Below are 71,079 nucleotides of genomic sequence, written 5' to 3' on the forward strand. Positions count from 1 at the left end.
ACAATTTGTCATCAAGGCCTCTCCCCTCGCTTGTGCCCATCTGACCTGTGAGAAATTATGTCAGCCCAGGCACTTGAACTGGATTTAGACAGAGAAAGAAGTGGCAGCACAGTGAACCAAGCTGAGGAAGCCTGCACATGCAGTGGTCATGGCTGGTGTGCACTGCTCCCAGTCCTTCCCGGTGAGCAGAGGAAACACTGATCAAAACTGGAATCCACAAGAACTGAGCATCCCCACTGCTCCTTCCCACCCCCTCAGCAGCAGGACAGCAGCTGGCTTCAAGGCTTTAAAGATGATAGGGCTGACAAAAGTATGCGGCCCCTTTGTGTGGGGAGATGGATGGGGGACAGTCCTTGCAGCTGCAGCAAGGCCTTGATGCCAAGTTCAGGGAGATTTCCCAGAGCTCTGTGCTGAGCTGTACAGCCTCCGTTCAGCTGTCTCTGCACCTGTGGTTGGGCTTCCCTTATTCCCATTCAGGGACAGCAGTGACACAACCAGCTCTCTCTGGGCTGTATGAAGTCCTTTCACCATACCTGGAGAATAATAAGCTGTCCTGCCTGCAGGGCCACCCCTCCCTGGCACCAATCCCTCAGCTCAGGTGATAGGTCCCATACACCCAAAGGCCCAGGCTTGCCTAAGAGCATCAGAGCCAGATCCTGGGTGTGTCCATGCACGTTTTCCCTTCATCGCTTCCCAAAGCCTCCGCGCTCCCCCAGGCTTACTGCTGGAGATCTGTATCATTGTATTCTGTCTTGTTATTAAGATTTATCTTTCAATGAGCTTGTGCAGATTGCTGTAGTGACGCCCAGTGATGTCACCACCCTCACCACAGCTTCCCAGGCGTTTTTGAGTCATTCTCTTGCCACACAAGCACTGCCACTTGGCTGAATGGTAAAAACACCTTCCCCTCTCAGAGCAGCAGATGCTCAAGGACTGGGAGAGAACAGGCTTAAATGCACTGGCCTGGTCCTGGGAGTGAGAAAGCCTGGTGGGTTTGCAGCCATCTCTCACCCACTCTGGGCTGGCAAAGCTTTACTGGGTTCTTTCCTTCCTTCAGTCCCTTGCTGTAGTTTTAAGATTAGGCCAAGTGCTATTCCTATTCAAAGTTATTTAATGTAAAAGCATTAGTTTCTTAACATGACCATTTAATTAATAGTGGAGCACAGAAATAAAAATGTCAAAAGAAAGAAAAAAAAAAAGGCAAAAAAACTTCTCAATGGAAGCTTCAATTTTTTCCTGACCATATTAGGTGTAGAGATTCCCACTGCATTTCACACCATGTCTGCCAGGTAAAAGATTTCTCACCTCTGCTACAGTCCTGACAGCTGGGCCAGGGAAGACTCAGCACCAACCAGTTGCTATCAGTGCATTTATCACACAGAACAATGGCTGCAGGTTGACAAAGGTAGGAAGCAGGTAATGCTACTCAGGGAACCATTAGGAACATCAGCATGTTAAATTACAGGCCTTTCTGAGGTCTTCCTTTAGAGGACTGCTATTAGTCATTATCTGTGAAACTAGACTGTAATCTCCATGGGATTCCAGCAACTCCTCTGTCTTTTACTATGGCCTTTCACACAACTTCACTACTACAGCGGGATCTGTACAGGTGTAAATAGCTAACAGGAAAGTAGCACCTATGTGGATATGCAGTAGTTTTCAGGTCTGAGTGCTTTCCACTTGTTTCACAGCCAGGGACTTCCTACAAACTACAGCAGCTCGGGAACAAGGAGGAACATCATGATTACAGCATTTAAGGCTGATATGGAATTGTGTGATGCAGCACAACTTTAGCAGTATGATAAGATTGCTAGGGAATTCTTAGGATTGGGAAGGAAGGAAATGATACAAAGAAACTAGATCCAACACACTTTCTATTGTTAAAGATTGCTGAGAAATACGTAGATGCACACAAAAGCTAATTCTGCTTTACACAACTACCTTTTGTCTCATAATTTTTTAAAAGGAATTTTACATCTAAGCTTTACACATTTCCCATTTTCAGTGCTAGTTATCTGATGCCATAGACAAACAGACAGCAAATGACAGTGTAAAGCAAGAACACCTTTCTACACTGTGGGCAATCTGTCTTGTTTAGGCAGCTCTTGTGAACTTCAAGCCACGTGTGTCCATGACACACAACAGAGCAGCAATGTCCCAGTGAGACACTTGCTGGCTGCTTTTTCACCTCAGGTGCTGCTCCCAGCCTAGTTAGGGAATGCCTCCCAAAAGGGATAGTGTCATGGATCTATGTGCTCTGGTGAAGAACCATTGACACCTTGTATTTAATTCCTTTGATCTACACAGTATGTGGAGCAGAGCAAGAGTCCTTTCTCTGATTCTGATTACGTGTTGGACCATGGCCTCACTCACAGAGAAGAGGGTTTCTTGGCAATTTGCTTATTCTCGTTGCAAAAACATCACTTCTGTCTTGATTTCTCCCCCTGCTTGGTGTGCAGACACCAACCATGGCCTCATGATAAGGGAATCATTGTTATAAATAGCAGTTATAAATAGCTATCAGACACAGGTCACTAGGTCTGTGTTACTCACAGCAAATATGTCAGCCAAAGTTCTTCCATCAGGAAACTGCATTTCCCACCCTTTGTCTGTCTCACACTCTCCTCCCTTCCTAAAGGTATTTGAGGTATTAACTCCTTTATCTCCAAACTGTTTTCCCCTCCAGTTCCCGTTCTCTTTCCTTTCTTCAGCATGGCAAGGAGAGAGTGACATACAGACACTCACTTTGATGATGACACTGGTCATTGGGATTCTCTCCTGGCCTGACACCACGGTTTAGAAAGTGCATTCTGATGCAACAGGGAGGTGCCTGACCAGTGCTGCCCTTGTGACAATAATTAGTATAAGTTAAGCAATAAAGAAGCTACAGTCAGGTCATATTAGTGAGTCAGAGCAGAGAGAAGCACTTAAGGGATGGAAAGTCACAGCACTGAGTTGCTCAGGACAAACTGCCCAAGCCTGGGGAAAAGACATACCAGAGGCACCAGGGAAGGCACTGGGGAAAGGGCAGTGCTGCATATGTGTCAAGTAGCCCTTTGTTACAGGCCGTGGGAACCTCAGCTGGGAAGCCAAAATTAAAGTTAGACCATTTTTAGGTAGCAGTGAAAAGGCTGGAAGGGTAACACTGTTGGTCCCAAAGAGACAGTTGAAATTACAGAGAAATGAATGTTACACAATTGTCTTTTATAGACACCCAGGGGCAGGTGAAAGGGAGGGCAGGGTTGTTTTTCCCTGAAGTATCTATACTGGCTATTCTCAGAAGTTACTGAGCAGAAGACTCAATTACACAAATTCCTAATATAGCAAGTTATATGATCATGGGCTAGTTTTTTTAAAAAATTTTGACTCACCCATTTGTCCACTTCCAATGGTAAAGGTCTTTACTCTGTGGAAACTCTTCCTAGCAGAACTTGAACTGACTCAAGGGAACATTTATTTTGGGAGACTGTCCTTTAAAAAGAAAACAGGGTGAAAAAAAAAATCAGCTCTGAGCACTATTCACGTTTATTCACGTCTTAAGTAAACTGCTTCCTGTGCAGACAGAGTAACACAGAAACCAGGCAACACCCAAACCCAGGAGCACCATGTCCCTGTGAAGAGACCTCTGGAGTGGAATTCAAGACACTGTGGCTCAATTCCTAACATTACACTGGCCTTTTGATTGCCATTCAATGAGTCAATTCACTGATTCCTGCCTCAGTTTCCCTACTTCTGTAAGAGGCAGTGATAAAGACATCCTTAGGGTTCTGCTCCTGAGCACTGCCAGGAAAGTTAAATGTCACTTCTAGTGGGCTTGCCTAATTCAGCCTCTGCTGATCCCTGTTCCTAATGTGTTTGCTACATTTCATTCTTTCTAAAGGACCCTGTACTTCCAACACTTTTCCTTAGAACAAAAGGGAGGAAAAAAGATATACTAATAATTAAGCAAACCACAGCTCTATCAGCTAGGAACAAAAAAAATGCAGACAAAGAGGCTTATTTGGCTAGGTGACATCCTGCCCAGCAAATTGCTAATTGCCCAAGATGTATCTTGTGAATGGAGCTGGTTTTGTGTCCTCAGGTGTGGGTGTGTTCAGCTGGGGGAGCAGGGTGAGATGGAAACTGCAGAAATTACCTCCATGAATGGACAGAAGGAGAAAGGCTGTGTAAAGATGGTCATGGCAGAAGGCAGCCCTCCCTTTTTCAGCCACATCCTCATGAAGGCACAGCAGAGGTTGGGCTGACCCTGGTGTCTGTTTGGCCTGGCACCACGAGGTGTGTGGTTTCTGTCTCTGAGTCCCACAGAGCAGCCCTGAGAGCCAGCAGAGAGGGGAGGGGGAAATGAGAACAACCTGCCCCCAAATCTCTTTAAAGGAAGTCAAAGGCCAGATGTTCCTTGCTTCCTCTCCGCTGCTGCCACAGTTGCCATAGCCTGTGGTTGTGGTTAGTCTGTCTGGAGCTCATATGTGAGAGACTGAAACTGCCTTTACTGGAAACTCCCCCGGCCCTGTGGCTGCTCATCTGCAGCAGCACCTGACAGCAGACAGCTCTCAGACCCCCAGGGTCATCCCAAAGCCAGAGCTCATGTTTCTGCTGGGCTCAGGTGGCTGACATTCAGAAAAGGAGTTCCTCCAATAAAATATAAGATATGTAAGCATGACATTATTAAAAAAAAAGTGTACTTTGGACTAGTTTTAAAAGAAATATATCAGAAAACATTGCTCCCTTCAGCCCTTTGCTCTGAGGCATGGGGAGGATTTAAAGACTTTATATAACATAAAGAAAGGTGCCACTTGGGCTTTGTCTGTATAGGTGGCCAATAGCTTTCACACAGAAGTGTTATTCTGCTTTCCACCCAGATGAAATATTTCTGGCAGAAGAGAAACTGAAATAATTCCCCACGCCCTGCACAGCAATCTCTTTTCTGTGTTGTTCTACTATACACAAACATTCCCAGTCCCTTTTGTGATGCAGGTGAATGAAAGAACTATGCTTCAATGAAAGAGAATACAAGTGCCTGTGCTTTGTTGTGGCTTAGAGCAACGAGGAGGTATTTTTTTAAAAGTTGGGAAGCTTTCTATTGGCCTGATGTCCTGTGCTAGGGAGCACTCCATAAACTAGCAGGATGTATAAAATCAGGCATGAAATGTGCATATTTAGTAAATACCATTATACCAAATTGTGTTTCTTCGGATCGTTTTTCTGGAACTGGCTGCATGTGAACCAAACAAGAAAATAAATACAATTGTCTCTACTACAGAAAATAAATCGTAAGCAGCCAGAGCACAGAAAGTGAGGCAGACCAGCTGCAGGGCATATTTTGGCCACTACTGAATAGGTGGAGTGTGTAAGATGGGCCAGCAGTATACACATGGCTAACAACTGCTCACAGGTCTCCCGAGATCTGAGCACAGCAAGTAATCCAGAACAGTTTGGGAAGTCTGCAGTAAAGTGGAACTAGAAGCAGGACATAAACAATTTATCTAAACTATTAACAAGGCCCTGAAAAACCATATTAGTTCTTACCCTGCACGTAGAAGACTCTATTTTTTTTCTGCTTGAGATATACAGAGGGCAGCATTAACAGTCCTAGTGAAAACACGTGCAATGCCTGGGGATAAAGAGCACTGTGATATTATAGCAGTATTTCTCTGTGCAGATCAGGGCCTCAGGGACCTCATGGCCATTCTTTCCCTTACACAGGGCACTCTCTCTCTGTCTTTTATTTAATTGTGGTGTAATCCTGATTAGTTCCAGCCCGTTCCCTGCTTCTCCACAGAGCCATGTGGGCAGCTGGGCTCGCGCGGGGCTGTCTGCCCCGGCCCTCTGAAGCAGAGCCAGAGCAGGAGGAGGGAACTGCTGTGCTGTCTGGCCCCTCTCCCTCAGGAAGCTGCTCTGCTCCCAGTGCAGACACGGGCCTTTGAGGTGCCTGCAGGAGCATGTCATCCTCTCCACATGTGGTGGGGGAAGGAGGGGGGCAGAGGAGTGCAGAGCCAGGGATCTGCACGGGGAGGAAGAGTATGGAGTGGGAAAGAGGCACAAGGGAGAACAAAACGAAGGGAGGAGAGCAGCAAGAAGAGTGAATCCAACTGTTGGGATACATGACTTTAGAAATGCTCAGATGAAGCTGTCTGAGGATCAATTCCATCTGTGATAGCAAGCCACTGATGTCAGCAGACAGACATACCCTGCAGTTGGATTTGTTCCCTTCAGAAATACCTTCCTCTGGTAAAGCCCAGATTTCGGGCAGCCCCTTGGCTTGGGGGAGTGGGCTCAGACACTCTGCCTGGTGCACATGGCCAGGCTCATTCCTGATGGACAATGTGTGCTCCAGTCCAAGGCACAATCTGCTCACACATCACACCTCATGCTCTCTCTTAGACCTGGGGATAGGTGAGCATAAGAGATTACTGAAGCCAATGTCGTCCATCACACTAATTTCTGCCAGTACTTTAAATCAGACCAGTGGATAAGAAATAACAGGGCTCCCAAGACATCACATCTCCACTGAGGTTCCTGCACATTCAGCTTCCTTCCAGCAGCCCTGACACACAGCTCTTGCTGTGGCTGTATGTTGTACCTTTTACCAGTTTGTCTGTGTGACCTTAAGAAAATGATTTGCTAATTAAACACGACATTTTCAACCTACGAAGTCTACTTAATGAGCATGAACTATTCTGCTTTCAAGTGCTTTTGGCTGCAAGTCACAATAATTAGGGGGATTTTCCATGCTTGTCCTTCTCTTTCTAAGCAAAGCTGATTTTTCTGCCTCTGATGCTTAGCTTGGGTGGCATTTGGCCACCAGCTCTGTGCAGGAATCATTTGTACGTTCAGCAATCTTAACCTGGCAGAAAGGAGCAAGGAGCAAACATAGGGATTTGAACTCTGCTGGTTATCCCCATCATTCAGCTCACTTCCCTGGGGATTTATTCATACCAAAAAGGAGTCAGTTGTATTTCTGTAATCACCAGGAAGGAATCAACAGCTTTATACTAGACTGAAGGAGAGCAGCACTGCATTCAAAATCTCCCGAGATAGTGCCTTGGGTCATAGGCCTGTAACATGTTGAATCATGTACCCTTTACAGTCACAAGCAAAGCAGGCAAATTCTTTGGGGTCTGTGTCTTTTGCAAACATCCTGCTCTGGCTGACTTGTGACCTGACTTGTCTCACACGTACCAAACTGGCTGTACAGGGAAAAAATCATCACAGACATTTCCTCTGTCAGTGGAAAATAAATCCTGGCCAATTCCATGCCACTAGGAAGCAAAGGGTAATCCAAGCAGCCACTGGATGCAAGTAGCATCATCCCTTTTGAGTCCCATCTGCCTGGGGCAGAGTTGACCCCTAATATTCAGGGCATGTACAGGTTAAAATATTTTGCCTGGCTCTAAGGAGCTAAGGCAAAAGCTCAGTCTAAAGACAGGCATCCTCTCCTTCAAATCCTTTATACCCAGGACTGACATGGGCTTCTCTGGACCACATGTATTTAGGTAGAGATTGATGTGTTGCAGTTTGGCCTTGACCTTACTGATGGTGAGACAGAGCTGTCATTGCAATCAACCACATCTGCCCCAGCACTGCCTGGATGTGCACACTGGGAATAACATCCCAGTATGAATAAAAGCTTGGTGCCTGGGTGTACACACTGGGAATAACATCCCAGTATGAATAAAAGCTTGGTGCTAGGCTTGGCAGAATAGAAACAAGCGTTCAGAAGATTCAGATAACAACTGGTGCAAATCCCAGCCTGGGCTGGATAAAACTGAGCTGAGCCAGATGTTTTCATCCCAGAACAGACTTTCTTTCCATGAGCAGCCTGTTTCCACTTACAGCAAGACAGGGACAATGCAGAGTTTCCCCCTCTGAAGGGCAGGAAGGTACAAAGCTAATTTGTATTTTCTTCCTGCCCCAGGATTCATGAAGAACACCACACTGAGTCAGACCGTTTTTCTAGCAATTATCTTTCTTTGACAGTGGTCTGTAACAGATGTTTGAGGAAATAATACGAGGTAGACTACAAGGATGCTGTGATCCATCTGATTTATTCCTTTACTTGTGTATGTATGGCTGTGGGAGGAATCTCTCATGCCTGATAAGGTGTTGCTCTCCTGTATTGGAGGTAAAATCTGAATTCTTGAGGACTGAACTCACAAGGCAAGCGTGTCTAGTAGAGACTAACACAAAGAGGATCTCTGCCCTTGACCAGGTGTAATTTCAATGAAACCTGCCAGAACTTAGTGACTTAGGAACATCTTCCTCTTTGTTTGACTCATTTGCAATGGACCAATAATTGTTCATGCAGAGAGACAGTCAAAGGGCCTAAATCCAGGCTAAAACAAGTGGAAAAAATTATGAAAATTACCCGCTCTGTAACCAGTGCAATTCATTGCTGCTCTTCTGGGCCATACATGGATTTTTGAAGGACACCCACATTTCATATGTGGTGTTATCAGCTCTTAATTCATAACCAGGACTTGTGTTGTGTGTCTGCATCTCTGTCTGGAGCCAGTGCCGTATCTCAGCACCGCGTCTTTAATCAGAATTCCACTTCTTGGTCCATGTCATGACTCATGATTTCAGTCTTATGCAGAACTGTGGGTGGCAGCTGATAGAACAGCCCAAAAGCATCCCATGGAGAGGAAGTTGCACTGCAATTGCATTTCCTCTGTTGGAATCTTTGTTCTCTGTTTTGCAGAACACTGAAGAAGCTGGGAATTACTGGTGGTGTGAAGCCCTGTGAATTGAGGAGAAGGGCAGGGAAGATTCTTACTCAAAAGTGTTGAAATCTTTCAGTGTGTGGTTTGGATTATGACCCAAAACCCGTGCAAACGCTAACAGTTCTTTCAGTTTTCTTTGGACTGAACTTCAGGTGAGCTGAAAACATTGCACAGGTGGTATTTCCAAAGCCAGAGGGAACAATTCAATACTGCCCTTGCACTGAATGGCTCTACCAGAACTAGTGCTAAATGCAAGACAGTCTGTCAAAGTTTAGTTCTCCTGCATGGGCCTCACAAGCAGAAAATAAGAGGAAAAAAGGCAGTGTAAGGAAAGCAATGTGCAACATGGACATAACAGGGCTGTTGTGATGCTCTGATGCAGACCTGAAGTTGCCTCTCTCTGGGAGCAGTGGTTACAAGTGCTTTTCTAACAAAAAAAAGAAACAGTCATGTGGTTCAATGAATAGGTCTTCCCAGGAATGACTGTGAGTGGGATAACACAGGGAAGATGGGAGGGTGTTATTTCTGTAATCACAGCTTGTGCAGCCACCAGACTGACTGACAGGAAGGATTGCAGTCAGAATATAGAGGAGCGGGGGGGGAGGCAAGACCAGAATCAACCTGAGGAGGTCAAAGCACCAAAAAGTCAACCCAGGTCAGGGTAGAATTGAGACACTGTGCCCAGGCAAAATCTTTGAGCTTCCCCACACCTCAATTTCCCCAACTGTGAAATAGGGATGACAGCCCTTCCCTCCTACACAGGGGCATTGTGAGCCTGAGCTCATTAATGTTTGCCAAGCTGCTCCGAAATCCGCTGACGGAAGTTGCTGCGCAGCATGAGCACAGAGTTGTTGTTTTTTGGGGTTGGGGTTTTTTTTCTTGGAAACACTAAAGAGATGAGCAATTGAAAGAGTAACCAGCATAGTTCAGTGCCTCTTTAGAAATGCCTGGTGAAATCCTAGCCAGCAAGGGAAAAGGGCTTGCAAGGGAGATGAGAAGCGTGTTGACGCCAAATCCAGCGAGAGGGTTCTGGCACAAGGATGGTAAAAGCATCCACCCCTCTCACACTTGCCTGGTGAAGAGGGAAAAGAGAAAAAAAAAAAGAAATATAAAAAAAGGAAAAGAGAGAAGAAAAAAATTAAGGGAAAGGGAGAAAAAAAAAGCAAGCAAGAAAGAGGGAAGGATCAGCAATCCAACGTGGTTGGAATAACTCTGCTCACTGTAGCCTGTCCAACAACAGCCCTGGCGGATCATAAAACAGCCTCTCACATCCATGTGGTTTTTGCTGCTAGGAGACAAGGTACAAAACACACAACCTCACGCCGGGCTCTATAAAACCTTATATTCCCCGTCAGACCCAGAGTTCATCTGAAGAATTTGCATCACCTAATTAGAAACAAGTTTTTAAATAATAAAAAAGAGTAAACCAGAAAAAATTAAAAGCCCCTTTCCTTTCTTTGCCTCCTTTTTGTGATTTCAGTTACCATAAAATTTGAACAGTACCTTCCTGACTCCTTTCCAGGCAGAATTTCCACGCAGAAGCTTTGCTGGCAGGTCTTAACGGCTAAGCACATTTGAAGGCTAAAGTCACTTCCTCTCAGTGGTGCCCAGAGTCAGGTATATCCCATTCTCCTGCCTCCATGGTGAGAATTGTTCACAGGCAGCACCTGAGAAGCACCAAGAGATTTCAGCTGCTGTTGGCACTTGCAGAGTTGTTTTTCTGCAGAGAGAATGAGAAGCCAATCTCTGCTATTACAGACACTGTGATGATTTTTCTCTTTTTTCCCCATTTTTGTAATATCTTCATATTCTTTTTTAGCTGCACATCAGGATGAAACATACTATGGCACAGATGTTTAGATTAATGATGTCTCTTTGCAACAAAGACCCTCAAAACTTACCCAAGGAGCTCCACTACAAATAATTTCCTTTGTGTGTGAATGCCATATTCCAAATTTACTATGCAGCTTTATCTATACATCCTCCCACTAACCCTGCCCAGGGCCTCCCATGAGTGCAGGCATCGTGCGTATGAAACGTCCCATCAATTCTGTGACTGGCTGAGAAAACCAAGGTTTGGCAAGCACATGCTGAACTTGCAGCCTGGGTTGTGGCTGCCCTCATCCCTCGTGCCAGTCCTGATGATGGGCCAGTCCCTGAGGCCACGGCAGCTGCTCCAGGCAGTGTGAGCGCAGGGAGGAGTTGCCTGGGAGGAGGCAGATGATTCACGTGGCCTCCATCCAGGCATTACAACCAGCACAGACCATGGGCATGTCTTGCCTGCCCTCACACAGAATCATTTACGTTGGAAAAGACCTCTAAGATCATCGAGTCAAACCAGTAACCCAGCACTGCCAAGTCCACCTCTAAACCATGTCCCCAAGTGCCACATTCACACATCTTTTAAATCCCTCTAGGGATGGTGACAGCATTGCTTCCCTGGGCAGCCTGTTCCAGAGCTTGACAGCCTTTTTGGTGAAGATATTTTTCCTAATACACAACCTAAATCTTCCCCTGGTGCAACTTGAGGCTGTTTCCCCTTGTCCTATCACTTGTTCCCTGGGAGCAGAGCCCGACCCCTCCTCGGCTCCTCTTCCTTTCAGGGAGTTGCAGAGAATGAGAAGGTCCCCCCTGAGCCTCCTTTTCTCCAGGCTGAGCCCTCCCAGCTCCCTCAGCCGCTCCTGATGTTCCAACCCCTTCCCCAGCTCCATTGCACCTTACCTTCATGGCACCTCCAGCACCAGGTGAAGCCAGAGGGTTTCTCTCAGATCTACCAGGCTGCATTTACCGCTTCTTTCTGAGGGAGCCATCGGGAACCTGCTCCCACAGCTGTTTCACCTCATGGCTAAAAGCACACACCTAGTTTTTCTTTTCTTTCTCCTTTGCTGCGGACGGTGGGGGGAGTGCAGGGACTTGCTCCCCCATCTCTGCCCTGTCCATAGAGGGTACCCCAGCTGCAGACAAGGCTCTGGCTCCCTCAGCCCTCAGAGCCATGACTGTTCTAGCAAGGACAGTCCTGGCTCCCTCAACTCTATCCCTCTTAGCCCTGACTCAGTGCTGTCTCCCTCAGCCCTCAGAGCCATGGCCGCTCTAGCAGGGACAGTCCTGGCTCCCTCAACTCTATCCCTCTTAACCCTGACTCTCTAAGCCTAGTCCCCCTCAGCTCTGGCTCCCTCAGCCCTCAGAGCCATGGCTATTCGAGCAGGGACAGTCCTGGCTCCCTCAGTCCTGGCTCCCTCAGTCCTGGCTCCCTCAGCCCCAACTCCCTCAGCCCTGTCCCTCTTGGCTGGCTCCCTCAGAGGGCTGTGTGAGCAGGGACCGCTCGTGGCTGCAGCAGCGGGAAGCTGTGGCAGGGAGAGGATGCTGCCCATCTGGGCAGCTCATGGTGCAGAGGAATATCTTGCTCCTTTGGAGAGGCCGGCAGAGATGAGCAGAGCCCGCCAAGACGGCCATGAGGGCAGGAAGGAGCTGCCGGTCTGCTCAGATCATGGAAAATGTGGGGAGGCGAGTGCCATGTTAACAATGACAGGATAGCCCTGGGATTGGTCTGGGGCTGGTCTGGGACTGCCCCCCATGCCAGGACCCAGGATCAGGCTGTGCCAACTGTCTAAAGAAGTGATGCTGACAACCCTGGGCAGCACCCTGACACTGACGTGGCCGCCACCGTGGCTGCCAAGGTCCTGGGTTCATCCTGGGAGAGGAGCAGCAGAGTGTGACCCTGGGCACAGTCCCTTTGGCCCATCCACAGGGTGGAACAATGTCCTGCTGATGTGGCAGTGGCCTCTGTGCCAGTGGGACTGAGGAAACAGGATGCCACTACAGCCTGAATGCAATAAGGTCCAGCAGCAGCAAAGCAAGGCTGTACAATACCCACGCAGTGTGACAGTGACAGGCCAGCTTTGTCTGTGGGACTTAGGATGGTGCTTCAACACCTTGTGGCTGGGAACAGACTTGCTGTGGATGCCACCAGGATGAACACAATATCAGGACCCTTCTCAGAAGTTTTGAGGCCAGCATGAAGAGCAGAGCCCGAGGCCCGTCCTTGGCTTGCTTCCCTATCTACCCACACTTTATTGCTTTGGCTCACAGAGGGGCTCTGAGTAGGGGACAGGCTGTAACTGTGGGTTCAGATTATATTTTGATTACAGAGGCTGTGAGCAATGTTCATTCCTAGTGGGTGTATCATGGCCATGGCTTCCGGAGCAAGCAGCCGGTAGAGCAGCACCAGATCCCTGACAGGGAGGGCCGCATCCGCTGCAGCCGCACACTCAGGAGGATGCAGCTGTATCCTCCCTGCCAGGTTTGCTCTTGCATTTTCCTTCGTCAGAACTCAAGCAAGTGCTGCTCCTCCTCTCCTTGCAGTCCAAATGATAACTGACCTCCTAAAGTGCCTCTCCCACACTAAGTGCTCAGGTGGTGGGCAAAAGGGAATGAAACACGTCCACCCTGACATAGCCATCGTATCTGCCAAAAGCCTTGGGCTGTCTGCAGTTTAGGAGAAGGATTACTATAACCTGACCTCTGCAACTGGAGTACACTCTCACAGACTTTCAACACCCGTAGAGACACCATCAAGGACATAGCCCGGAGGCATTTATGTCAAGGAGACCTGATGGACACTACATGTGTCACTGCACTGAGAGGAAAACATTATCTGAGGGTGAGAGAGCAGAAAGAAAACAAAAACCCCAAGGATCCTATGCTTAGAGGATGAGAGGGGAAAGAGGTCAGTTCCTGACAAGCAGCTCAAAACAAACCCATTGTTCTGAGTGAGACTCTGTTGTCCCTCTTTCACCAGGTGTTACCTGGAAAATCCATCTGCCCATTCTCCTTCCCTTCCCCATTCCTCTGCCCTAGCAAAATGGGGAAATTTGTGAGACAACTCTAATGGCACCAGCTTCCTGGCTGGTCTCGCCTCACCTTCCTAGAGGAAAAGCAGCAGATCCGAGCTGATGTCTGGAGGAGGAAGCCTGCCCTGGATTGAACTGGAGGACTCTGTGGGAGAACTGTGCACCAGGCAGCCCCGAGACAGACACTGTTTTTGGCAGAAGCACCACATCTCATGGCAGGGCACTTGTATTTCATAACTTGTGTGTGTTTTCCTGGCCTATATATATCTGCTCTGTGGGTTCACCAGCCAGACACTGCCCTGTAGTAATACATACCAGGTTTAGAAACCATACCAGCCCATAGAAATGCTGCTGTTTTCCTGACCTTCATATTTTTTCTGCTACCTGCTGTCACCTTCTGGAAAGGCTAAAAGGGACAGACAATTTCCTAGAAGAATGAAAAAAACCACCCAGACCTTCCAGGCCTTCCTATGTCAGAAAAGAAGTCCAAATCTTTTCCTTGTCTCAACTCCAGTGAAAAAAGTCCCTTCTGGGTTTTCTCACACATATTCCAGGGCTTATCTTTAACACATTTCAGTTCAGGATTTTGCATCCTAACTGCAGCCTAGCAATAGGATGCTAAAACAGAGTTCTCTGTTGTGTCCCTCACTGGCCTTGCACCACAGCACCACTTCCCAGAGCAGGCTCCATAGGTACACATGGAGTACATAAACCTTTTGCACAGAACAGTTATTTTAAAAATTCCTCGAGACTGTAGCACCAAAGAAAGGACTCTGCAGAGGCCAGTGGTGCATAGAAAATGAAAACATTATGCTCCCCAAAATGCTGTCTTGGGGAAGCAACATTGAGGAGAAGGGAACCTCTTGCCACAGCTGATTTATGGTTGCTTTGGCTCATATCCAGCCTGGAATACCCCAAGCCTTTGGAGAACCTATGGAAATGAAATGCTGAGGAAGTTGTACATCCTCTGGAAGAGCCAATTAAAAACAAAGTGCAGGTTTTATAAACATGGTGTGTGTACACTATTAAAAGACACCCTTTCTGCTGGGTTTTGGCGTTGTGTCTAATGCTGCTGGCCAGAAAGGCTGGTTGGGAGCAGGAATTCGGGGATTTCTTAAGAATGACAGTATTGGAAAAATGTTGAAATGTTGACATTTCCCACCAAATGAAAGTCTTGAATTTCTTTTTTCGGTCAAGATCCACTGAACTGTATAATTTCTCTTCTTTTAAAATAACATCCATGTTCAATATGATCGTGAGAGTGAATCTTCCAGTGTTTGAAAGGGATCATGAAAATGTAAACCTTTATTTCTCCGTAGTGCGTATCTGCCCCTTTATTTGTCAGGAGAAAAGCAACCCACTGAGAACTTTTTAGGTTCTGTGATTTTCCTGCTTTTTTCCCTGCAATAGTGTCCCTTCAGGGACACCAGCTTTGAACTGGGGGTAACAACAGGCAAAGTCAAGTCAAATGTTCTTTACAGAGGTCAGTTCTGTGAGTGTTTAAACTGGAGCAGGTGCTAAAACCTGAATTTAGAAAGTTCCTGAGTTGAGGCTAAAGGAAGACAAGCACAAAATCAAGCTTTGCCACTGGCATCAACAGGATTTAGCACAAATCCGTTCCTAATTACAACTGTATTAAAATTGTAAGGCAAGCCCTTGTTGTTCTGATCTCCAAGCACTGTTGTATGCCATTCATCCCCTGTCGGTGTGGGTGTGCTGGCCCTTCCCTGCAGCCTTGCTCATCTGCTTTGTATAAAAGTACTCTTTGGAACGGGAAGGGAATGTGTTCCACGCACAAGTATCTTGTCTGCCTCAGAGCACAGCAGTTTCCGAGCGGATGCCCCTCTGGATCCCAGCCCTGTCTTCCAGAGTCAAGCAATAAATTCCATTCCTTCTACACAGTTTAGCAAAGGCCATATGAGTCATCGCTGGGTGTAAGGACAATGATAAATGGTCCTTTAAAATGGTTTCTGCTCGACTATTCCTTCTTTAAGAGGCCTTTTGGGGAGATCTAATCAGGTCCCTGCCTGGGGCCCTGACAGGCAGCAAGTGCAGGACAGGCCATCAGGCCATTCTGCTGGTGCATCACCAGTTTTAAAGACCTCTCCTTTCACTCCTCTTTTCCTTGCCTATGGATTTTGGCAATAAAAAGGTAGGTCAAGCACCTAAAAGTGGGCCAGGAAGCTGTATATCCCCATCCATCTGTGACATGGCATCCTAGGAGCATGTGAAAGAATGGGATTAACAGCAGTGCTGCAGGAATAAATGAACTGTTTCTTCAGCCCACGGTGCACTTTGGCATCAGCTCTGCCATTAGGAAAAGATCAGTACATGCTTTAGTTGAGTATTAATGCTTTCTTTAATAAAATCAGAAAATGAAATTTAACAGGACAAGTCTTGATGTCAGAGAGAGCATCTCTACAAAGGGAGAACAGTCCAGGGCAGTGCTGCACAACAGTTCTGCACAGCTGTGAGAAAGAACAGAAGCTGCAAGAAAGTTCTTCTCCCTGCAGGAAAATCCAGCTGAAGATCCATATAGTGAAAGCCATGGGAGGCATAAAAACATTTGCAGTGTTGCTCTTGTGCAACCTAGGAGATGCACTATGTAATTGTGAGCTCCATCCCCTAGCTCCTTATCTAGAAATATTTACATTTCTGAGACACCAAGTGTCCCCTGGCACGGCCCCAGCCAGCTCAATCCCCTGCAAGAGATGGCAAAGGAGGTGAGAACTGTGCAGTGCCTGCCTTCACACAGCCAGCCTCTCCTGCCAGTCTCCCTCTGCAAGTTGGACAAGAGAAGGAAGGAAAAAAAACAAACACCCAAACCAAAGCCCCAAGACTATTTTTATTTACGATCATGTTCATGGGCCACTCTTTGTCTAGACAGCTGGTATTAGCATCTGAAGCTGCCCTGGAATCTGAAATACCATTTATTTACAGGGGAAATAAAAGCCCTGGATTAAACAGTTTGTAAAAATAATCTGGGAATTGACATGGGGCCCAAGGAGACCAAAGGTAACAAGACCTAGAGCAGCACCTTTGTTTGTCTTGGCTGTAAGGATGTTTTTTCAGAAAACAAAACTAAAACACTTCCCCCTCCCAGCAGCCCCCCAAAACAATTTGGCTTCAGGAGAGTGTTTCCTTTTGCTTCCTCTCCTCCCACCTTTGTCTCGTTGCTTTAAACATATCCCCATCCACCACCCACAGCAAAGAAGTTTCCAAACAAACTGGTCACCTGACTGAAAAGTGGGACTGGAGAGGGGTAGCTCTTCTCCTTCCCAGGATGTCCTTGGAACTGGAGCTGCTATCTTTTCATGCAGAGAGACTCTGAATGTCATAGATGCAGCAAAATGTCGTGTTGACACTGACATCTGACAATCTACAGCTCCCAAACATGAATGCAGAGCATGGGCCATATTCAGTGAAATTACCAATTACAGTTGGCAGTCTCATTTTAACATACAATCCAAGGAAATCTGCCATTTTAATCCAGTGCAGCCAGCAAAGAGGGAAATAAAAGGTGAATGCTGAATTAGGACCAGGGTTTAAAGCAACACATAGGAAAAATGTCACTCTATTCAGCTGCTGGGTTCTTTAAAAATCAGCCTTTCCAGCTATATAGGACAGCCTGGAAAGAAAGATGCCTGTTGGTAGCACACCTAGAGCATGTGCCTAATTTCTGTGATACAGAGTTCACACACAGCATGGTGCAACCTGCCCGTGTTCCAACCTATTAAACGTTAGGTATGAAATACTCCTCCTTGTGTCCTCAGTTTAGAGGCAGATGCTGTCTGCTGTAGTTCAAAGAACAACTAGCACAAAAGACTGTGTATTACAAATCAGTGATCAGCTTCCTTCATTTCCTGGATGTTCTCTGCAATCTTTGAAGCATCTGCCATGTTACCAAGAAGGCCACTTTCTGTGGAGAACAGCTGAGTTTTGGCTACCGGTGCAAGCCTCAATTTACTGGACTGTGGTCCTGCCCCAAGATGGCCAAACTTGTCATAGTATGAAGCCTCTGCTGATGAGATCAGAGTCTGAAAAGACAAATTCCAAAGCGCAAAGAGAAAAGGATGTTTTCCTTTCCGCTGGACAAAACACAACTTTTCTGGCAGGCACAGGCAGGACAGTCTGTCCACTTTGGCAATACCCTGCACGCCTGGACGTACACAAGTGTGTTTTTACATGCAACCCCGTTTGATTACACAATCTCTTTCCAAGAGAATTTGGCAAGAAAGGCATCTGAGAGAATTTCGGAACTGAGCGCAGTCTGCAGCAAGCTGCTCCTCTCACACTGTTTCCAGCACCATTTGGAGCCGCTGACCACTGGGAAAACAACCAAAGAAAATCACCCTAAGTGTTGCTCAGGGACTCAGCCTGTCATTTTGGAGAGGCAGCCAGATTGCAGGTTCAGCCTCAGTTGCCAGCTTGTACCTGCAGAGCTTTATCAAACAGCCAAAGAGCTCAGTCCACGATCAGAACGCTCAACCAGCCCCCAGGCTGAATCTCTTCCCCCTCTTTGTCTTCCCAATTATGATTCTGAACCTTTGCCAAATGCATCTGGTAAAAGATTCACGTGTCAAAGGCTTTTCCTGACCAACAATCTTTTTGCACCCTGGCTTCTTCCAAAGCTGGGTCTGCTCTTTCAGTGTTCATACCTTCCTGAAAACACTATTTAACACCCATCTGGGGAGAGAGTATTTAATGCTGGTGCTCAATTCTTCTAAACTCCAGGTTAAACTTACTGGGAAATGCATCATAGCTTGTCTTGGGATTCTTATGCTTGTTTAGGTTGCAAACATTCCACCTGTTTGACCATAATATTATTTTATTTGCATTTGCTGTTTGTAGAGAAAGACACACGCCTTGTGCTTACTGAAAAGTTCTTGTGAGTAGTGCCAGTGCCAGGCAACCTGAAAGAGGAAAACAGGTTTATTCTATTGAAGGCCACGGTTCATCTTGATTATGAAGTTCAGAACGTAGTTAGCAAACACAAACACAAGAAAACACAGCTCTAAAGCACGTGTGCCACAAGTCTCTGCTGTAAATGTTAGGTATCCTCCAGGATCCACGTGCCTGTGGATCTGCACGTCCACCTCAGGGGTGTCTGCACTCCAGGATGCAGCTTCTCAGGTGGGTTTCTGTCCAGAAATGTCTCTCACCCCTTTAAACTTCAGGCTTATTTGCATTTTTCTGACTATTTTTTAAAATGCAAATAAAAATGTCAGACTGCATATGAAGAATCACCTTCCTTCCTTCCTAATAAAAAGGATCTTATCACACAGCACCGTACTTTGGAATAGGTAGCTGGCATCTGTGAGAACATTTGTATTTATCAAAAACATTTGTATTTATCGAAAACATTTGTATTTATCCAAGTAGGATGTATCATAAGGATTCTGAGTGCTCCTTCTTCTAGGCTTTCCTTTACAAATCAATTGTAAACTTAAATTTCTGGCATCCTGTAAATGTAATTTTCATTGCTGTAGCTTCCTATTGTGCAGCAGAGTTTCAGTCAGTTTTCATTTAACAGCATTTCACAGAGAGCACATGGGAAACATCCACCCAGCTCACTGTTTTAAGGGTTTACTGTGTCAGTGGTGTTATCAACCACCACAGCCAATAACTTCTGAAATCCTTAAATCCGTGCATTGTCTATACCAGGTCAGAATGAAAAATGTCCAAGTGTCAGTGATCAAATTTCCTCACTTGTCTGCTTGATTCACTGTCTTCCCCTGGGTTTCCATATAGCTCATTAAACAAAACAAACCTTTAGAGAAAGAAAACGTTTGACATGATTAACTAGCTTTGCTGGTAATGTGTGCAACCCACCCAGGTGTCTAGACAGTTTGAAAAATACAGATCATATTTAGGAGTAACAGCTGTTACTTCTCAAGTCTCTCTGTTGGACCTCAGATTAAGTGGGAACAGACCTTATCAATATTAGGTGGTCCTCTTCCAAAGAAAACATCCAGCCTGTTGCAGGAAATTAGGTTACTGGTTCAGTGGATGGCATTTTACCTGCAGCCTACGAGAATGTTCTGCACTCCCAAAGGTCCTGTTTTGGGAAAAGTGAGAGAACAAAGAGTTCAGACCCATTTCCATTCTGGGGAACCCTCAGTATGTTTTAATAAAAGGAAAAAAAATATCAACACCTGTGTCCTATGAGACTCCAGCTTAGGCAGGTGTTTCTTGCCTGCCCATGTACCCTTTATAATAATCAGCTGGAGAGCCTGTTTGCTTATGCAGGTTTTAGACAGTAAAGTTTTGTTAGGCGCTCCTAAATAATAGTTAATGGCTTAACAAGAGGTTGTGAGAGGGAACAATGACAAGACTCTGGTAAGAAGAGTCATTTATGGGGTTCCTCAGGACAAACAAGGTGCTATGGAGAAGGGTATCCAGAAGTAGCACCTATTTCTTGGCCTACATCTCACCCAACACCATTGCAGACCCTGGGCCATAAGCTGTTGACTGCAGAACAGTTAAAGGCAAATGCAATGTGTGCCCAAAAAGCATGGGTAAAAGCCCTCTGATTACTAAAAGATAGAAGTCTGAGCAAAGTGAAAAATTGCAGGTTAAACCCCTTTTAATGAGGACTCTGCCCTAAGATGTATAGATGTGGTTTTGCAGGACTACCAGTGGTGCAGAAGCACAGAAAGCCAAGGACGTGTGCTTCTAAACATGATGGCACAGGGGACTGCTCCCAGCTGAGAAATTTTACACAGAAAATTTGTATTTTAAACAAATAACGTGTGTTTTACACAAACAATGTGAAACAGTTGGGCAAACACACAGGAATTCTCAAGGTATCTCTGTTGAGCAGGTACGTCTTCTGATTGAGTTAAATTTGTCACAGTTCTGGAAAAACACAAAGGTCTTTGCTCCACTTCACTGTATTTCAGAATTTATCACCCATCTTATAGGGGGGAAAAAGATTTATAACTCAGCTCTAAGTCACAGCCAGTCAACCAGGCTGCCCAGGCCCTGAACTGTGGGTGTTCAGGGTAAGGCTGTTCAGCAAGGCCTAAACTCAGGCCCCGAGTGCTTTTATAAGAGACTGTAAATCACCTTAACTTTTACACACTGTGGCAACATGTGAGCAGAGGAATGTGGCTGGTCTGTGCTAGTCCCAGCAAAGGTCCCAGCCGAGGCCAGCAGATTGCACAGCAGACACCGAGCCCTGCAGTAAAACACTCAGACTTGTACCTGCCCTGTGAGAACGTGACCAGGGCAAAGGGGTGGGAAACCAGCACGGAGGTGCCACAGGAACAAGATTCCCAAGGGCAGCTCGAGCACCCGATGGGAAGAGCACTGCTCAGCAGTAAGCAAACTGTAACACACGGGGCAGACAAAACATCTGGCAGCTGCTTCAAATAGTTTTCTGTCTGAAGGGCAGACAAGCCTGCAATAGTTTCGAATCAAAACATGTGCAAAGGCAGGATCAGTGCTCCAGTGTGTTTTGTGCAAGCACTGAATGAGTTTTGTTTCCCCTCAGCACTGTTTTGTAAGCCAAGAAAGGCTGTGCTTTGGGTTAGGTTTTTAATTTTAATAAACTTATACTAAATAAATCACCATGTATTTCCTTCTCCAGTCAAACACAACTTAGTCTTTGGCATAAGATCAACAGCATTAGCTCTGCATAGGAAGCACGTGGAGAGAAGAGGGGCAGTGTGCTAGGAAATGTTTTTCATAATTGTCTTACCTTATGCAGTAGAAAAGGTGTGACTGCCAAGATAAGTTCTTAAAAGCATGACGCACATCCTTTTGAGTTGACACATCTCAGGCACAGGGAAAACTGCCTTGGTTCTGGCAAAGGACTTGACAGGTACAGACTGGCAGCTGGGCTCCAACAGGGAACTTGGCTGAGCTCAGAAAGAATTTCTCGGTTCTGCAGATAAAGGAGAGAATTGGCAACCGTCTTCCCCCCCCCCCCGAGTTTTTCTGTCCTGACATTGTCATAGCTTTGGTGAAGATCCACAACAGGAATATTGGCTGGCAGAAATGTGTGCAGGAGTGCAACCTGCACCCAGTACAGGCTTCCCTTTGTGAAAGGAACGACGACAACACTGCTGAAGCAGCACGACCTGCTTCTTTATCGACTCCTCCACTGAGCACTTCCCCTCTTGCACACTTCTCCAGACTCAAATCACTGTCACCAACACCTCAACTTCCAGGAAGAAACAAAAGCTACTCCCCTGCTTGTCTAGAACACCAGGGTTCTCTGCAGAATCATCACAGCACTGCTGTAGCACAGGCAAGGCCAGAAGCCTCCTATAAAATGTAGGAATGGTTCCATGTGCGTAAACGTGATGACTCAGCAGCAGCAGGAGGACGAGGTGCTGGCCAGTGGAACAGGGCTGGTTTTCAAGGCAGTCCTGATACAAGCAGGGCTTGCAGTTTTTACTGCTACTCAAAAAGGCAGAGATCTCCCTGCCACAGTGCCAGTGCTTGGATACAGGCACTAATAGCAGGGGAGCAGAGAGCCACTGATTTATTAGGACTTGCTAATCTGTGATATCATTTGTTGATTCCATCAGGTCCAATCCCCATCCCATGACTTCCTCCACTGTTGCCATGGCACTGTACATAAACACTGCAGACTCCCAGCCCTGAGCAGGTCATTTGTTTCAAATATTCCATGCAGCTGGAACACAAGCCTGTTTGGGTGTCTGGAGCTGAGCATGAACTAATTTCTCAGTTTTCTGCACCCGCCCCACCTTCTGCACCCTCCCAGCCTGTTGCTGTCCCAGAACCCCTCCAGCCACATTCCCAGTGACACACAGGCAGCCTTCCACTGCAAGGTAAAGGGGAAGCCAGCCTTGGTCAGAAACAGGCAGAAAATAAGTATCTCATTGAAGTCTTCCACTACCTGCAGCAACCAGAAGTGGTGATTATTGAATACAATGGATATTTAGGCTTTGGATCTACAAACAGTTGCCTTAATCACGTGGTTGTCCCACATGCAAAACATCCAAAATAAAAAAAAATAAATCTTGCCCTGGCTGGAGACAAGAGGAAAGAAACTACCTGCCTTTTTTTAAGATCTCCCCCTACAGCACCATTATTCAGCAGTTCATAAGCTTCAGTTGAACCTCACAAGTTGCAGTGTATGTGTGAATTGATTAAATGGTTTGGTTTCCACACAGAAGTTGGTAGCTGCAGGGAAGACAAAAAAGTGTGTGAACAGGAGAGACTTTTCATCATCATTGAGAAAACTACCATGTCATCACACTTTCAGTCACTTTGGGGCAGCTTAACCTCCCTGCTGACACAATTTGAGAGCATCTCTGCATTGCACAGGCTGGAGGTGGAAGAGACTGAAGGCACAACCAGGAAGCAAATAGGTTGTATTCCACAAACAAAATAATCCACCTCTCCTCACGGCCCAGGAGTGAAGTCTCATGCAAACAGATCCCAAAAATACATGAAAACAGAGCAACTTATAGCAGTGGGTAGGGAGTGACTGAAAACCAATACCAAGTAACACGAGCTAAATCCAGTTCATGACCTGAGGAAGTTTCCCAGAACACACTGAAATCAATCAGCCATTTTTCAAGCACACAGGAATGACTCCCAACACTCAGCTTAACCTTCCACAGCACCTTCTGTAATTAACTGTGCTGTTCTTCTGGCCAGGGATCCCTCTAGCCCTCACCATTTTATTTTGTTGTCTTCTATCCACCACCTCCCTAAGAAAAATGTCAGGTATCAACATAAAATAAGAAGTCAGGGATTTACTTATAAACCTCTTTTCTGAAAGAAGAAAAGTCATTTGCTGTAATGTAGGAGGGAAACTCTATTGAATCTATTTTATATTGAATACAAAAAGGAGTATGATGCAATAAATCAGCTGTAAACCAAGTTAAACCAGGAAACCAAGGCTGCTGTCTCATCACGGACTTTAATAAACTCCATCTTTTAGGCAATAGTGGCAACTGCCCAAAAATCTCAGGTTACCACACCTTACCATCCTGTACCAATGCACCTTGCCCTCCATCTGTACACACCTTTCAGATGCCAGCTTTGAACTGTTATTCTTCCAAGCAGAGATAAGGCCACAACAGCCCTTGCTTTGCCTGCCTGGGCAGGATTCCTGGGAATAAGCTCACTGTTCATGGAGAAACCAAGCATAAGGAAATCTGATCGTTTCATGCGAATAAAAACCATCACCAAGCAATATTTAATAAAGTTTATTAGGTTACTGAGTATTATCTACAGTCATAAAATAGTCAGGATTTAAAACTGTACAAAGTAATGTCCTGGTGAAGTGAGAAGAGAGGGAAACGTGGGAGCACAAAGAGCATTAGAAGTAGGGAGAACACAGCTACTTCCCTGGAGTTCTGGAAGACACTGGTTCAAGTTGAAGGCAACCAAGTAGGGCTCCACACACACTGAATTTTCTTGTGTCCCACCCTGCAACAGAAACTAGTACAAACCCCTACGCTGAAAAAACAAAATCATATAATATTAGAATAAAAAAGGGGCACATCACACCCCACCCAGTCTTGGCACCAATTCTGTGCTTTAAAAAATATACTATGCAAGTAGTTTATTTTAAAAAAGGTACCCTACAGCAGCTGTTTAAAACATGTTCTTATACATACACCACAAATATATATATTAACATTTTCAACAACTAAACTCATTTGTACCTACACAGAACTGAAGGAATAACTCAAGAGCAAAAAAACCAACCACACAAACATTTTTCAAGACAAAGAAATGTGCAAAATAACCCCAGAAAGGCAGCATAGTAACCTGTGGAGAGGTCAAGAGAGCAGCTCCTGCTAGTAAAGGAGTGTCATCCTCTTTACTCGGCTACTGAGGTGAGAATCTATTTGGGATGTGCTGATTTTGCCTGAATTGCTTGTCCTGTTTATTGCAGTTCTCTCCTGCCCCCCAGCTCTGGAGAGGTTTAGTTTCTTCTTGCTGTGCCTGAAGATCACCCCCCCGGCCTCTGTCAAGGTCTCACAGGTGACATTCTGCAGCAATCACCTCCTGGATTTCTCATCTGCTGATGGTACTTCTGCAGCCCACACCGGTACCACCTTCTCTGGGACAACTTCCTCCCCCTCAAGCAAGAAACAGGGAGAACTATTCCTGCTGCATAGTTAAGTGGAGATTATGCCAATGGTCTATGACAGAAAGAAGCCTGGTTTGGATGAATATAAGCAGCTTGTCCAAGAAGGAAATTCCCTGGCAGAGCCATTAGAGAAACACATCAGTATGTTCCTCTAAAGCCTCACCATGGAACAGGTTAGAAAACAGACCCAAGGTGACAGGGCCTGTAGCTGAGTAACAGCTCTCAGCTCATAAAGCTGGTCTCCATCTTCTGCACCCTGCTGCAGAAGTTTGTCCCTTCCCTGTCCCCACATCAGCAAGGACCCCCTGATCCCAGACTAAAACCTGCAGTTTTAAGTCAGGAAGAAGGCAGGTGAAGACACCTGACTGCTCAATCAACTGAGTCAAACCCTCTAAGAAGAGGCAGAGTAGAGAATGGAGCAGGAGAAAGCAACAGTGGTAAACAAGAACATGGGATTTGTGATCTGTGAAACAGCACTAGAACATGGTGAGAAGTTCCAGCAGAGATACAGACATCAGCAACACAAGCTCCTTCTCCAAATTAACAAGTGTCCTGGTGGAAGGGTTTTAATTTTGGTGTTTCAGGGCTTGGGGTTGTACTTTTTTTTAATTTTTTTTTTGGTTTTTAAAAACTCAGCAATTAATTCCTCTTGGTATTCCGGACTCTTTCCAACTCTGCTGGACATCTTGTGCCTCTCCATTCTTAGGACCCAGTCTTAACCTTCCCTAATGCCTTCCCTTTCCCCAAATTATGTTCTTCCCTTTAGCTGGTACAGACAAATCATTCACTCCCAAGCCCTTGTGCCCAAAGGACAAAGCACAGCTTTTCTCAGGAGAAGCAGGGAAGCACAAAGCTTCTGTGAGTGTCCCTTCTTGTAATTGTGCTGGGGAAGTGACTTTCAGAGAACAAAATGCTCAGTTGTGAAACAAGGATTACTTGGGAGCTTGCCAATAAGGGCACATGGAGGCTTAAGCAGTGGCAGGAATACTTTGGCCAAGGAGTCCCAACAGTAGCGATGACACGAGGGTGGAGAGCCCGTTGCTCAGTGGGTCAGCTCCGAGTGTTGCCTTGGTTCCAGCTCTCTGTCCTCGGACACGAAGGTCATTGGTAGAGCAGGTAACTCTTGAGGGAGGCTGGCAGGGGCAGTGTGGGGATCTCAGTCAGTCTCTCCTTGCCCAGAGCCAGCCTCACAGCTCGCCGACACAAGTCCATCAAAGGCAGTGGTTCAGCTGGCGAAAGAGAAGCTGAGACATTAACACCTCAACACACAAGACACACGTTCATTTTGCTAGTTCTAAAAATCCCCCAGAAGAGACTGAGCAAGAAGGGTGAACGCCTGGCATGTCTGCAGGACCTAAACCCTTCAGCATTCACGTATCAGCATCTTCAACTCAAATACAACAGCAGAGCACGATGCCTGTGTACGTTATTTAAGCCATACATGTGTGAACAAAAAAACACCAGAATCCTCAAATGGAAGTTACCCCTCTGCAATGCCATTCAAGACAGAACACATCTTCCAGCTTGTGCCTCTTACTGCAGTATCCAAAAGCTTTTGGATACTGCAGTCGCTGAAGGAAAAGACTGCAGCAGTCTGAGAGCATCACATGGTCTGGGCACCCAGAAAGTGCCACGATTTGTCTCATATATAGGATAACAGCTGTCAACCCCCTGCATTTATATTACATAGTTCCCATGAAAAACAAAACCATCTGTCAAAGCTTCATGTCACCACTTGTATTGTGGTGACATTTTCCACTGGAGGATTCCCTCCTCTGTCACAAACCTGGGAAGGATAAAAGCCTTTGGCTATCTTTTTTTGCATCCTGTACTTAAAACACCCAACAAGATAATACTAGTTTTTCAGGAATGGCATATGGGGCCCTTTGCTGTTGAGGACTCATTCACAACTTAGAGGGGACTAAGGTCAAAGCCAGAGTTAACAAACACATCAGGCTGCACAGAGGGGAAGATACACATTAGTTACTCACAGCTCCTGCTGCTGAGTGTCAAAGCTCACCTTTACACAATGCTGCTCAAGCCTAAGGGGTTTCTCCTCCCCCCAAGAGAAAACACAAAAGACATCCCAAAGCAGAGAACTGCATGTCCTTCTTAACAGCCTGGGGGCTCTGCCTGCACCATTAGAAAGCTTCCTTGACAGATCTCTTGGGCTGAACACAGACCTAAAAGCACCCACAGACATGGAAGGAGCTTGGCTAAGAAGTTGCAGTTTTCAGGAGCTTTGAGAGATACCAACAGCTCCAGCTTCTACTACTACATGCAAAATTAATCTCACTGTTCATACAGCTTTTGAAACAGATGAGAGACAGACAAAGCTTACTTTCCCTGAGCACGATCGTGTTACTGCATTTTTTTAACCAGAATTCATTCCATCAGTAAGGTAGTTACAAGTACCTTCCTTCCAGGTTCAAAGGTAACACTGAAAATCTCAAACAGAAAGGTGTTGCCAGTAGCCTCTGATCAGGTCACTCCTGATTCTACTTTGGAAAAAATTAACAGTCACACTGCTCCAAGTAGAAAACACTTCCAATGAGAAGGGGGAAAAGTAACTTTTATCCAACTTTTGGCAAAAAAGTCTGTGAGAAGGAGAGTTTGTTAGCTGTGGAGAGACTTGGTAACAAAGTCAGGAAACACAGGCTTGAATTGGTCTGTCTCCTCCTCATGTTCAGTCAGAGCTGAAGCAATGCTCTATTTCCCCTCTTTTCCTTCCCTGCTGTGGATCACAAGCTATTACCTCCTTCCAGGGGAAGCTGCAGTGAAATGAGTTTGTTTTTTTTTTTCCTAGCAGTTCCATGTTAGTTATTCCTGAGGAATCATGCACACCTCTCCTGCACTGGCAGCTGGGTGGGGAGCACACGGATGTGTCAGGGCAGTGCTGTTGCTTCCCAAGCCCCACATTCACCACACATGTTCTGTGTCACAGGGAAGGCCTGGCTGCAAGCCCTGCTCCTGCCTGCTCGTGACCCAGTTCAGGGTCCATGCTGCCTCTTCCACAGGGACAGGTCCCTGCAGCCAGACTGCACCTCTCTGCTCTGGCTGTGACACTGCCAGGGAGGCCTATTCCTGGCAGCACTCCTTTGGCACTTCCCAATGTAGCTTATTCTTAAACCACTGGGGTACAAACACACTGCATTCAAAGCCTGTCCCAATTCCGCCCGCTCAGTGTGGAGATAGCTGGGACAGAGGCATTGTCTAGCCAGCATCCCAAGGGACAAGGGGCCTGACCTTCAAAGCCTATAGACATTAACATAACAAATACATTGCAGTTTAACGGCCTTAAAAGGAGAGGATCTTCCACAGAGATTAAGAACAAGAACTTTATCCCCGTCTAGTTTGCGCTGATAACCCAGTCTGACAGGAGACCAAAAGAGAAAGCACACACATATCCGACCTCCTTCCATTCACAGGCACTACAATCACTGGACAGTGTTGCTATTGAATGCTCAGAAGTGGTTAGAGCCAGACACCTTCTTTCTATCTGTGCCAAAATAGCATCCCGTCATTCCTGGCCCTGTGCCCACAATTCACTCCTATGCCGAGAGCACATTACAACCAAATCCAATCCTGGAGGTGGCCATTTCCTTGCTAAGTGCAGCTCTGCTCCAACAATTCCACAGACTTGCTGGCTTTGAGAGGAGCTGCAGGTTTTGCCTTTGACCCTTCAGCAAAACCTGGTTCCTGGGGCTGCTGCCATTCTGTAAACTGTCAGGGCAGAAGGGTCTGGGCTTCTTTCTTTGGGTAAGAAAATGCTCTGCCAAGAGCTCTCTATTTGGTCTTGCTGAGATGAAATGTATTTCTCAAAGCACTTGTGGATTTTGCTGCTATCCCTCTGCAGGGCTTTCCTGGTTATTCTGACAGCTCTGTTCTTCTGGTGCCTGGTGGCAGCTCTGTTGTACCTCAAGCCAGGAGTGCCAGGGTTTGCCACTGCTGGCCCAGCATTAGGACACCTCTTAAGCACAAATAAAGAAGCCCAATATGCTACAGCCCTTGTGCAGACACTGTTCTGGAATGCAGGGGAAAAACTATTCTTCATATCAATTCTGCCAAATTTATTTCACTAAAAAACATAAATCCAGATTTTAATCCACTTCCTTCACCTCTCTCCTCCACCCTACCCAGAGGACTGAGTCACAGTCTGGCCCCATGGGAACTTCTGACTATGAGAGATAACAGACTTTAGCACATTTGGACAGCCACATTTATTACTAAGCTTAGCTAGAGATTGATGTGCCTGTTAGTAAAAGGCCTGGCATGCAAGTTGGGCTGATTACAATATCCAGCCCCTTGCTACAAATGAGCACACCCTGCTCTGAAAGCAGCAGAGAACTGAGCTACTTTTTTGAAAGACGAGACATTCCCATTTTCTTAGCTAGGGACAGATTTTCCCATTCTTGCCTGCAAGGGATTTTAAAAGTCCCTCCATTACCCATTTCAGGAAGGGGACTGTCTCAGACCATTTTCTGTAACGAGACACCAGGATTACATTGCAAATAAAGCAGCTGTCAGAAGAACATTTGTTGATACTTTGGTAGAAATATAGAAAGGTTTGCCATCTCTAGTCAGGCAAGTGGCATCACCTTCCCCCACCACACTCTCCCACCCAAACCCTGCGGTGCCTGGGTAGGTGTGTACAGCCAAACTTCTTGTGTGAGCCATTACAGATTCAGAGCTGTATGCAGCAACGCTCCTGCTGACAGGAGCTGAAGGATGAAGCCCCTCCCCAGGCTGTCCCAGTAAGCAGCAGATCTGTGCAGCCAGAACAAATACAGGAGTTATACTCACGGTCGAGTCCATTCAAGTAGCACATCCGTATCTCACAGTGTCCCCACACCGCGCTCACCACCGGGTAGAGCTTCTTCCCTTTGAGTCCTCGGAACGCAACCCCCATGTACTGCCCGTCCACAATGAAGCTCAGTGTCCCATCATCCATGTCCAGGACCACCAGGAAGGAGTCGGGCACAATGAAAGTCTCATCTGGTTCCAGGAAGGCAGGGTAGGTTTTGCTGGGCTGGTTCTTGCCGTCGTGGTAGAGTCTGTTGCGGCCGAGGTCCCAGCCCCACGACTCGTGGTTGTTCCCCACCAGGGTCGTGTACCCCACCGAGTGCAGGGGGGCATCTGCCGTGGCCACCCCGACCACGGCGTGGGTGCCCCGCTGCCGCATGGCCCACGTGATCTGCCACACGTGCAGCCCCCGGGTGTACCCCACCTTGCCCCTGATGGCGTCTGTGCTCTGGGCCACCGGATGCCGGTGAAATATGAGTTTGTCGTCCTCCTTCACGAACACGTTCAGCGAGCGATCGTCGTTGTTCCACGAGTGCAACAACTGCACTTCGTAGGACACGGGAGGCATGTCCAGCAGCAAGTCCAGCCGTGTGGGTTTGCTGTAGTCAAGTCCTTGGAGCTCCTGTTTCAACGGCCTGTACACAGGGTCCCTCATATCCACAGTCTTTATCCCACCTGTGACCTTCTGACCCATGGTGTGTCCCGGTTTCGCCTCCTTACAGGCTCATGGGTTCACCTGGCAGCTTCTGCTGTCATTCAGCCCCGCAGGAAAGGTTGCTAGGAGACTTTGTCGAGATGTGCACCACTCAGTATTGCCTAATGGATGGAAAGAAAAACAAGAGACAAGTTAAACATTAGCACACACAGCCTTGTATGCCACATTTACAGAGCACAGCATTCATCTGTTTATCCCAACAACTTGTCCTGCCTTTCCACCAGCAAGGAAGGGTCCCACGGATAGCCTGGCAGAGCACACAGCAGCCATCGATACAGGTTTGAGGAGAGAACTCTCTTCAACCCCACTGAAGCTTTGCTGAGTACCTTGGAGGCCTGACTGCAAATCCAACACAGCAGACAAAACCTGCAGGGTCCGTCCCTGGGGGACACTCATTCCAGCAGCTCCTGGCACTCTTGGCCCCACCGAGTTCCTGCAGCCAGGGAGCAGATAAACCTGCTGGATGGTTTGTCTCAAATGAGCAGCTTCGGTTGGGGCAGCTTCTCTTCTCCAAGAGGAAAAAAATCCCCCACTTCAGTCGCAGAGTCCAGGGGGAGGAGCAAGATTCTTCTCACAGTTTAGCAGTTTTCCTTCCAGATTTCAGAGAAACCTCTAAAACGTTTAAGCCAGCTTGGCTAAAGATACTAGCTCACTTTGTGTACCTCTCCTCCAGCACTGCATCCACTGAACTGTCTCTGCTCTCACTCAGCAACACAAACAACCCTCTGTAAGACAGCTGCCAAACTGGGGGCAGCTATTAGGAGAATTAGAAGTGGGAGGGGAGCAAATGAGCTTTCTAAGAAAAAAAAGTGTTATTTTAACATTTCCTGAAGTGAGGCAATCATGCAGCACTCCTGCCAGCTACAGTCACAACACTTACTCACAACCAAGAACCTCATCTGGCATAGAAAACAGAGCATGAATCAGATCTGGTTTAAAAATAAGATTACTGGACACCAGCAGCAAGGCTTCAGCTAGAAGGTGACAGGGAAGGCTCATGTATGTTCAATTCAGCAGCTTCCCTACAGGTTTTTACCACTAGTCCGAGGTATGCCATTGGAACAGTGAGCTAAATCTCATAATTTCTAAGTAAAAAGAGACAAGACTTTCCCTTCCCTCCTTTTTGTCAAGGATGGGAGAGGAAAAGGCCTGAGGTTCTTTAAAAGTCACACTCCAAAGCACAGGTTGAAGCACAGCTATTTCAAACTGTTCAGGAACCTCAGATGTTTGGCACTGACAGAGAGAAGATGCCATTTAAACAGGGTCCAATCATGTTATCAGCTGCTAAGATAACCAAGACATCCTGCAACTTAAATAAATACCATCCCCAACATCAAAACAAATCCTGAACTGTGTGAGCCAGCTGGTCAGCAGCTGAAGATAAGCAAGAAACAGCAAAATCAGCGGAGGGATGGCAGTCCCTGGATGCCACATGATTTAGTTGCTGTGCCCCACAGCTCGTGCTTGGGCCCATGTGTTTCCATGACTCACAGGCACTTCCAGCCCCAGAGGGCACAGGCTGCCTTGCTCTCTGGAAGCCCAAGGAACAGCAAAAGCTCAAAGCAAGGGATGCCAAGAACAAGCCAAACCAGACATCAGCTGAGCTTCCCTGGGAAAGGCACATCAGTGCTGACCCAAAGCAATCGTTCCAGTGTAAGTGATTTGCTCAGGCTGGGATCAAACCCATCAGGCTGCTGAACGTGTGGTGTTCCACACAGAACATGTGGTGTTCTACAGAGAGCACCGGGTGAACCACCCGGCATTCCCCAGGCCTGTGGCATAAGGGCAAAGGCTGTCAACAAGGGACTGGCTAAAGTACACATGGAAGTCCATAGGCAAATTCAGCTGTTGGCATTTTGATTAGGATAAAGGAACAAAACATTGGCAGAAGGAGGAGAGGCAGAGACTTCCTGTGCAGTACATGTGAGAACACAGCATAGGAAGCAAGAACCAAAACAAAGCAGACTGCCAGACTGCAGGAGCACTGGTGCAGACCTCTTTGAAGCACAAAATACTCAAGAGAAGATAACACAATTGTGCTCTTCATTAGCAAGACAATGCCTCGTTCATTATGACTTTTTGCCTTTTGCCAACATAAGCTTCATCATATTTCTCTCGAGGCTGCTGCACCAGAAAGGGAATCACCCCAGTGAAAGACAACAGGGACTTGTGAAGCACAGGGGACAGGACACCCTTCACTGCCTGCCTGGCTCTGCAGAGGAAGCAGCTTTTCTGCACACAAGCACCACTCATCACTTCCATTAGTTACGACTCTTTCCCAGGCAGACTGTTAACACCAGATGAAAGACAATGGCCAGAATAAAGGGAAAGGAGGAAGAAAGGAAAAGGTTTGGAACAAAGGGGTTGATTAGAGTGAGAGCAGGTCAGACACTGAGCACCATATGCCAAGATTTAAGCACAACATGGCTCCTTATTAGGGCAAGGCAATAACTCTGGCTCACAGCTGGCTCCGCTGCTGTTCCTGGCACTAGCCTGGTCTAGAACTGCAGAGTGGCACCTTGCCCTGCAGTCAGGAAGCACAGTTACACCCCCATTTTTTAAAAGGAAAAGCCTCTTCACGCACAAGACAATACAGGCACTTTCCTGCAGCAGGAGAGATACAGAAGATCTTATCCTCTTAAATTAATGGATTAATGCCCTGGGCAGCTTGATGTGAGACACAGCCAGCCATAAATGAGAAGATATGCTAGGGAATGGGCTGCTTCAAAACCTTTGAACTGCTACAGGTTTAAGTACAAATCTAAACACTGAAAGTGCTTTTATCTCTCTTATCAACAGCTCAGGCTTGCTGCAACTCTGCTCTGCTTCACAAACACAAGCTCATCCCCATGATGCTCAGTTCTGCTCCCCATGCTTTTTTTCAGTTCTATTGTTAACCTTCTGGGCTTAAAAGCTTTGGAATGAAATTATAAGAGTGTCTCAGAGAAAAGCATTCACTGCTATTCCAGTGAGAATTAGACCTCCCCTCGATTTCAGTGTTCAGAGCAAGCAGGCAGTTTGCCATACAAGAAAGATATGCCAGATTTCAAAACAACTGCTTGCTGAAAACAGATCAAGGCAGGAGACAGACATCTCAATGCAAGTCCCTGCTGTTAGACAGGGAGAACACAAGTCTTCGAGGAAAATCTTGTATATGACAGAGCAGAGTTGGTGTTTTCAGCTCAGAAAACCCAAGGCTCCTCGTGGGTCCTTCTTTGCTCTGCAACACCTACAGGACACCTGTCTGGAGCATCAATAACAAGAACACTTGAAGGATCTTAAACTCCTTGATTCCTGATCCAGTCTTACTTTAAGTCTATTTATTCAAGTCAGTTTACTGTGGCTTCATTTCCTCCACATGATATCAAGTGTACTTCTATAGATAAAAGGCCAAACCTTTTAACACCCAACAGGCTCTGGGTGCTCTACAGACAATGAATCAGAGCCCTACCCTAAAGATTTCCAGCCTGGAACACACCTCAGAAGAAGGAAAGAAGAGATATTCTAGCCATAGTGATTTACTTGCTTACAGCTTTAGAAGTTGAACTAAAGGATCCCAGACAGTACTAACAAATGAGACCAAAAATACCACTGCAGTTTTGCTCATGTTCCCATGATTTTACTAGAAAAGCATGAAGTAAACCTGGTTCATTTTCTTGGGCTGAATGTTCATCCTGCAAGCCAACAGACAAAGGAGCCACACTGCTCCTGGTTTGCTGACTAACCTGCTAGAAGGTAGATATGTGCACAACTAGTATGTCAGCAACTGCCCACAAAGACCCTTCCTTAGAAAGAAAGTTATATCCCCTTCCTCCCTTGGTGGGGCTGAGAACAGACCCCTTGACTGTGCAGACCTTCTGCATCCCCAAGTTAAAAGCCAAGATGGATCAGCAATGCTACAACACATCTTAACCAGCGTGAAGAGGGATGAAGACTCACATGCCTCTAACAGCATTCAAACTTTACCCCCAAACAACCAGGACACTTGATTTTCCCTGCTTGCTGTTAATTTTTGGCATCAGAAACACAGCAGCCTTCTTGCACTGTGTATTTCTGCCCAGGGCAGAACCTGGTCCCAGGAAGGCTGTGACACCCCGTCCAGCACTGATGCAATCACTTCACCAGCCTCTAACACCCTTCTCACCCCATTAAACACTGATTAAACCTTGGGGGAAAAAAGCTCACCTATGCTGTTGAAGAAGTTTTCCCGTGCTGTGTTAGCAGAGCCCAAGCAGCTGCAGGACAGATGACAGGAACAACTGCACCAACAACATGATTAGAGCGCGTCTGAGTGTTGCAAGTTTGCTGAGATCAGGACTGGGCAGGCGGCCCTCGTTGCATAGCACTGGCTTTGGCAGCCTCACTGCTGCCCTGCCCCACGTGGAGAAGGTTGCCACAGGGGCAACTTCCTCAGCCACACCTCCTGAGGAGCAGGAGCAGTCGGGCTCAGCAGGTTGAGGTGTTGGCAGGGCTGTGCGGCCTCCACAGAAAAGTGAAACTGCAGTCACTGAGCTCACAGCAGGTTGGGCAAGCAAGAGTGAAGAAAGGTGGCCCATGTCCCAGCAAACAGCACAAAGGTGCAGCAGAGTAAGAGGCCCGACAAGTTACTGTGCTCAAGATACGCCACGGATGGGGAGAACAAGTCTCTTTGATTTGGCAACGCTTGACTTGCCTGGACTACAAAGTTAGCAACCACCTTGCTGAGCAAACAGCCTCACTCACCCACTGAGCAGGCACCAAGGGCTCTGCTCTCCCATACATGAGGCAGCCAGTACAAGCATGCCCACCCCCAGACACACTAGAAAAGGCTTCTGCCCAAGGAAGCCAAGAGCATGTCATCATAGAGCACTGCTAGGACTTGTAACCACTAAGAATCAGCTTGTCTGTGTGAACCCAGCTCTCCATCCTTCCTCTCCTTGGGATGATTCAGACAGTTTCTGCTGAAGTTCTCTAGCTATTTTTGCTGTGCTGAAGGCAGTGTGACGAAAGCAATGTGCCCTTTTACACCATTTCTCTAGTGTCTGGTTCTCCAAAACAAAGCACTGAAGTTACTCAGAGGAGCACATCTGAGTAAACTAAAACCTGAAGTAACAACCATGACCCATCCTCAACTAAGCCACTTACTAAAAACCAACTTAAGCAAATTTCCACCTGTCCACCTACCCAGGCAGTTCCTGCTAACTGCAGTGCTGCATAATCTAGCAGAAAATACCACTAAACAACAGGAGAGGTTACTTTTCAAAGTACTTGTAATGATGGAAGCAACTCAGAGGAGTTCCACGAGTTCCTGCCTGAGATCTTCTCTCCTATTGAAGGATAATTATAAATGGCAATTTTGGTTCAGAGAAACTAAGGTACTCCCTCCAATGAAAAAAGCCAACTCAGGCTGGTTTTCCTCACAGAGGAAGCTCAGGGGATGTGTAAAGGTCATTAGGCTCCTTATAGCTCTGTGTAAGGCAGCTTATGAATGTCAGCTGCATGCTAGAGACCAGGCACAAATCAAGACTCTTTAAAATAGCTTCTCAGAGGCAGATTGCAGCCTTTTGCCTGCAGCCATTAAGTTCTTGGCACGAAGCACTGTTAGTTCAGCTCCCCATGGTCAACCCACTTAGACCAGTACTCTAAAGCAGTTCTTTTGTACCTTTTCCAAAACTACCTTGGGGACGCTTTGTCCTGGGTATTCTGAGGACAGCAGCACTAGGAAGCTATGCAGGTTAAACAATTACTACTGCTGAGTCCAGACCTCTGCATTACCAACAGCACAGTTGCTTCTTATCCTGTCTGGTGTGTCCACTTCCTTTCCACACTTACTCATGGTCTGTGGCCTTTACAAAGCAAGTCAAGACAATAAGACTGGCCAGAAACGGTTCATTTACTGGTAGTGGAACACACACAGATGTTAAAAGGAATTAAGCAATTTGCTGCAGTTGTACAACAGAAATTTACCCTGAACACACATTCTTAACACTGCAGAACCCTTCCATGCAGGCACACAAACACCTGCACTGCAGAGTGAGCAGCAGCATTACACAGCACAAGAAGGGCTGCTAAATTGGCCATGGCCTGAGAGAAGCCATGGTAAAGTACTCACAGCGAGTAGGAGCTGATGAACTGGCCACAAATCCAGCAACTAAAGCTTTTCCTCCATCGGGCAGGATAGGGCCCTGAGTTCATCATCCCACATTGAACTGACAGCTCTGCATCTCAGCGAAGCACTGAGAAGTTTAGCCAGAGTCCCTTCCCATGTCCCACATCTGCAGCTGCAGCACTGACCTTCCCTACACCTCTCCCCTTTGCTCCTCTCCAACTTCCTGCTGGTCTAGAATATCTGCTTGTAGCCAACTGGTGAAGTGCTGTTTTCCAGAAGCAACTTTAAACTCTGTATTCCAGCAAGTGTTTACAGGCAGCTGTTACCTAGAAGGTTGACTTGATGAACTTGGGTTCCAGGTAGAATTCAGCATCCAAATCACACTTGGTGCCACAAGGCTGATTGTCACATACTCTGGTGTCAGTCAAGTCACCTCACAGGGTAACCACTGACTTGGGCTCCCAAGTTATCAGCCATACAATGAATTGCAGACATCCCTTGTTTCCAGTGCCAAAGCTGTGGACAGGTTACAGTGGGGACACGCTGCTGCTGCTGCTGCTCATCAGATGTGTCAGGTTCAGCTTTGTGCCACAGATCTGAACCCCAGATAGATTCTTTTGGAGGAAAGAGCAGAACAGCTGTGGTTTGGCAGTTAGGTCTGAGCTGAGACAACACCTGTACGTGGTGTTACAGGAAGACAAAGATCCACACTGTTCCCTTCCTGGGGGAAGGTACAGGGAGATGTGACAGCAGGGGCACACAGCAATGCAGCCACTGCAGAGCCTGGAGAAAAACTAGTAAGTTGTTGCCATTCCTGTGCCCTTATGTAGAGCCCTATCCCCACTCAAAGAGCTGAGCACACCATCACAGCACAGCCATTCTGGAGGACAAGCTGTTTACAGCTGAGGCACTGGTTTGGGCAGCTTTGAGGCTCTAACACTCCAGCTACATGTTCCACCAGCGTGGCAGGTTCTCTGCAGGCTGCAGCACACACCCATTTAGGGAACACAGCAGCACCAGATCAAACATCTTCCAGACCAGGTAAGATGTACTTCCCTCAGACCAGGTTCTCCTCTCACTGGTCACATTTGGCAGAGGCATTTTTTTTTAGCTCCTGGTACCATTTCCATGCTAGATCCATCAGACAGGTGATGCTTTTCTTCATTGCTTCTGTCAAGAACCCATTTTTTGGGAATGCAGCTTGTTTTGTACTGAAATGAAGACTATTTGATACAACTATGAAAGGCTGCTCCCAGGTTGCTTCAGTGCAGTCTTTGCCATCAGAAGAAAGAGCCCTGGTGTCTTGGGGGAGCTTATTCCAAGGAGGAAAAAAAAGCTAGGCCAGCACAGATACACCAACTGCAAAGGTCACCTGCAAAAGGCACAGCTTTTTCACAGTTCCTATTTTGCTACATGCACTCAAGAGATGCCTCTATGATCTGCCTGCAGACTGAGTGCCACAGGAAATAAGTCACTTAAGTAGCAAAGAGGAAGGTCACGTGCAACCTTTTTTCCACGTGTCCAGAGGCTCACCTTTCTTACACCTTTGTACCTGTCCAACTACCTTCACCTGATTTTTCCATATTTTATCAAGACTTTGCATGTAAACAAGCATTGCTTCCAGAGGAAGCCTCACAACCCCATAAGGCTGAAATCTCTGCTTGGCACATTACAAATAAGAACCCCCCCAGTCTAATAACCAAGCAGCACTCAAAAGACCTGGCCAAGTTGCCATGCTTGCCTAAGGTTTTTCCCTTCTTCCCTCCAGCACTGGAGCCATTTGATAGGCTGCATTTAGAAAGGCATTTCCTCTGCAATTAAGCCACCATAAATTTTAAATAGTAAGTGTTTATGTTCAGAACTATTTGCATTAAAGAACTCCACATAATCCATAACAAGCCACCCTCTTGCACAAGAACTCCCTGCTTTTCATTATTTCCCTACTTATTAATTTGCAGCCTACACTGCCCACTGTCCACCCCTCATCTCTGGATTCATTAGTTTTGTCTGATAATCAGGAGATGGGAGGGGGAGCAGTGGGTGGAAGGAATGAAGCTTGATGTTTCTGCCTCTGCCCAGAGTTTCCACTCTGGTATCAAAAGCACTTTTTTGGCTACAACTGTGAGATCAGCCAACACCACAAGCCATCAGGACAAAGGTTTTGGTAACAAAGCACTGCTTTCCCCTAAAAACAGTTCATGAATCACTGTGGTTTCACACTGGCAGCAGCTGCATTAAAAGAAATCCATGTTCTCAGCAGTCACCTACCAAAACTCCCCTTCTGTCTCCTTCCTAGGTGACAGCAGGGCAGAACAAAGAGACTTTCCAGCTGCCTCCTGTGCTGTTTTCTCCCACCTCGTGGCAGGTCAGCCTCCATTTCAGCTGTCCTGTGCCTAGAAGCAAATCTGCAGAAGGCCTTTCTCATAGGCTTTGTGTTTGAAGAAATGGGGGAAGCAACATGGTTGGGTTTGTCAGAGGCTGAAGAGTAAAACCATGGCATCCCAACTGCTGGAAGTGCTAGTTTAGTAGTCCTAGTTTTTTTTCTAGGATAGCTGTTCTGCTCCTTTCAGTGGGCAGAATGAGGCAAACACAACACCTCCATGAACACAGAGAGCCCAGCAAGAGCTGAATGAAGTCACCTAGTACACACCAAGTACTAATACCTGCATGAGAACATAAACTGAGCCCTTACTGTATTCAAATCACTGATGTGGGTATTATAGACCTGCAAATAGATGCCTTGAAAATATAAAGCACGCAGCAGATTGTGAGGATTTCAATCCCTGTTCCTCAGAGCAATACAGAATACTCTGTCAGGAGACAGACTGAATTCAGCAGGATTCCTTCTGTCAGGAAAACCACTTGTAGTTGGAGCTATTTTAATATTAAGGTTGCTCAGCTCCTGTCTCCTTCCTCTTTTCATTTAAAGATGTCACAAGCACTACTAACAGTAAAGCAAAAATCCCCACAACAGAGCAGCTGCCAAGCACCAGATTACTCAGCCTGTTACCCTCAAATACGTTTATTGTGTCTGAAGCTTCAGCACATGTATCTACATCAAATACATCTCTGCCAGAGGGGAAGTTGTGCAAGTGTCTGGTGCTGCTCATCACTACGGAAAAAGGGTAATTGAAATCTGGGCCGTGTACTAGAAACAGATAATTCCTGGCCCGACTGCAATAGTGTCTCTGCTCCCTCCAAGCAGAGCATTACAGGACCACAGACTGGATGCTGTTCTGACTCAGAGGACAGGGCAGCACATTCACCAAAATCCGGGCCTCGTGGTGCAGAAGTGAAGTTGTGCTCCCTCCCTGCTTCACTGCCACTCAGCTTGGCAAGCTTCAGCACACCACTGCCCTGGGTCTGCATTTCCCCCGTGGAGATGGGCAGCAACACCACCACCAGCCTACCACAGAGGGCAGGAGAAGACACTTTGTAGAGCAGAAGATCAGAGTGCTGCACACTTCTCATCCTTGCATCACAGGGAGAGCAAAAGGGCAAGGTGAACAACAGGCCCACGGAGGATGCCCACAAACTGCCTGCTCCCAAGGAGGAAACTCCAACCCCCAGCAGAACACTGTTCAGTTCCTCCTCACAGAAACCTGCCTTGTCCCTGACATTTAAGGAAGCAAAAGTTACATTTTCTTTCTCCTCCAGTTTTACAGTTTATTTACACTTGCATCCCCAGCAACTCAGCTGGCATCCTCCTCCTCACATTCAACAATCGCGCTCCAGCCAAGTACATCCCTTTCATCCTCCCTCTTACAGTCTGTGTTTAGTCACTGTGTTGACCTCTCCTGTCCCAGCAATCCCACCACAGACAGGAGGATGGATGCAGAGAGTTTCCCATCCAGCCAGGCATGCCTGCTGCTATTTTTCAGGGAGGAAACAAGCAAGTCCCTCAGGCAGGAGCTAATGAGCTTCCTGACTGAGTCTTTTCCACCTGATCAGACACTACGACAATCCAATCACGAGACTTAAGAAGATTCATTCCATAACCCTGGGGCTGAATGCAGCTAAAGAACTCTGCATAGCTACTGTTTTCCTACACAAAACCAGTGCTATAGCACAACCCAATCCACGCAGAGTTTAAAGCAGAAAAAAAGGCAGGGAAGGATGCAGTGTAACAAGCACAACTTTCCCCTCAAGCTCTATCCTTGTACCAGCTCAAACACTGGGTGTGCAGCCCCTGGTCACCAGCAGCTGCCTCAGCCTGTACAGTACATTTCCCTCCACCCTTTCACCACCAGGTCAAGAGATAAAGCTCATTGTGCTCCTGACACCTATCACAATAGTCATGTCTCTCTTTAAAGAGGGGCTGACATCCTACAGACAAACTAAGTGCCAAGCCCAGAAGCACTGCAGTGCAGTAACTGTAGTTTTATACCTTGTCTTACTGAACATCAAGTAGTGAGTCGGGAAGGTGGACATTAGGTGGACATGGCTGCTAAGGCCTTGGGCAGGATGGCTTGGGAAGAACAACAGAAGCAAATTTTGTTTTCTAGCTCACCAGTTTACTCTTGCCAACCTTCAAAAACAGACTGTACAACCTCCGGGCAACCTGTTCCAAAGCTTGGCAAGCTCCGTGGTGACAAGACTCCTCCTTATACTTACGGTTTACACATCTTCTTCCCTGTTCAAGTCATTCCAGTTTCTTAATCTGCCAGTTTCGGGTTGAGTTTTGTGTTAATGCTCAGGTCAAATAAATCCTAGACAAGGGAATGCAGTTCAGTGCCTTTGTATCAGCTGTTAGTGCCTTCATCCTGCACAGTGATTTACTCTAAGCAACACAAACAGATCCAGTTCACGTGCCCTTTTGTCTTACCTTGCCACATGGAAAAACTCAACACTCCTCCACAATATTGACCCAGATCTCTTCATCCTGGGCTTCTTAAGTGTTGAAAAAACAGGACCGAAGTTACATCCCTGTGTATGAAGACCCAGTAGATGTTTCACAGCTTAAGCTACAGATTCAGGTCTTTCCTGTCCTGAGGTCTGTGGAGACTGAGGGTGTCACCACAGAGGACAAAAACCTCACAAGAGGAGACAGCTGAGTCACTGAGGAAGTGATTTTTTTTTTTTTTTACACTGTTTAGGAAACCATTCTGTTCACTTAAAAGGATGTTTTCAAAAGTCAACACCCCTGTACATGCATCCAAAGCAGGAGCTCATCACACAATTGTGACAGGTTCTTGAAATCAAGTTGAGGTTTCCTAACCTGCAAGCCTGTCAGACTCTTCAGTGCCTCCAGCACCTGCGTGTGTGCAAAGCAGCCTTCCATGGTCTCCCTCAGGAAGTCTGGTAGTTTCAGTAGGTATTTCCCTTAGCCCCTACTCTCAAATGAGATCTTGGACCCGTGATCTGCACATCAAACATTCCTCTGCTGCATTAAGATAGTTCTTGTAATGTGCCAAATGATGACAACAACATCTCTTCCATGCCCTGACCACCAGCCAAGCCCAAGTTTAGGAATGTTTCATTCCTCAAAGTCACCTGCCACATGAGCAATGCTGTGGCTCAGTCTTATCCACCAGTTGTCCTCCCCATGAGGACAGGCAGGCTTCAACATCCCCCTTGGAAACAATCCTCCCACCACCCTTTTGGAATTATTACACCTTACAGGAACAGGGCTTATCTTTTAAAGTGGAAAAGATGAAAGCCAAAAGCTGGATGCTGACACGAACCTCACGCTCAGCACAAGTCTTTGAAGGCAGGAAGGCTTGGGAGGGCAGGGTGGATTGGGAAAAACAGTTCTGCCTGGCTAGAGGATACAGATTGCTTCACCACCACAAAGCAGTGTCTGCAGACTCCTGTTCCCCTCAGCTCCTTCCTCCTGCTGAGCCCCACCTTGAGCTGTGTGCTTGGCTCTTTTGACACCATCAGCCACACACTGCAGCTCGTAACCAGCTGGGAGGGAAACATCTGCAGAAATGCTGTGCACCAGTGTCTGTCACCCTCTTCCCCAGGTACATCCTCACCACGAGCAGCTCAGCTTCACCTACACCTCCCACCCAAACAGCACAGTCACTGAGCTGCCAGCTAATGATCTGCACATTCACTTGGAGGTTCAGGAGCTCCCAACCCTCAGGTTTGTTTCAAAGGAACAGAGGATTGCCTTCTAGATAAAAACAACAGTTTTATTATCAAAGTTAAGGAGGTACTTTGCTTTGAAATACAGTTTCTTCCCCTGCATCAAAGGGCTGTTAATCAGTCTTGTAGCAAAAAAGTAGGAGAAATGAAAGCAGCATCTGCTTGGAAGAGATGAATGCAAGATAAAAGGTGCCTGTGACAGAAAGCTGGCAGCAGCCTTATGTTTTCTATTCAAGTCTAATCCGGGAACAACAACCACCCTTAAACATAACAAAAGCTGTGGAAAAACCCTTTCCAAATCCAACAACACAGACAGAAGATGCAATTTCTGCTCTCCAATTGCTGCAGCAGCCAGTTGAGGCGAAGTGTCCAGACAAATCCAAGCTTGCTATACCAGGGTCATCGAGCACCTTGGCTTGCTCAATTCCACAATATCCCCTCTTTAGCTTCCAATTCCTTCTTCCCCCCCCTCAAGTGTCCATAGGAAAAGCAGTTTCCTATGGATCTCCCTTAGCAAAAAGGGAAGCAGAGTCACATCATGGCAGAACACCTCCAGAATGTCTGGGCACAAATGGCTTGCAATCCAGCCAGTAGAGAATGGAAAACAGCACTGACATTTCTTGCCTGCCTGGTACAGTCTGTTCCTTGCAGAGAATCAAGTCAGAATTGTAATTCCTGATGGGGATGGGGAAGGATTCCCATCCTTCCACTGAATAGCAGGTGGAGAAAGCCACTTCATGTAACCTTTAAACTGCTTGAAACTATCAAGGAACAAGAAGCCAACAAAGTGCACTCTGCCTGACCCAGCCCATCGCCAGTCTCTAGAAAGATGTGTTCACCTCTCATTCCTGAGGCAGCTGCCAGAAGCCGTGTAACTCAAACACTGGTTATACGAAGGGAAAACCCAAAGAAAGAGCTGGATAAACATGGAACAGACTAGTGCCGAGACATTTGTCAACATTCAGCAAACCACTCCACCGGTGTGCTCAGTAAGGCGAGCCCTCCACGGCCAGGAACACACACCAGCAACGAGGCATCAGCTCCCAAAGTGCTGAACTAAGGGGATATTCCTGGCAGACAGATTGCACAAGAGAATCTCACACTGCCAGCTTTACTGGAACACACTCAGCAACTCCCCAGAGCAGAGAGCATTCTGGGATGATGCTTCGCTGGATTTCTGACTTGTCATTAGCCAAAAAAGTTTAATGACATGGTTGGACTCTGTGTTTAAATATAATTGACCCGGGACACACCATAATTAGGAAGAGGCACTGCACATCTCCATGAATCCAGCAGCTGGGTACAGTCCCAGCATGATGCAATGTTTTGCTTTCACCATTACCTGAAAGGGTCCCTGGAAATTGTGCTGGTGCTTTGGGACAGGCAGGGTGACCAAAAGCTTTGGCTGGCTCCTGACATCATCCAACAAAAGGCTTCACACAACAGCAATTTTAGAGAGCCTTCCTAGCCTGCCCGGAGTTTTATCCCTATAAAAGCACAACGAGACAAATCAGACTTGAAAGCGCCAAAATGAAGTGGATAAAAAACACATTATACAGACTGTGGCTGCAAGAATGCACATGCTGTCTTCAGAGGACATCTGCACTGTAAGGTAGCCAGATATCCCAGAGCAACTTTTTCCTGGAAATAGCAGTTGTGGTAATACAGAACAAATGTTTTTGCCAAAGAAACACGACCAAGACATGTACTACAGCACAGTTCACAGTAGCTTCACTACTGGTTCAAGTGGCAAGGGGTGAAATTGGCCCCTTAGTCGTGGTGGGACACTCAGAAATTCACTCCTAAGCAACAGTTTCACTAGCTTAAACTCTGTAAATCAAGCAATATTTAAAGTGGCTTCCTCACCTCCTGTGTGCCAATATGAAGCTGCACCTCAAAGCACAATCTCCTGCAGGGAAGGGGAGAAACGGCCACTGCTCAGTGTCTGAGGTCTGTCTGGTGGTGACAGGGAATGCTATGATGGTTTTTATTCCTCCTGTTTCCACCTTCCAAATGCCCTGACACTGCCACAGAAGCCTGAGTAAGCAGAGTCTGAAGAACTTCCATGTTCTTCCTTCCCTCCCTAGGGCTCCTCAGCAGACTAAACTGTGGGTTTCCTCTCTAAAACAACACAATTCCATACCTGTAATTAAGCCAACAGCTTTCTGATGTGACTATTCCAGACTCTGCCATCTGGGTCCTTTTCCATGAAGATTACCCATTCAAAAACCTCTCCAATGTTACAGACAAGAAATCAGTGCAACAGTCAGTGATGAAACACGTTCGTGAGCTGTAAGCAAGCCTGAGTCCTTATCTAGGCATTAAACAGCTGCCAGGACTTTTAGAGTTCAAAGGCAAGACAAAAACTGTACAGTCAAGCCATCCTCCCAACATACCACAGTCATCAGAGGTCCTCATAAGTCAACATACCTTCTAAATAAGTGTTTAACATAAACATTTGTACAGTCACTTAATTCCTGGTGAACCAAGATATTTGAGGTGGGCCACAGAAAGCTCCCATGACATCAATGGAAAGTTTCCAATTAGGAAACCAAGTTTGAAACACGTTAGTAGAACTTAAAAAATAGAGATGAAGAAGCCCTGTAGAAACAGTCTAAAGATCTGCACTTAAGCAAAATGCACTCAATGTACTTAGGAACGAGCAGAAAAGAGCAGCTGCCTTGCATTTTCAGAGTTTAGTGATCAAGAACTGCAGAGATATAAGACAGTTACGTTATAGCTGCTGTCCTCAGTATCTGGGCTTCTGTCTTTTCTAGGGCTGGTCAGTCTTAGTTCAAGTATGTTCAACTGTTCTTTGGCTGCTGCTTAAGTCCTCACTCCTTTTGAGAAAGCTGGATGGCTTTGCCAAGATTTGCTGTGTGCAAACATCAATTTACAAGTAATGAGAAAGCAATTGCCACCCACCATTACACTACTGATATTCAATGAAAGCATAAACTGAAACCATCCTACAGATAATTCCAACTCTTTGGTGATACCATCCTTGGCTTGAAAAAGCTGGTTATGGAGTTGTTCACCCCAGATAAATGCATCTAGGCAAGTATTAATTGGACTGCCCAGCTCTTCTATCAGACTCGTAAGCAAAAGAGGGTTCACTGAACGACCTGCAAAGTCACTTTGTCATTGCTGCCACCCTGCCACCTGCTGGGCCATCTGCTCTGTCTGCTTTGTGCCAAGGACAGGACTTCAACTGACACCTCTTTGGCACCACAGCCCGGGTCAGACACCATTTCTGTGACAAACCTGTTTCGTGGGTATCTCAGGTATGCCAAAACAACATTTAAGAGAACACTGAACGTCGTGTTGGCATAAAAGCCTCCTCAACAGTAAAACCACTGATATGCCTTCTGCTGTGCTGTTTTGCACCTTGAAATGGAGATTCCCATGAGGCCAAGGATTCTTTCAAAAACAGTCTAGACTGAGGATTGTTTGGCATTTTTGGAAAGTTTGAAGACAGCCTAATCCAAACAACATAAGAGCACATGCCACTGAACAAGTACTGGTTACAATACTGTATCCTTCCCCTCCACCTTAATGACCATAAGCTCAAAAACCATTCTCCTATCTTAAATACACAGGGGGATTTGCCAGCAGTCCTACTATACAGCACACTGCTCCCCAGCACCAACCAAGGTCTTACCTGCATCAAGAAATCTCTTCCACGTCAAGCTCTAAGAGCCATTCTTGTCTTGCTTCTTACCAAAAACTGCAAAACCATTAGCAGCCATTCTTCTCCATTTTAACACAAAAGTGTTGCTACACTTATCCCACAAAACACAGTCCAGCTGAAGATAAGCCACATGTCTCACTTTGCTCTTGGATGTTCCTAGATGCATACCAGAAGCCTTGCCACACCTCTGGCCTAAAGCCCAAACCTGCTCCTGCCTACTGAGCTCAGTCAGGGGATGCTGCACATGTCCCAGTGGCAATGTGCAGTCCATGGAAATTCTGTTTGCCCCCACTGATAATGTGCTGCCACATGCACTTGCAACCACTTCCCTACATCGAGGGACAAAGACTGAAGGCACCTCATGAGTCACAGGCAAATTCCTTTCTGGAGAAAACACGGACAGCAGAAAGTCCTTATAGAAAAGAATTCATACACCAAGTTAGTGTTCGAGTACACCCGGCAGCAAGGATTGTGTTCTGAAATGAACCTCAGTAAAGCAGCAGATTTACTGGAGTTCCTTGTAGGCAAACATCTGGACGTATCTGCCATCCTGGAGTGACACAGCACCCTTGGCAGGGTTCCCCAGGCACACAGCACTGCTCTGGCTCCGGAGCAAGCGGGAGGGCACTTGCACAATCACAGCCTGGCTGCAGATGTGGGCGACTGCTCCTTCCAGGCAATCTCATCAGGTGTCCCCTCCCACTCAGAGTGTTGACACACAAAGCTGTGCCTCTTGCAAATCCAGTTCAGTGTCCACACACACCAGGCTTTATCGGATTACCCAAATAAAGCCCCGGATTTAACGTTATTGTTATTCATGCCAAAAGGACAGATTTGGACCTGCGTGGGCACTGTGGGCACATATGACCTGCCCCTTCCACAATCTCACCAGAAGGCAACATCTTGCTGCCACTTGACATACCCAGAGGATCAGAAACACTTCAGTGGAACAGGAAAGATGCAGCTGGGGAACGTGTAGAGTGAACCCTCCAGGAAAGCTCTCAATGCCTTCAAAAGCTGCTTCTTGCAAACAGAGAGTTAAAAAAGTTAAACCATTTAGCAGTTTGTTGGTCCTTGAGTAGATCATCTCAAGGTCAATTAACTAAGGGAATTATTAAGAAGGAACTACAATATCCAAGTTCCAGGATGAATCTCAGCCACTGAAACAGACACATTAATAAACCCAAGACACACACACAGACCTTTTTTGCTCTCCTCATCACGCCATACAGCAGGTCAAACCCACAACCTGGAAAACCAGTAGCACATTACAGTGCTGGTCTGCCTTCACTCTCTGAATTTTCACCATTACCCAAGCTCACAGCCACTTCAGAGCAGATTAGCTGCCCCTTTTTTAACTTCTGCACAGCAGCTGTACATTGGCAAGGCCTCGTGCCACATACCTAACCTTCCAGCAATATCCTGCTGGAATCAGTGCCATGTGTGCAGCCCTTCTGCCCTTCCCCTCTTAGGCTGCAAACTAAGCTCTGCTAGCAGGATCTAAGAGATGCACGGGCCTGAATCAATACCAGAGTCAAGTCTGAGGCTGAAACCACTTACAACTGCCTGTCTGATCCCTGCTGCAAGAGGGACTCGCAGCACTCCAAAAACATTGTGAGGTACCGGGGGGGAAAGCAGTGCCCTGGCTCACAGAAGATGAAACACGTTCATCAGTTTGAGTCACACCCACCCCCAGCTCCGTTGTGTTCCAGCTGGAAGTGCACAACGTGCCACATGGACAACCCCAGAGCACTGACAGTGAAGCTGTGTGGGACATCAGGCAAGGAAGCCAAGTGTTGAAGGCAGCAGTGCAGAACCTGGACAGCGAGGCTGCAGGGTGACAGCACAGCCCGTGCCTATCATATAACCCCAGAACAGAAAGTCCAAGCAACTACATTTCCTGCCCACAGGCATCAAGCCAGGTACTTTCGGGATTCACAGAGGCTCAAAACCTCTTCTCAGCACAGGGGTCAACAGGTTTCTTTTCTGCAGCTGTTCAACAGTTTACAGGAACTAGGACACAGACACTGATTCTCTCAGTTCAGCTTACCCCTTACCAGCTGGTCCACAAAGTCTTAGGTATTTCTTTCCATGGGCACCCCTTGAAACTTCAAGTCCCCGATGCCCTGGGATTAGTATGGGACAAAGCAATCCCTCCCTCATTCTCTACATTCAGTAACATGACTGGTTTAGCCTTAAAATGGCATGGGGAGACTGTACATCGAAATAAATCATCTCCATGTAGAACTGCTGACAACACAGCACAACCCCATCCATTCCTCATACCCAACGTCCCAATTCCTCCACAGCAAGGACCAAAGGCTACTGTTTGGAAGCATTTCAAGAGTCATTATTGTCTTCTCAGTGAGAAGCAATGCTGCTTTCCCTGCAGCACAGCTCACTAGGCTGCATTACAGACCCAGGGATCCCAAAGCACCACACGACAATGAATTAGGGTATCTAGGCAAGAACTGCACTTTGGCAAACTCCAGGGCTTACCTCAAACCTCCAAACACTGTAGTTAGAATCCAGGCATTTTTCACATCTCTACATTAAGCAGAGCTTAATTTACAAGAGGCCATTCAAACCAGAATTTATCCACAGGGAAGTCTGCAGAAGTTTAAACTAAGAATTCCTAAACATCTGAGACCAATGTAGCCTTCTCATGTCAAGAACGGCTTGGCCTTACCCCTTACTTGCTTTTTTTGGCTGTTTACCATCTGTGGCTCACGTTCTTTAGAACTAAGTTGTTTCTGCAGTTTTTGTGCAACCGAGTGCCTTTGTACATTTATGGTGTCAAGGCCCCATCTGGGATCTCCTCAGGACAGATTCCTGACTTGATAACATACCAGCTCTCCAAAGAAAGCAGTTTCAAACTAACATCTACACAGCTGCTCCGACTTACAAGCTTCATCAAATTCCCCTCCCAGGCTAAAAGAAAAAGCCCATGTTTGGTAACACCATTCAGACATTACCACCTTCTGCCCCAAAGCTCCCAGGTCAAAAGTTGTTGCTCTCACTTTGAAATCAGGCAGATGGTGGTGGTTGTTGTTATTTTGTTGTGTTTTTTTTAAAAGCAAAAAGCTTTCTTCCTAAAGAGAAAGGCCCACACTCCTCCTCTTAAAAAGCTTTCTCCTTCCAGGGAAAGCTTTGCAGGTTAAAAGCCTTACTATTATACAGCAGCAGCACTGCTGCTTTGAGTCTGTCTTTCCATGTTCTGGAAGAGAAAAAACCAGCAGAGCCATAAGACAAGGAAATGTCAGTGGACAAGACACTTCAGGGTTAAGGAAAAGAAGCTAAGGCAAAGGCAGGTGGCTGTTTATTAAGATCAGAAAGAGATGCTAATCCAAAAACCTTTAAAACTGATCTTCGATGCTGCTTAAGTACAACACAAAACCAGAAGGATGACAAGACATTTACCACATGAGTGAAACACTAGAAAGTTGATGCCATGCCAAGCCCCCCCACTCCTCACCATGGCACCTCCACACTGTGGACAGGTTAGACACTTCTCACCTTTTCCACCCCACTGCCAGAACGAGCCACATGGTAGAGGCCACTAAATAAAACTGGTATTAGTATCCATCCCAATCAGACAAGAGCAGCATTAGCTTTATTTTCTCCCTTTTTGAAAACCCTAGTGCAGAGTTGAGTGACAGAAGGAAGGCCACACATCGAGGCAGATGTCTAGAAAGGATCAGCCCACAGCTGTCCCTGGCCTGTGGCCCTACACCCATCCCTCCAAACCACACTCCCTGGGGCACACACAACACTGGCACAAGCACCAGCTGGCCTGGAGAGCTCTGGACCCTAAAGCCAATCCCAGGCATGACACCACGTGACAAAGAACTGTCCCCAGCACTCATGAGACAGCACCAAGCACCCACCTCATCATCCAGCACTTCCATCTGCTCATCCCACTGGTGCAGGTCCAGAACTCAAGCGTACAGCTGACGTGCAAAGAAACTGTCCTTCCCTCTGTGCTGTTTCTAGAGAAAGGACTCCTGCACAGGCAGTCCCTTGGGCTGGGACAGTTTAGGTTTTACTCAATTTTAGCTCCAGAGCAGGACATTATTCATGGTTCAGCTGACTGCTCTGGCACTTCCTTACTCATTGCCTTTACACACTGGGGGCGGACCTCAACGCAGCATCCAGCTCACACCAAACCTATTCTACCAGGGGAAGTCTGCTGGATTTCCTTCCCTGAAAAGCTACAGAGTTGAGGCAGCTTGTACCACCCCACAGCTACAGAAGAAAGCAGTTCCCATACCCAATTAACACCCAGAATGAGGATTTTTTATACTCGCTGTATAAAAACACTCCTCAGTCTGGAAGAGAATTTTCTGACCAATGCAACAGACCAATTTACTTTATCCCAGGAGTTTCCAAAGCATTACCTTTGAGGGCAGAGCACTACAGAGTTAACAGGGAATCGATGCTTTGGTAGTCTCTGGGAAAACACATTTAACAGCGGCACATTCTCCCCACCACGTGCTTGGTTAGTAGTATTTTTAAGCTATATTTTCTCACACTCAGCAGAGAGTGTTTGGCCATCACCTGTAGCACATATCCACTCCCTCTTTGTTAAGGACAACAGTGCTCTTCCCCCCAGCAATTACTGACAGAAACAGTGGCAGCTGCAGCAGTTACTCACATGGAGCAACTCAAGGAAACTTTTTTTGTTGCCCAGAGCAGTGCAGTAACTGGAAGTGAGTCAACACCTCGACATGAACCCATTCTGCAGTGGCCACCAGCAAAGAAACCCAGTGACTGCAGTTTGGTAACAGACACTTACTCACTTTTGTTCTGCAGGCATCACATGGCTTTGTCTGAAAGCAACCAGTGTCTGACTTGTGACTTGGCAAGTTAGGCTGTGGGGACAAGATACATCACACACCTGTAAATACAGAGGAGCAGGGCAGCACCTCCACAGCCAGCCACACACACCAGGTTTGGGGAATTCACACCAAAACACAGCTTGTTAGGCTAATTCATGCAGGTCTAGCCAGCTGTTTCTCACTGCTATAATGCAACACTACCAGTTAATACATGTAGAAGTCTCCTTCCACAGGACATGAAGATAAGCACAGCCCAGCTGAGATCATCTCATTGATACTCCCCGCCAACACCAGTTAATCCTTACTCCTTGTCAACACAAGCCCTCAGTGACTCCAGACTCAGTCAGTACATGTATACTGAAGCCTGAAATTATAAGCACCACTTGCATTGGCCTCTTTGAATCCATCAGGTGCCAATTCCAGTGTACTCAGTGACACCACAAAATGTGACTGAGAGACAAACCTCAGACAGGCACAGCACATACTCCCTTCCACATCTTATATTCTTCAAAAAGTACATTGTGACTTGGAACAATGTCAGCTCAGTCACAAACCCTGGCATAATGTCATGACTGGCTCACCAGCTACAGATTTTTAATTCCAGTAACTTAATGAGTTCTTAATTAGCCCTCACAAGACAGACTTGACAAGACAAGCAACCCTTGCAGACTGTTTTCACTGGAAATAGGGGCCAGAGGGGGGGAAAAAAAAAAATCAACCCAGACACAGGAGAGCAACAAGCAGAGCAGAGTCTCCACATCCAGCAGCAGTGAAGTGACTCCACATAAATGCAGCACGTATCAGCTAGCCAGTTCCTGGAACACAAGCCCAAGTCTCCAAAGTATCCAACACAAGTTTACAAACAAGCTCCAAACCACATTATAGTGCACTTCAGTAACCTCTAAAGCAGAGGAGAGAGGCTGCAAAAGCCTTCTGCTGATGTACAGCAACAACCTGATGCCCCCCTGAGGAATACACTGCTGGAGTTCATCCCTTGCCTTTAAGGGGGGAGCAGAGTAAATTGCTGCTTTATGCATCCATCATCACAACTACTGAGAGCCACGAGAGATCCAGTGGCCAGGCACAGTGACAGAGCAGGGAGGAGACAGGGCAGTTCCCTCTGGTTGGTCAGGGAAAGAGCTCCTCCACTTCAGTGCTTCTCAGCATCACCATTCACTTTGTAAACAGTAGCACAGCTCCATCACGTTCACAGCAGTTAGTTCCCTTATCAACTCAGAACAGAAATATCCATCCTCGGAGGCTGGACCCAACCATCTTACAGCCAGATCTCTTTTACTGCAAGCCACTGGCACAGAAATGAGATGTTAGAGGGGTGGGAAAAGCAGAGATTACTCCTGCAAAAAAAGGCTCACAGATTTATCCTACACTGCTCTCGGGGGAAAAAAGAGCTGATCTTCCTCCAAGGTAGCAACTCCCATTTTACAATCATTTTGTAAACTTCCTTATCTTGTGCCGTGGCTCAGACAATTTATAGGTTTTAAATCAGGCACGGCCACCACCAGCCATCAGCCACCCTGGCTGCCCACTTCAGCCAAGGGATAAGGAGAACACATGGCACACTTCAGCAGGAGGCCACAGCAAGACTGACCTCTTCTCGTAACAACAGTCTCGGTCCTTCAGACACAGGGTTATGTAAGTCCCCGCTGTACCAGCACAGGTTTATGCAGCGAGAAAAGAGACATATTAATCAGCCCTTGTAAGGTGCGCTCCAGAGACCACCGCCGTAACCACAGACATTGAACAAACAACCCCGCTTCCTTAACGGCTCGGAGACATCTGAGCCGACATTATCAGTGTTTGCTCTCCGAACCCGCACACGGGCTACGCCAGCCGGGCTCTGGCAGCCACCCACCCCGCGGCATCCCCAGCACCCCAAACCGCGGGGGCTCCCGCGGGCCCCGGCGCTGCCGGAGCGGAGCGGCGGGAGCCCCGTTATCCCCCCGCGCTCCCGGCGCTCCCCGGGATGGAGCAGCCGCGCTCCCGCCCGGCCCCGCTGCCTCCAAAGCCCGGCCTCGCCCCAGCCCGGCGCCGGGCGGCGTTTCGGCCGGCACCGACCGCGGGCAGAGAGACCCCGCCGGCAGCGGAGCGCGGGGACGCGCGGAGAGGCCGCGGAGCCGCCGCGGCAGCGCCCGCCCGGCCCCGCCGGCTCCTACCGTGCCCGGGCTGCCCTGCGGACCATGGCAGCGGCCCCGCCGCTCGCTGCCCCCGGCGCGGCGGGGAGGCCGAGCCGCAGCGCCCGCTCCTCCCGGCGCCAGGCGCGGCAAGCGGGGCCGGGCCGTCACATGGCCCAAATAGCGCCCGGCGCGGCCCCGCTCCGCCCCCGGCCCGGCCCGGGGCGCGGCCGCTCCGCACGGGCAGCGCCGGCACGGGGCGGGGCCGGGGCGCGGCCGCGGGAGGGGGGACGAGCATCGCGGTGCCCGGCGGTGCCCGGCGCCGGTTCTGGGGTAAATCTGGGCTCCTTTGGGTCGGTGCTGCCGCGCTCGCTCCGGGAACGGCTAAAAATAGCGGCGGGAGTCGGGCGCTGCGGGTCTCCGTGCGCGGCGGGGCCGCCCGGTGACGAGTCGCATCCTCGGTGTCGCGTTCGTCGGCACGGTGTTGCCGCGTTTGTTGCGATCCCTCCGGGGATCTTCATGCTTTTTGTTTATTTATTTATTTATTTTAGTAGGCTTTAAATTTTTATTATTTATTTTTATAGGCTTTAAATTTTTATTATTTATTTATTATTTTATGTAATTATTATTTTATTAGTATTTACTTAGCTAAAAATAACATTATTTATGTTAAATTTTATTATTTATTTTATTAATTATTATTATTTTTATTATTTTAATGTTTAGTATTTACGCGACATTTTATTATTATTATTTTAATGTTTAGTATTCATGCGACATTTTATTATTATTATTTTAATGTTTAGTATTTATGTGATGTTTTATTATTATTATTTTAAGGTTTAGTATTTATGTGACGTTTTATTATTACTTTTATTATTTTGCGTTTATTTGTGTGATGTTCTATTTTTATTTTATTTTTTAGTATTTATTTCTGTGATATTTTTATTTTATTATTTAGTATTTATGTGATGTTTTATTATTATCAGTTATTTAGTATTCATTTATTTGCATTGCTTTTTATTTAAGACTCATTTGTTTACCAAAATAAACCAGGGAAGTACAGTTCTGGTCATTTCAGTCTTTTTTTTTTCTTTCCCCCCCCCCAAAAGCTACTCTTTGGACTAATTAGACCCAGTAGTGTGTGTCTTTGAGGCGATTAATTTTTCAGTGTTTCCAGACAAAAGGGTTGTTTGTAGCATTACTGCTTGGAGCTGTAAACCAGTGGGTTGTCATAAATCCAGCAATCCATATTGCATGGGGATACCTCCAAGGACCACCTAAGAGCTGCAGGAAGTGGTATGAATGATTCAGGAGGTGGCAGCTTGCCATCTGAGTCAGTGTGGAATGAATGCCGCTGCATGCTGCTGGAGTTATTGTATTTTGGGGTTGGACATTAACATTGGGCCTTGACATTTCTCATCACTGATGGTCTTGGGCACATGTTTAAAAAGGGCAGGGTTAATTAATTGTCGGCATTTTTGTGCCTCTACTTCCAGAGGACTTTGCTTTTTTCTTGGCTGAACTCCATTTCAACAGAGGGGCTTAATTCCAACAAGGTTCTGCCATAAATACACAAGTGCATTCCCCTTACCTACATTTTAGTTAGGAAGGATACTCAGCCCCTTTTCTCCTGGCTGTGCTGCTCTTAGGGAGTGGGGAGATGAGTAGTGAGGAAGGCAGTTCCTGGGTGCAGACGTGTGCAGGCTCTCTGGGGACACAGGCAGAAGGTGTTCTCTGCTGTCTGACTGTCTGACACATTTCATGGGCCATGCACTGATTTACAACTTAGTTACACCAGTTCTTACAAGATAAAAAAAACCCCTGCAGCTGCACAGGGGGGATGAAATGAAGTTGTGTGGTCCCCGGGGGACCGTGGTAACCCTTGCTGGGTTATGTCTGCAGTGAGGTGGTCACAGCAGGGCATTCAGTGACACGCAACGGGGCAGGGTGCAGTGCTGAACCCACTGAGCTGCCAGAAAAAGTCAGAAGAAATGTGAGGGCCAAGGTGGGGTGGCTGACCTGCTGAATACTCCCCTCCTCCTCACCCCTTCTAGGCCAAAAAAATCCCTAGAGAGGACTTCAGCCAATGCAGGGAAAAAAATTCTGCTGAACTCCACGGGACAGTGCATGCATAGGAAGTTGTTCACATGGGCGTTTGTATCTTTGCAGGACTGAGGCACAAATTTGTGGAGCATATTTTGGTGTCCCTGGGGATTAGTTGCTCTATGCCAGCCATTGTGGTTCATTAAAAAAACACATTCACATCAGATTAAATTTATTGCTCTAGCTGACCAGAAACACCAGGGAGATTGTAGATACAGCACAAATATGTTCTTTCACGCCCTGCAAGATAGAAATAGGTGGGTTTATGTTAAATAGGTACATATCTGGGTAGCTTTTTCAAAACTTCATTGCTCTGACCTGGACCCGCCCCTATTTAAGTCCTCACTAATTTCAGCAGAAGTTCTTCAGTAATAAAGTGTTCCGAAAAATCTCCCCATTGAGTTTTTCCTGCAGAATGCTGTTCAGTTCTTGGACAGCTCTTAGCCAAACCTTGGGGGCCCATGGCTCACCCAGAGACCCTGTAAACACTGCTCTGAGGCAGCTGAGGAAGGATCCTGACTCTGCAGAGCAGCCCCAGTGTTTTCTGGCAGCACACTTGCAGCTTGTTGTGTCAACCCACTTTCTTTGTGGAGAGTGGGGAGTTCTCTCAGTTGATCTCCACTGTTCAAAAGACCCACTCCAGTCACTCCAGTCTTTTCTGCCAACACTGAAGCTGTTAGAGGAATGTTCCAGGCATCCGTTACTGGAGAGCCAGACAAACTGGAGTGTTGTCCAGGGAAACTTCAGGACTGCTCAGAACTGCTGCTCTGTGGACCAGATTCTCCTTTACAGTAAATCAATCTACCACACTCACTGAAGTGCACCTACTCTAAGTGCACTGTCAAGGTGGGTGACTACTGTAATGTGAGACCTGACTGGTGGGAGTGGATTCATAAGGTGGAAAGGCAGAGGGGAGGCAGTGGTTAATTAGGTGAGTGACAGTAGCTCTTGATGTCCAGATATACGGATGGAGAAATTTTCTCTTGCCCTGAGACCTTTGCCTGCCCATCTGCTCTGACTCAGTGGAGTGACAGGACAATGGCCAGAGCCTGGATGCTGAGGGAAGCCCAAGATCTCACTCGTGGAGACTCAAAAGCAGCTTCTCATTGGCCTGAGAAGCCACAGCTCCACAGGCTCAGCACAGCACCAGCACCTTCTGTAGCAGCAGAGACGTGTCACTACTGAGTCCAAGAAAGTTGTGAATGATGTCTGAGAACTCTACAGGAGGCTCAGCAGGTGGGAGTCTGCCTGTGAATTCAGCTGCTGTGCTGACTCCTGTTACCTGCCTCCCTGTCCTGCTCAGCACTGGGATCTTTTCCCTCTCCCTGGGCACCTTGGGGCACATTGCCATCAACAGATGGGAGTTTCTTAGAGGGCCACTCACAGTCTTGCATTTTCCTGTGTGCTAGTTCCAGGTGAGCAAGGGTTTCCTGCTCAGAGATTCCTGTTCCTTACAGCAAGAGGGAGAAGTGGGGTGGAGGAGGTGTAAGAGCAGCAGGGAGCCTGGAGGAAACCAGACGTGACAAGTGCTGAAGAAGAACTTTTCAGCTTTGTGGTGGCTTCTCGCCAGATGAGATCACAGCTCCTACGGAATCTTGTCGCCTTTTATTTCCCTAATATTTGACTTTCTTGCTTCCTTAAGAAGCAGGATTTGCTAATCTTCAATCACTTGCTTTGAATACTCTCTGTATCTCAAACAACAGCACAAACAGTGGCAGAGGGGGGTGACTGACACAGGCCAGTGTTTATGGCCTGCAATGGAATCCTTCTAAGTCTTTATGGAGAGCTAACTGGGGATGGAGCCTGGATTAGCAGAGACTTTTCCAGCTCCCTTCCTTGTGAATTTATGTTAAGATTATTAAAAGGAAGGTGGGAGGAGGAATGACTTGGCATGCCTGCTTTCTTGTGGTCAGCATTCAGTACTGTAGATTAGCTCTGGGATCTGGAAGTGGATGAGCATCCACATTCTGGAAAATGGGTCCCTTTTGACTGTCTGAACTTAAGCATCTAAATCCTTCAGGCTCCCAGCACAGACTCTCAGGCTGGTACAGACTTTGTAGATGTGTTTTATGCCTGACTGATACTGACCTTGCAGCAGGAGCCTGGTAGACTGAAGCAATAAAGGGGATCCTATTGCTTTGCATTTGGAAGGGGTGTACAAAGACAGGCAGGCAGAAAGCACACAGCTTTCTGTGCCCTGGGGAGAGGAGGGGAGAGAGAGAGAGAGCGAGAGAGCAAACACTCTGCCCGGAAACATGTACGTGCTGCATGCAGGCTCTGCCTGTGGGAATTAAGGGAGACAATGCAACAGATAGTGAACAATGAGCGTCTGTAATGTGCAGCTACAAAGCCAAAGTAACCCAGTGTGCTGCAGAACACAGAGACAGGCTGTGAAAACAGCAGCCTCACGAGGTAGAAATCCTGCCAAGCCTGCTTAGAGGACAATCAACAAACCCTCCTCCGCTGGAAGATGGCTAAATGTGGTGGGAAAGGGAGTAAAAGAGGGTGGGACAGGGGAGGGAAAAGAGGCAAACCCCAGAGACACTTTGCAGGAAAAAGAAAAAGTAGTCATCTTCCTTTTAGTCTCTTCTTGTGAACTGAGGTGTCAACACAAAACACTTTGCACACTGCAACACAAGCAAATGAGGCTGTGGAATGAAATTAAACTGCTTTTCCAAAAACAAACAAACAAACCCCCAAACAAACGCAAAACAAAACAAAAGTGGAACCCGGATATTTCGGTTTCCATTCACCTGGAAAGCAGAGGCTTGCTGTGACATCTCCTGTCACTTCTCCTTTGCCTTTCCACTTCAGCACAGGGTGCTGGATGGGAAGATGCCTTAAAAAATGGGAAATACATGGCTGGAGCACTTGGACGTAGAAGATACTCCACTTCCAGTTCTTTTTGGAGCAACCCTTACAACACCAGTTATCTCCAGGGTGATGTCCTACAGACATGGCTACCTCTTAATGAGAAGTAACACCCCCTTAAAATCACAGTGACCTTTCTGGCTGACACAAGTCCTGCAGATGCAGGAAAAAGGCCACATCCCAACACTCCTTGTGTCAACTGCACTGTACGTGGGGAGCTAAGGACATGGTCACAGCCTGTGCATGAGAAGTGGGGAAGCAGAAAAATTAGTTCCTTGCCTTTTTGATGGATAGCCACGAGCTGAAAATGGTAGCAACCAGGATAACACAGGAACAGCATCCGTGGAGGAGCTCCTGGGAGAGCAGGCTGGCCAGAGAGCTCGCTGTGCCACGGGAGATCAGTGCTCAGCCCTGCACCGTGGGTGGCTCAAGGGCCAGCGGAGGAGCCGGTGTCAGAGGCCCAGCTGAGTTGGTTTGTGCCTCTGGAAAACACTCCTTTTGCAGGACAGGGCTGGGAAAAGCAGTTCCCAGCAGCTCCTGCAGCACGAGGAAGCAGCACCCTCTGCTGCTGGCAGACCTGTCTCCAGAGCACCTCTTCACCGACAGACACCTAAAGAGCTTCCAGAGAGGAGCTGAGGAAAAACACCCGCAGCGATGTATGTCCCCCTGCGAGTCACACACTGCAGCGTGGGGGTGGGTGCTCTGTCAGACACTTTGGTGGTGTCAAAACACAGCTGCTGGGAGAGGAGGTGCCAGGCAGCCTCTGCTTCCAGCAGATAACAGCAATAAGAGCAGGCCCTGCCTTTGTGCTGGAAAGATTTCAGCTGCTGCTGTTCCCAGCAAGTGCTTTGGCTGATATTGTTTGATGAACATGACTCGATACACACCACAGGGATGATGTAGGATGAAGCTCTCCAGCAGCCTCTCCTCCAGCCTCTTCCAAACCTTTCACATCCCCACGAGGTAGCTGATTTACTGTCACTGCGTGTGAGAGGAGAAGGGAACCCAGGCAAGAAGGTGACTCACCCCCAGTGAGTCAGCGATGGAGTCCTGCCCCTTCGGCTCTGCTCCAAGCACGATCCAGCAATTCCCATGGCTCTGGGAACACGAGGAAGGTGTCCTGACTCCTCCCACCCCTAAGCAATCCTACCACGGGGCACACAGCGTGGTGCTGCACCACCACCAAGCTGCCTCCATGGAAAGCTGTGGGATGATGCAGGATCCAGACAGTCAGCTGAATCCTAGTCATCCTTGGCTTTTCCCCCTCCCTTTTGCTGCAGACCTTTTGTTTTTCTCAAATTAAGCTGTTTAACATCGATCAGGTCCACCCCATAAGCACATTCCCAAATGGGATATGCACACCTTAGACAGACACAGAGTATTTGGTCTCTTCCTCCCATTTCCTCCCTCTCCCTGAGTGCAAGCTGATCTTTTCCACAACATCTGACCCCAGGTTTCCCCTCTTCATGTGGGGAAATAGCCTAAACTTGGTCCTGGCTGCAGCTCCAGACTTGGATGAGGCAGAGGTTTGAGCTCCCATTCCATTCCCCCCTCCCATCTCACGGCCTCTCTGTCTTCCTCTCTCCAAGCACACAGAACACTGTGCCAACTGCTCTTCTTACCCACCTAAAGAAAAGCAAAGCACGAAAAAAAAATGCTGGAATTCTGTTAAAAATAGCCTGGGATCCTGCCTAGAAAGGATCCTGCCTACCGGTCTGTGTCCACGCACAGGTCTCATTTCAGCGACAGCCACAGTCACACAGAACCCGGATTGTTCTGGGGAGAAGGAGATGCCTACAAAAAGGGAGCCCTGTTTAAGGAAAAAATGAGGCGATGTCTGGTCGGAGCGCCACCAGGACATAGTTTCTGCGGGAAATTCCTCTCCACAGAGCGATCGCCGGAGGGGAGGGGAGCCAGCACGTCCCGCCGCAGGGAGCAGCTGGAGGGCACCGGCCTGGCACGGACTGCAGCGGTGCCTGCAGGGGAACCCGGTGCTGCATTGCTACAGGACCTCATGCCAGCTCTCTGCAGGGGGAGCAGCTGGAATGAGCCGGATCCATCCACATAACCCACAGACATCTCACAAGGCAGCTCGGCTCGGGACCGCCCAGGCTCCTGAAATGTGCTCCTCTTCTTCGCTCTCTCCCCTCCGTCTCCTTCCTTGCCCGTTTTCAGGACGCGGCCACATTTTCATCATCCTTTTTTCGGGGAGAGGAAGGCAAGAAACCACATCCCTGCTAAGGCAGGCCATGAATCCGGAGCACAGCTAAGGATTGCCCTGAGCTGCAGCCAAAGGAGAAGTCAAGCACAGCACCAAAAGATTTGCTTGAAAAAAGCATTAAGACACTGAAAATTTTGCTGCTTTTCTCACCATTGCCTCTAATCCCTGCATTTGGGGAGGATTCACTGATCCTGTTCTAGCTGGAGTATCTCTCTTCAGTGATGTGCAATGTAAACTGGAACAAAACTATCTCTAAACTAGAATTAAAACACTTCTGATGTTAATAGGAAAAATCTATAGAGGAAAATACTGCCCCAGCCCTATGTTAAATGTTTCATTTAACTGTTAAATCTCCTCGCTTGCAGAGCCATCTTCAAATGAATAGGTATCTTAGATAATTCAGCATTACCAACGGCACCAGAAAGTACCATAAACATGTCACAGCAATGTCCCTGGACACCCAAGGGAGCACTGGAGAGGACTGGGACACTGAGAAGATCCACACCCGTGGTACTGCAGCAACACTCTGCTGGAATCCACCGAAAACCCCCAAGTGTGTGAGTGACAGTATGAGTGACAGTGGGAGTGAGAATGCCCTGCCAGTGGCATGCAGGGGAAGGAGCAGTTGTGAATCAGCAAGACTGCAGCAAGAAACCATCTGATTTAAATCCTCCCATCCTCCTTTTGCCGGGAAAAGGAAGCCTTCCCCTGGGGCACTGGGATGAAACTGCTGTGCTGCTCCTCCCCTTTCCCAGGCACGCTGTGCCCGTTCTTCCTGCGGAATGGAGGTGCCAGGTGAGATTTTCCTTTTGGTGAGGAGGTGGCTGGTTCTGGACAGGGGCATTTGGGCATCAGCTAAACTGGAGGGCAGGACTCTGCTCTGGGACTGCCCACAGTGCCCTCCCAGCCAGAGCCACAGCACAGCTTGTGCTTGAACTTCAGCTGATCTGACCAGAGCAGAGCTCAAACGCAGCTCTGTCAACTCTGCTCTCGAGCAGCTCTGTCCTGTGGTGACAGTATCCATGGAAATGCAGCTCAGGGAGTAAATGTGCACCAGGGGAGACTTTCCCGAGGCCTGGCCATTTCAGGACCCTGCACAGCACTGGGGGATCCCATCTTGTGATCCCATCTTCTCACCTTAAAAGGGCTTTGGCTGTTCCTCTGTTTTGCAAAGTCCTGGCCTTGTTTGGATGAGACACCAAAAAAACCAGGAGTCAGAGTGAACATTCAACACCAGCTACACTGTTCACCTTGTACAGCTAAAACCCTAAAACTTCACTCACCAAGAGGAGAGGGAAAAAACCAGAATGACCACCCATCTTTGGAAGAAATTAAAAGGCACTTCTTGTTAAAAATTATTTATTTTCTATAAATATAATTCTCTTTTATTCCTTAAACAACATGAAAGGAATCACAAAACTTTGCTCATCGGAAAAAAAAAGATTTTACAACTTGATTTATAAAAGTTGAAGTGAAAAATGAATTATTTCCAGTGTTAGTTTTCTGTAAAACATATAAATAATCATACCATTGAATTCTAGGAATGCACTTGACATTTAAAAAATTAATAAAATTGGTATCAATAATCACTTAAAGGAGAAACAGACCGTAAGAAATTACTCCATGGAGTTGCTTTTGCAAAGAAAGGTTAATACAAGCTCTCAAGAAGGTGCACACCTTCTATTTATAGCTTTCACAAAATAAAAATAGCACTGCTTCCTTGGCCTAGAGCCCAGTGGATTTCTACCATTCCTCCTCATCGGATTTGTTGCTCATTTAACCCTTCTTCCTATCCACAGTATCTCTCTTTCCAGTCATAAATTTTGTATATTCAAAAATACTTGTTTTTCATTTGGCAAATGCTAATTATTAAAGAGTTTAAAAGGAATTATCTGTGTAAAAATAAAATGCAGTTCCAACTCCCCAACCAACCAACCCAGACAGCTGTGTTCACTGAGGAAAACATGTGGAAGCTTTCAATGGGTTTTAATAAAATCTGGGATTAATTTTGGGATGACCCACTAGATAGAGACTTCACAAATAAACACTATTTTCAGCTGGAAAGAAGAGAGGCTCCCTGGGGAAAAAAAATATGTGCTTACTTAAAAGTGCAAATAAACCCCTTAGTATTTATTTCAAAAGGTGCCAGCAAGATATTAAAAAGAAAGTGTGCAAAACCAGGAAAACACCAATGCCACAGTCACCTGTAACACAGTCATAAATCCTGTCATTCATAACAAAACAGCTACTCTCATATAGGTCAATTTTTCATTAGCACTTGTTCCCTTATACCAAACACAAAAGACCTGGATAGAAGTTAATGGATCTTTTCGTTTAAAAATAAAAAATGATGTTGGGACTCGTGGATGCACCAGACCCAAACCCTGTTCCTCAGCACAGCTGTTCCTGCCACTGTGGTATATTCTGGAACCACTGCTTGCTACCACTCCTCTACAGAGAGGGTTATTCCAATGAACCCCTGGACTTGTGCTCTTATTCCAGACTCCACTGGACAAGCAAAGCCTGCAGAGCTCACCTTCCTCCTGCTCCCTGTTCTCCTCTCCTCCCCTGGGGTTTATTTTCACCCTCAGGTTAATCCTGCCTGCAACCAGGACACAGGCAGGAGCAAACTTAGTCACAGGCACCCACAAAAGAGGGATAACCAGCCATCCCAGCTGTCAAACCAGACCAGTTAAGGCACTAATCCAAAGGTAAATAACCCACTGGAGGAGATCACGGAGCATTTGGGGATACCTTGAAAGCACAGGGCACGCCTCATGCGTGGCAGCATCCTGGGAAGGTGAACATTAGAAGATTAGGAAGGGGACAGTGGGGTCTCTGGGTAGGACTGGATGTCTCCAACCCTCCCTGTGAGCAGCAGAACTACACATTCCTACAGCCAGCTCATGTTGTGCTGTCCGAGGTGCACTTTGCTGGTTCCATGTGCCTTAAGGGATGTGTACAGAGAAAATCCCCTCCCTTGTAAGTCAGTGCCCACGAGTTCAAACACCACCACCACCATCTGCAAACAGTGGATCTACCTCAGTGTGTGCTGTACTCATGGATATGTTGGGAGTTTATAAAGCTGCCTCCCACAGAAATTCTACAAGCCACCGCGTGACGCTTCAAGCTTCAATTCTGAGGACAGAGAAAAGTTCATTTCAGAGAATGAGGCAAAGACAGCTAAAGAAAACATTTTTTTGCTAGCTAAGCCCACCAACTCCTCTGAACACCAAGCTTTTCCCTCAATAATTATTGCACTGCTGGCAAACAACAGCTCTGTGAGCTGCCATATTCCTCACCCTGTCCCCATTATTTTAACAGCCTAAAAAGCAGTTTGTCTTCCTTCCCCATCCCCCCTGTATCAGCCATCCACTTAATGAAAGCAGCAAATTAGTGCTTCTAAAAGCCTCTGCTGCTGGGCAGGTTGCAAAGGCTCAGGACTGCAGTGAGCTCACAAATCAGTGTCAGAATTTAGGGGCCACACGGCACAAAAGCCAAACGTGCTCCCAGGAGGGCACAGTCAGCCTGGCTGACACCAGATCCCTGTGCACACAACCCTCCTTTCACTGAGACAAGGACTCTGGCCCAGCCAGACTGAGCAGGGCACAGGATGAACATGTTATTATTGTCTCTTAGCCTGAGAATTACATGAAATTTTTTAAAAATTTGGCAGGTAATTTAACAAGTCTCCCATAGTGCCTGCGAGGTAGTTAAATGCCAATAAGCAAAAACGCCTGACAGGAAAACTGAGGCACTTCAGGGTGAGGTAATTTGTCCAAAGTCACAGTCAGAATCCCTGGCAGAGCCAAAAATGCCGCACTGGCTCCTCCTGAGCTCTGAACACTGAGCCCAGCTCCCTTCAGGCTCAAATGTCAGAGGCGCTGCAGGCCACGGATATCCCAGAAGCTCTGAGGAGCCCGTCAGAGATGAAGCTGCCGCTGGCAACAGAAAAACATGGACATTGTGTAGGAAAATCCAGGCTGTAAAGGCCACGCAGACAAGGGAGGAGGGACACTGTGAAGGCATCACCCAAGCAGAGCTTCATAATCCACGTACCAGACCAGCTGGCCAGAGCTGGGGCTGACACCCGAGATCGGCCACTTTGTCGGCTCATGGCCCACCCTGCTCAGCAGGGTGGTGATGTCGTGCTTCCCCTTCCCCAAAACCAGGACAAACACCTGCCTGGCCCTGTTGATGAGGGGTAGGCTAAGGCTCATCCTCTGGTGAGGTTTGACAGGGCTCTCAGTCAGCACCACAGTGGGAGCCCCTTCCAGCCCGTTCTCCGAGCGGGGGAAGAGCGAGGCCGTGTGGCCATCGGTGCCCACCCCCAGCAGCACCAGGTCGAAGCTGGCATTGGCCACCAGGGCCACGATGTCCTTGGCATACAGCTCTGTGCCTCTGTCCTCCTCCACGCAGAGCCGCCGGTTCAGGTGCACGGGCATGGGGTGGATGTTGAAGTAGGGCACCCTGACGCTCTGCAGGAGGTGGCTGTGCAGGCTGAAGAAGTTGGACTCGCTGTCGGTGAGGGGGACACAGCGCTCGTCCACCAGCCAGATGTGGGTGTGCTTCCAGGGGAAGCCGTAGTGGTGCCTTGCCAGCCGCTGGAACAGGATCACTGGGCTTGAGCCCCCTGAGAGGGCCAGGTGGAAGTGCCCGGAGCGTGCCACACTCCTGACTGCTGCCTCCTCCATGTCGGAAGCCAGCTGGGAAATCAGGTCCTCGGACCACGCCGAGACCAGGGGACTCTGCCGATATTTGGACTGGATTGCCTTGTAATCACTTGGCATGTGCCTGGTGGGGTTCAGCAGCTCCGCTGGCTCTGCCAGGGTGAATGCCAGTCCCCCACTCACCATCTCAAAGTCGAGGAGGTGCTGGTTCTCCACGCCCCCGGGGTAGAGGCGCAGGGGCTGGTGGGAGATGCTGTCCAGCAGCGGCGTCCAGAAGCCCCAGGAGGCCAGCAGGTTCTCCGTGGTGATGAAGAAATCCTTCCTGCCGTGGTAGATGTTGGAGATGAGGACAGAATACGCATCTCTCTCTTTCACAGGGCTGTACACATAGTAATCAGACAGTGGTTGTCCAAAAATGTGCAGGTCCGACCGAGCCACGGCTTCTTTCCAACTGTCTTTGGGCATGACAGGCCGGAAAAGGTTCCTGCTCACAAGCACCGCAGGGGTGTTGAGAGCCCCGTGCCCGAAGTAGAAGATGATCTGCTTGGCTTTACACTGGCTGTGCCCTGCATCCCTCAGAGTCTCACTCTGAGTGCAGTAGGCCCTGTTCTTGAAGAGAACACGGGCATAACCTACCCGTTCATCCAGAGCCTTCCCAGAGGTGAGGAGGAAAGGGACCCCTTCCCACCGCAGGCTGTCACTGCGGATCAGCACACCTGAAATGACAGGGAGCTCAGCTACCAAATCAAACCTGAACAGCAAACAGTTTTGGGGGGGATCTCTATCACCTACCCATTATTCTCCTTCCTCAGGTCCCAGAAATTTTGGCAGCCACCGTGTCTCTTGCTCCACATTCAACCCTTTCCTGACTTCATTACCTAACTGCTCTCCAGTTACCCTGCTGTGCTTCCTCCCAGGTATCCCACTTGTTTAGCCTCCTTTAATCTTGTAGGAAACCAGTTTTCTGAACATGAACATAATTCAGACAGTATCTTTAATGCTGAGAAGACCCAGAATGGCTAGAGGTGGCCTCACGGTTCGTTCATCACAGAGAACTGCAGAGCTTTACCCCTCAGCTGCAGAGAGCAACTCGACTTCATGAAAAGGCAAAGGAGTTTGCAGGCCACTTTTAAAAATAATGCAGAGATCTTAGAATAATGGGACTTAGCTCTTATGCCTCCCATTCACTGGATCACTAGCTGACAGGACAACAGTGTTGTCTTGTTCCAGCTCCCAGTCATGCTGGTGGATGCCTGGAGACATCTCAGTGCCAGCAGTGAGGTCCAGAGTCATGGAGCTGGTATCATCACACAAGGACTCACATCTCCTGCTCTCCTCAGCTCCAGACTACTCCCCCCTCCAGGGCCCAGCCCAAACTCTCACCTGCAAAGGTTGGTGTCGTGCTGACGTAGTCCTGTGCCTGCTGCAGCTCCTCCTGGGCCTGGCTGGAGTACGCCTGGTACTGGCCCAGCACGGCACTGTTCTTCTCCAGCCCCCACAAGGACTGGAAGCTCTGCAGCTTGTGCTGCAAAACCTCTTCTGCCCTGCTCACGTTGGCCGGGAGCTCCATGATGAGGAACATCAGGGCCTCTGTGAGGTGGTTCTGCAGCACGTCCCGGATGACCCCGTACTGCTCGTAGAAGCTGGTGCGGCCTGAGGACGAGGAGGAGGGAAGATGCATTTAAACTGATGTGGTTCTGCAGCTTTGTCCTCTGCATGTGTAATGTGTGTGCCAAGAACAAAGAGAACAAGCCCTGACCGGTTTGCACCTCTTCTCCCAGCCCAACAATTAACTTGAAGCCACCAAGCTCAGAGAAGTTGTGGATGTCCCGTCACTGCACGTGTTCAAGCTTTGAGCAACCTGTTCTAGTGAAAGATGTCCCTGCTTATGGCAAGGGGGTTGGACTAGATGGTCTTCAAAGGTTCCTTCCAACCCAAATCATTCTATGATTCTACATAAAATAAAGATAAAAGGTCCCCATGGGACTGCTTGTCCTCCCCAGAGCCAAACACAATCCTCTTTTTGGGTGCTTAAAGAGCCTAAACCCAGGAGAAGTCATGCTGTGCCTGACAGTCCCGAGTGCACAGAGCAGAAGGCAGCTCTGCAGCCACAGCCCTGGGTCTGGCACTCCACACACACAACACGCAGTTCCACACAAAAGCTTTGTCAGAGTGGTTGGAAAGTGGGGTCAGAGCAGGGACCCCAACAGCTCTACAGCTACACACCAGCTCCCCAGAGCAGCAGCAGCTGTGCCCTGGCAATGAGCACTGCTCTCCACTGCCCCTTTCCCCTGGTTTTCCCGTCCTCAGAAGGCTCTGGCTGAGCCCTTGGGAGACAAAATTTCATGCTTCCCCTTTCCCTGCCTGGCTTCTCATGCAGGTGGGAGCAGGGGGAGAAGGACAATGCACTTATGAAGAGACTCAAGCAGATGCCTTTGTGTAATCCAGCAGCAGCAGGCTGCAGACTGCATCACCCATAGGCTTCCCCTATTGATTGATACATTTATCTCCTCTGCTCTAATCCAAAGGCACATTCATTAGTGGAATCAATGCTGCAGACTCGCTGGGAGCCAGGTTGCCAGCTGAAGCTGAACAGGGGAAAAAAGACACCAAATGAAAAATTACGAAGTTGCTCAGAGCAGGGAGGGCACAGGGTGTAGCTGGGGCTGTGCAGAGACAACACTTCCCCCCTTTGTTACTCTGCAGTGTGTCCCTCTCCCAGAAACAGGCCCGGGTGAGGTCTGGGCTGCCAATCCGGAGATTGCTCCAAGTTTGATAGAACTGTGTTACTGGTTTGTGGTGGCTCAGAGAGCGAGGAGGGAGGGAGGCAGGGAGGGAAGGAGGGAGCAGGTAAACTGAGTGGAGAAGCAGCCCTGATGTTGCAGAACTGAGGGCACCTGACGTGCCCAAAGTGCTGCGGGTGGCAGTCCAGCCCAGGGAGCTTTGTGCTGAGCACTGCAGAGCGGCTGCTGCAGCACTGCAGGGAGGGAATGCAGCCGTGTCCTTCAGCAGGAGACCCATGCTGGCAGCTCTGGGCTTGGATTTTTTCTCTCTGCAATGCTCTTTCTTGCTACAAGAGAGGAAGGGAAAGAAACAGGCAGGCAAACACAGAGTGCCCCGGGCACTTGGACTGACACTGATTAGCTGAGATGAGCAACATTCAGGCAAGAGATGCAAGAGCACCTTCCAAGGAACAGCACAAAGGTACGCTCAGGGTGAGCTTGGTAGCTACCAGGACAGGAATACAAAAGGGTTGTTGTTGTTTCAACAACCAGAGGATGGCTGCACTGAACTGAAGTGGCCTTAGATTGCATCAGTTCCAAATCTAGTGCCTTTTACCAAGAATCAGGATGGAAAGCTGGGTGCAATGTCCCCAGGGCTCTGCAGCACAAAAAGGTGGGGGATTCTGCCCCTGCTCCCAGACAAACTGCAATTGGAATCTTTTCTTGGAAGCAGCAACACTACCTGGAAGTGAGTCAGTCTCTAGCACAGGAAGTGTAGGACAGTCCCCCTCTATCTCCAGAGAGCAGCATACCTTGCGGGTTTTATTTCTGTACCAGCACTACCTCAAGGGCCACTTTCACATAATTAATGAACCTGCCAGTTCTCCTTCTCATTCATTCACCTTGCACACTCTGCACACTCTCCTCACCAACCTTTAGCATCCACAGTCTCCTTCAGGACAACCTCCACTCTTTCCACATGATGTCGGTTCCAAATCGGATCCAGAAACTGTCGGTTCTGATCTCGAAAAGGCAGGATATGGGCTACAGCCTGTGAAGAGAAAAAGTCAAGGATCCCATAAAAACTCACCAGACTCCCACAGTATCTCTGGCACAACATCTCTGCCCCATCCAGCACTGGGATGTGCCAGCAGACAGAGAGCAGAGTGGGTCAGAGAAGAGAAAACCAGCAAGAGAGCCTGCAGGGATGCACAGTGGGGCTGCCAGTGACTGTCCAGAGCAGACATTAAAGGTCTTTCTGAGGCATTTTGAGGTTTCATGTGAAAAAGGGCTGAACTACAAACTGCAAGGCACTCAGTTTATATCTGTCAAAGGACAAAGGGCTGAGTCAGACCATCCTGGGACTAATGTACACTTCCAAAGTGCTGAAATGCTACACCACTAAAGCCATCTGCTCTTTTTGGGACACACAAAAAAAAAAAAAAAAAAAAAACCAAAAAATGAAACAGAAGAAATCCCCCCTCTCAGTGGAGATGCTCCCCCTGCAGCTGGACATGCAGTAAAATCTGGCCACAGTGCCATGGCTGGAACAGGTTCCTTTCAAAATGTGACATCACATTCCTGTGAAACAAGGATGGCATGTCCTTGGACACATTCCCTCGGGGACAACGCAGCTCCACACCCTGAGCTGGCCCTGCAGCAGGCCGGAGTGGAACACAGGGCAGGAAGAAACCTTCTCCTAAGCATCCCATAAAACTGACATCCCATCAGCTCCTTATCATATCAAATCAAAAACTGCTTCCAGAAGGCACAGCTAAGCAGAGAGGCCTGTGAGTAATGAGATGGGAGAACTGTGAGAGGGAAAGGGTGCTGGTTACTCAGCGAAATCAAACCCCCGACCTTGGTGAGAAGACCAGATAAACTCTGCATCTCTACTTCAGGCCCACACAGAGTTCAACCCTACACCCTGGCCTCCCTCTGGAGAAGGGACCCTCATCACTCCAACAGGAGAAAGCCCTGCTTTGGTCTGCACATCTCCTCTGCTCTCTAAGAGGATGGACAGCAGCACAGGACAGAAGAGGAACAGTACAGGATTCCATGAGGCTTGGGATCACACTGGGAGGCTCTGCCTGAATTTGAGAGGGGAACACTCCCATTAGATGCAGAACTGACACCCAGCACTCTCCCAGCCACCAGCTCCCCCAGCCTGGCAGGGGGCTGTGCCCTGCCAGCTGCTCACCTGTTTGCCAAGGTAGTGGTCCACCCGGTACATCTCCTCCTCCCTGAAGAAGCCCGTCAGCTCTGCAGCCAACTGCTGGGCCGACTCCAGGTCATGGCCAAAGGGCTTCTCCAGCACCACCCTCAGCCAGGCCCCCGGGGGAGGTCTGCAGCTGCTGTTGATGTGGCGGGCGATCTCCGTGTAGGCGAACGGTGGCACTGAGAAGTAGAAGATCCTGCCAGCCTCCTTCAGCCCCTCCTGGCGCAGCAGGGCCTCGATCTCCCTGCTCAGGGCAGTGTAGTTCTCGGCACTACTCAGCTGGTGGTACTGGCTCAGCTTCAGGAACTGGTCCTTGAGCACAGCACACCTGTTGGGGGCCTCGTCCGGGGGGCAGGACAGCTTCTTCAGCACCTCAAACATCAGCCTCTCCCCCGGCTCCTGAGCCGTCAGTGCGGCCCCGTGGAACGTGAAGCTGTGGCCATTGCTCACTTGGTCCATGTAGAGCTGGAACAGACCCTGCCACAAATACTTCTTGGCCAAATCACCCGTGGCTCCCAGCAGGACCACGGAGATGTGGCCCTGGGACGCCTCAGCCAGGGACTGCAAGGCTCCCACGAACAACGCTGCACACAGGACCCTTCCCAGCATCTTGGGAGAGAAGGGGCAGACCCAGGAACACTAGAAGACAAGAATAGAAAAGAAAACGTGCCAATCCATGTTATAACTCTGCAAAACACAAAGCAAGGTACCTGCTTTACCATGGCTGAAGAGCCAGGGACTTCTGCCTGCACCCTCCACCCAAAGCCCCTCCTCCCCTCCGTGATTTGGGTTCTTGAAGAGCCTCCTCATGCACACCAAGAAGTGGAAGGCAGCGTGTGCCCAAGGTCTTTGGGTAGCATGTGCATTGTTCCCACAGCTGAGTTAATGCAGGGGTGTCGGTGCCTTTAGACTGTGAAACTGGAGCCCATTTTAACACAAATTTCAGAGCTGGCTACAAAGGAACACACGTGCCTGCACACTGAACACACGTCTGCACACTGGACATATGTGCCTGCACACTGAACACACGTGCCTGCACATTAAGCCCTGCTTTCAACAGCCTCCTGTTTGGGACTTTGCTCAAATAGTGTTATTCTGCCTTGGCTTGGCTTCAAGTCAATATTGTGAGAGCAGCTCAGAGGCAAACACGACCACTGGCAGTCCCAGTGGCTCCTCTTTAGGACACCCTTTAATGACTCATGTGCACAAGCACCCTTGGGAACAGAGCTGAACTGGGTTCTGAGGAGCAGCTGGGAGACT

The 71,079-nt window shown here is 47.8% G+C and overlaps 2 protein-coding genes across 13 annotated transcripts in view; both read right to left on the bottom strand.

The window, feature by feature from the left end:
* Positions 1-23,744: 23,744 nt before the first annotated feature.
* Positions 23,745-53,195, bottom strand: SPSB1 (splA/ryanodine receptor domain and SOCS box containing 1). Of its 9 annotated transcripts, XM_039390841.1 has the most exons (4): positions 53,053-53,195; positions 43,692-50,911; positions 29,457-30,272; positions 23,745-25,882 (listed from the first exon to the last, which is right to left on the bottom strand). In XM_039390841.1, exons 3-4 carry the CDS (start codon positions 30,148-30,150, stop codon positions 25,755-25,757), a joined length of 822 nt encoding a protein of 273 aa, XP_039246775.1. In that variant the 5' UTR covers positions 30,151-30,272; positions 43,692-50,911; positions 53,053-53,195; the 3' UTR covers positions 23,745-25,754. The 9 variants fall into 9 exon arrangements, with proteins under 9 accessions (XP_039246775.1, XP_039246773.1, XP_039246779.1 ...); XM_039390839.1 differs by lacking the exon at positions 43,692-50,911; XM_039390845.1 differs by lacking the exons at positions 43,692-50,911; positions 53,053-53,195 and adding an exon at positions 52,488-52,798.
* An 8,355-nt stretch (positions 53,196-61,550) lies between these two features.
* H6PD (hexose-6-phosphate dehydrogenase/glucose 1-dehydrogenase) overlaps positions 61,551-71,079 on the bottom strand; it is a 12,928-nt gene continuing 3,399 nt past the window's right edge. For all 4 annotated transcript variants that reach the window (XM_027728737.2, XM_039390881.1, XM_027728735.2 and 1 more), the window contains exons 3-6: positions 69,802-70,458; positions 68,535-68,652; positions 66,262-66,531; positions 61,551-65,594 (exon numbers count right to left, since the gene is read on the bottom strand). In XM_027728737.2, the coding sequence (XP_027584538.1) occupies positions 64,237-65,594; positions 66,262-66,531; positions 68,535-68,652; positions 69,802-70,428 (2,373 nt within the window). In that variant the 5' untranslated portion in view covers positions 70,429-70,458 and the 3' untranslated portion in view covers positions 61,551-64,236. The remainder of the gene's footprint in view (positions 65,595-66,261; positions 66,532-68,534; positions 68,653-69,801; positions 70,459-71,079) is intronic.

The sequence above is a fragment of the Pipra filicauda genome, unplaced genomic scaffold, assembly GCF_003945595.2.
Source record: "Pipra filicauda isolate LSUMZ 115617 unplaced genomic scaffold, ASM394559v2 scaffold87_size3191425_pilon, whole genome shotgun sequence".
Classification (NCBI taxonomy): domain Eukaryota; kingdom Metazoa; phylum Chordata; class Aves; order Passeriformes; family Pipridae; genus Pipra; species Pipra filicauda.

Excerpts from the sequence above, each read along its gene's own strand:
- SPSB1 (XM_039390839.1), bottom strand. The coding sequence starts at position 30,150 with ATGGGTCAGAAGGTCACAGGTGGGATAAAGACTGTGGATATGAGGGAC. Across the intron at positions 25,883-29,456 it reads CTACTTGAATGGACTCGACC|CTGAACCACTGCCTTTGATG; the intron begins GTGAGTATAACT and ends CTCTTTCGCCAG.